Source organism: Agelaius phoeniceus, chromosome 13 (assembly GCF_051311805.1).
Source record: "Agelaius phoeniceus isolate bAgePho1 chromosome 13, bAgePho1.hap1, whole genome shotgun sequence".
Classification (NCBI taxonomy): Eukaryota; Metazoa; Chordata; class Aves; order Passeriformes; family Icteridae; genus Agelaius; species Agelaius phoeniceus.
In genome coordinates this window covers 15366351-15417468 of record NC_135277.1, presented here as the reverse complement: position 1 = coordinate 15417468, position 51118 = coordinate 15366351, and the positions used below count along the sequence as shown (strand labels likewise).

Here is a 51118-nt window from a genome sequence, read left to right as displayed (position 1 = left end):
GATAAATTCACAGGGGATGTTGATTAAAGGTTTGTGCTTGATGGAACTTTAATGGCTTGGAACTAAAGAAAACTGTAGACATGTTTCCATCCTCCATAATACCCTAAGTAAAATGTCATTGTTTTCTATACTCTTATTTTCAGATTGGATTGTGAAGTAAGAAAATTCATTATTGATGCTGAAAAAATGTATCAATACAATAGTGTTCAGATTTTACCATGTCATGAACAAATATCCCCATTCAAGGAGGGGAAAAACAAAGTAATAAGTTAGAGCATTGTTAAACAAATAGGGAAAGAAATCAAGTGGAGAGTGTTTGAAGACCCTTTTTAGCTCTATAAAAGAAAATTAAAAAACAAAACAAACCACAAACCCCACAAAATACCCTGCCCCTCCTTCCCCCTCCCCCCAAGTCCTAGTAGAAAACTGGCAAAAAGGCTTAAGTGGTATGGAGACAGATGCAAATGTGCTTTCATGTCTTGTAGCTACTTGCAGACCTGTTCCTGTTACAACCACAGAGACACCTTTCACCACAGAGTGCTGGGAGAGCTGGTGGCACGAGGAGGTCTTTGCTTGCTGCAGTCACTGTACAAGTTCATGCCTTGTTTTGGCCTGTCAGCAGTGTGGAGCTGTTGTAGTGTATCCAAGGTACAAGTTGTGTCAGCTTCCCAATTTCCACATTTCCACATCACAGTAAATGTGTTCAGCTCAGCAATGGCCTTTTGTAGCTGTCAGTGCTGGGTGAGGATTGCTCTGTCTCCTCATCTGCACTTCCAGTTTTCTTCCTTACCTTGTGGTGCATAAGGGCCCTACTTGAACTTTAGGAAGAGTTAATGAAATACCACTTTTACAGTGTCATGCTCTTAAATATCTCTAAGTAATGAAGGTGGAATAATTTTGTTTCCTCATCGGTTTTCTGGGTGAGTGTTTCTTCCAGATGCTCATACTGATCAAGTATTTCTCTAGAATTGCAGTATTGTTTGACTAAGCTATGATTTATTTCTTACCTCAGCCAGATTAGAGAGTACCAAGTATATCTGTGGATCAGTTAACCAGGATCAGACAAAGTAAGTATATTCAGTTATGTTGAGAGCTGGAAAGTCCTCTTTGGTGTCAGATTTTGTAGATGGTGGCACAGCATCAAAAGTATATAAAAAATGTTTCACTTCCAGGTAGCAGAGCAGTGTGCAGGAAGGGGACAGCCCTGTGCTTTGGGATGAAAATAGCTACTGCTTACTGGTTCTGGACTTTGCAGTGAGAAATGGGTATTTATATGCAGCTGGTCTGTACTGTGTTCCTTATTTAGCATTAAAAGACAGGCTCTTAGTCACTGTCTTCTCTTGGGGGTTAGTTCTCTGAATTAGCACTTGTTCAGATTGCCCTTCCTTTAAAGTCAGCTTTAAAAAATTACTTGGTGCATCTTTTTTAATGTAAGTACATCATGCAGAGGGTCAAACTGTTTTGTGTGCCTTGAATCCATGCTTCTGTCATTAAATAAAAAAGCCTGGTAAATTAGCTGCCACTGTTAATCACCAGGGAGGTGCTGGTGGTCAGTACTCTGCTTTTGCTAGAAAGATGTTTCAGGGAGTGGTTATCCTCCTTAGTGGATGGAGTGACTGTCTGGTAATACCCTTTAACAGAAGTTTGTAAATCACTCTAGTCCTAAAATTTGTGAAAATCCTCCAGTGACTCAGGCTCTCTCTGCTGTGGCTTTATGCCCTTGCCCATTACATAAGGAGTTCGAAAGTGTAGGGTCCAGTCTGAACCTTGTGACCCAGAGGGAGGCTCTTCCTTAATGTGGTGTTCTCAGGTCCCTGTGTGACTCATTCTGCCTCAGTTCACTCTGTGTTTCTTCCATGCAGTCAGTGAACCTTGCCATCAGACTTACTGCACTGTGTCAAACTACTGTTAAACTTCCTTAAAAGTTCATAAAATTTATTGAACTCTATCCAATTATTTGGCCTCAGTAAACACACTGCTGCTTCCCTCTTCTGAGCGAGGGCATCTGCAGCACGAGGGTACCAGGACCACAGTTTTCAGCAGATCTGGCATTTTGTGACAGCAATGCAGGGTTTCCCAGTTTCAAGGAACAACAGAGAGCAAAGAGTTATTTCCTGAAGCCCATCCAGGAGGAGATGCATGGCTTTTCCCTTTACAAAACAACAATTTGTTTGGATTGACCAGAACCTGTGGAAGTAGCGTCAGTTCATTGCTACCTCAGTGAGGTAAAAATGCCCACACTTCAAAGCTGAACCAGTTTTCTCGATGCTTTTTCAAGCATCAGCTTTTTTCCTGGCTTACTGTCTGGGATCATGTTGGCACTTCTGTCTGCTCTCAGCATTACTGAAGGACACTTTTCCCTGACTCTCTCCAGCCCAGCTTGTGTTACGTTGCGGCAGAAATCCACATGGAGCGTTCGCAGTGATGCTCCGTGGAGGGTCACTGCCTCCAGGGTGTCGTCAGTGATCTGCACACAGTTCTCCAGTTTGAGGCTCTTCAGGTTTGGGCAGTTCTTGAGAAGCTGCAAAATGCAGTCATCTGTAACATGGCCACATCCAGAGAGGGTCAGAGACAGCAGATTTGGACATCTGAAAGCAGGATGGTGACAGGTGAGATGGGAGAAATAAATCACAGAGCTTGCAGAAGCAGATAACATCAAGAATAAATATGAAGGCTGAAAAAATGCCCCCTCTTCATCAGGAGGGGCAAGGAGGCACAAGTAGGTGAGCGTACATGTAGAACTTAATGTTCAGCTTAACTAAAGGCAAAGCTTACTTAGATTTCCTGTTGGTAGCAACATCTCTAGCTCAGCTGGCACTGTGGCATGTGGAGGACTATTTAAGCTGTGGCTGCATCATTTTTTCTTAAGGAGTTGGATGGTGCTGTGCTGCTCCAGGCACAGACACAGGAGACCCAGCAGAGAGGAGATTAATCAGGATGAAGTGGAGGACAACTGAGAGAAGACACTGCTGTGCAGACATGCTAAGCATGAGCAAGTAAGGCACTCCCACTTAATTTTTAGGAATTACAGATATATTTATCTCCTTGGATTTACTGAAGCCAGCTGCTTCCTAAAAAGTGTTCGATGTTCAAACCCCACTCAGCTCTTAAACTCTCCTTTGAGTCACTGAAACTGGTAATTCTGTTGTTATAAACAATGATGCAGCAAATGAAAAAAGCTTTTTCTTGCTGCTTGAGTAGGCCTGGGGCAGTACAGGAAAGGCCTGTCCCCAGTGGGGCGTTGATGCTGTGCAGGAGCTGTTTGGAGCAGCTGCTGTGCTGAGCTGTCCCTGTGCAGCAGCCTGCAAACAGGTGCCATGTCTGGCTCTGGCTCAGCCCCCTCTCCAGGCAGTAGCAATTCAGCATCCACCAGCTGAACAGAGCACCACAGGCAGCTCTGTGTTCATGTTGCTCTTGTGAGGCCTCTGGACAGAATTTTTTAAACTCTTTTCTGTTAGGAGCAGTTGGAGGAAAGAGCTAGCAGCAGTCAAGAAGGGCTCAAACAGAATAAAACTACTTTAAACTCGGGAAGAAAAGCTGGATATTTAATTTGCATTTTTCTATGTACACAGTGCTAGGAATTTTGACTGGAAATGCTTTCAATGGGTTGCAGTAAAAATAGATAGGACCTTGTATTATCCTTTCTAGGCACAAGTATGCTGATTCCTCCTTAATTAATTCAGATTTTTATCTAATTGTTCTAGAACATTTACTTCAGAAATCTGGCACTTGCAATTTGATCTGTTTTGAAGCTGCTTTTCAGTCCTTGTTCTGAGATTGCACTGCTGCTGGCTCTCTCCTGTCACTATCCCATAATTTTTTCAGTTGTTGTTTCAAAGCTGAGGGCTGTGGCACAGGTGCACCGTGCCAGGGAGGCACTGCCCCCCTTGGCTCTGCTTTGGGACCAAGCCAGCCCTGATGTTCCCCATACTCAGAGGGAGTAGCTCTACCTGTGAGCCTCCTCCTGTCACTGCTCTGCTCCTTCCTCAGAGCTGTCTTGCAGCAGCAGAGCTGTGGAGGAAAAGCTCTGCACCCAGAGCTGCTTTTCCATGGTGGCATTGCTCTTCCCTCGCTGCAGTTTAGCAGCAGCTGGGAGTTTAAACTTCAGCACTTTAGACTGAACTAAAGCTGACACAGCTGACACTTAGTCACATGTTAATGGAACTTGGTTATAATGAGGTGTGTTCACTGTTTGAAATCTGGGCTCTGCTCCAGGCACCCCCCAGACACTGCCAGAACGGTGTAGTTTAGCTGAGCAGCAGTAGGAGAGGCAGGAATGCACTTTCCCATATTAATTAGAATCTTAGAAATTCTAATTATTAGTTAATTAGAATCTTAGAAAAAAAAGAAGGAAAACGTAGACTTAAGGGAGATCTAGAGGAAGTATACACTATTGCCTCTGTAAAATGAACTTACACTACAGCTGTAAAGGCAAAGCACTCATGTACTTCATGCTCCATTTCAGGTAGGGGTTATGGAGTATTTGCAATAACTCTGACTTCACTCATCTCAAGGCAGTTACTGCACACTCACACCCACAGAACGTACCTGTTGCAAACGTCTAGTAAAAAATCACTGACAGTGTTCTCATGCCTCTTACAGAAGTCTTTCTGGAAACTGTTTTTCATCCAGTCCTCAATGTTACACACCTTGACTCTCTCTGAATACCAGCAGATGGATAAGTGTTTTAAAGCAGGTCCCAGGAGAAAATTATCCTTCTTTAGTTCCACTGGAGAATGAAAGTTCAACAAAGACCACAGTAAAGGATCCTGAAATACTTCTAGTAACTTGTGACATGTTTTTGCCAGATTTTTCCTACTGTTTTTGTCCAGAAAAGAGAAGAGATGTAAAAGGCATTCCCGGTTGAGCTGGGTTATGTGCATTGCCCAGCAGCAGTGGCAGAGTGTCTTGGCTGGGTGGAGTAACAGCAGTGCTGGAGGGGGTTCACACTCACCAGGAGGCTGTTGCACATATATGGTTGTGGAATGGGGTTTATTTTTGGCTAACAACTGGTGCAGAAGCTCAGAACAAGGAAAGGAACAGAACCATGTATGTAGCTTGTGCTTCCTTTGTCCAAGGGAATGGAATGGGCATGTACAACTTGGCTGTCATGAAATGCTTCCTTAAAAGGGATTTTCCCCCCCTGCCTGTGACTCTCCTGGGTGTAGCACAGCTCTTGTGCTGAGTTACTGCAGTGGGGTGGGGCTGTAGCTACAGCTGCGGCCGTATCTCTGTCAGTGTTTCCCATTTGGGAGATTGGCTGAGCAGTACTTGGGTTTGGCAGAGTTCGCTTGGCTCTCAGTTTGTTCATTGGTTTTCTGAGGTTGCACATTTGGTTCATGTTCAAGGACTGTTCCATGGATAATGGAACTTTCATAAAGTTTTTTAGAAGGAGCTGAAGGAGTCTCTGGGTGCCTTGAAGCACACACAGGGTCTGCAGTTCAGTTCACAGGCCCCAGAGGTAGGGACAGTTTCCTGCCCACAGTTATTTGAGGCTGAGCTGTGATTCCATAAACAAAGCTGGCTGTGTCCCCACCTTCTGCAAGAGGGAAGCAGTGACACAGAGGCAGCCATGCATGGGAACAGCGAGGCTATGTTTAGTTCCTTGTGGGTTTGTGCTTTTAATAGATGTCTTCTACTGGCTCGAGTTTTACAAGTTTGGCTGTTCTGGTTTTGTAGGTTTAGTTCCATTACCACAGAAATCTTTTTCCCACCCATTGGTGGAATAAGGAGATATGAAAGTGGTTTTCCAGGTAAAAGTATCTGTTGTACAGAAATTGGAGAAAGTGTAGCAGAAAGTTGTTCCTAGAAGAAAAATAAAACTACAGCAAGGGCAGGTTGGAATTAAATGAAATAAACATCCCTTTAACTTTCCAGCTTGTGAATCAAGAATGCTTGAGATGAAGGTATTTATAGTCACTTTCTGCCTGATGTTAATACAAGAGAATAAATACATTCAACAAATCCATAAAAAGTTACAGCAAACAGCACTGGGGGAGTTTTTCAAGTGGCCTGCACACAAATAGTAGCTGGGAAACTTTATGGCATTTTAATTAGAAGTGTTTTAATAGAGGACAAGGTCGAGTGGGACTCAATTTTACCTCCTCCTTCACACCCCAAGAATGCAGTTTAAAATTCAACTCTGAAAAACAAGATCTGAAATCTGTTTGTAGTCTGCAACAATCATAGCTTGAGGAAGTGCTTGAGTAATGTGTATGTCTGAACACAGCTGGCATACACAAAGAAATGGCAATTCTTTCTGCTTCATTCTTTAGTTAGTAACTTTCTACTATATACAGTAAGCTGTGTTTAACAAGTGCTGGTCTTCTTGGTTTTGTATCCTTTGTCCTTTAATCTTATCTTTGAAATGATAAGGAGATTGCTGTTCCCCCTCCCCCTGTCAGAAACAGCTCTGGTCAATGCCACAAAAGGGATAAGAAGATTTCACATACCAGGTAATGCAGTTTACTGCAAAACAGCAGCCTAAAAGATGTGCCTGCAGGTGTTCTTCATTCTCATATTAGCATTTTCAAATCTCAAGAACTTACCTTTGTTTTTGTGCAGGTTTAAACAGTTGAGACTTCTCATAGTAAACCCACCAAATTAACAACAAATCAACAATCTGGCAGAAAAATTACCAGCAGCTGGGTGACAAGGAATTTAAAATGGAATGGCAGGTCCTCTCTGGGGGCAGGTGCTAAGTTTGGTAGAGGTGTTACAGAGTTAGGAACACTGCAATTGCTTTATTTTGTTTTTCCCACAGCAAGGTACAGTATTCTGCTATTTGTGTTCAGAGGACATACACCAATGTTCTGCAAGCCTGTAGAAGGACAAGGAGTTTCATTTTCTAAGGAAAGGAGACACTTTAATGGCACATTTTCCATAAACACACTATGTGATGAGATATAATTCACATTCATCCTGGAAATGCTCCAGAAACACACAAGATGAGCACAGTCAGTAATCCTCACTGAAAATTACACACAAGATTTTAATGGTAAACAATTACAACTATGGCACTACAGTACTTGAGAATATCCTAAAGCACGTTGGAATCAGCTGTCAAGGTGCCCATTACCTCATCAGTAAGACACAGACACATCAGTAATGAAACATTGCTGGGGGAACTTAACACCGTGTGTTACACTTCCCACTGATTTACTAAATCATCATAAATGGCCTCCTGTTCTTGATACAAGTCCACTATCCTTTCCTGTCTCAAACTTTTAAACTCTCTTGCTGACATTTAGGAGCTGGACATTTTGCTGTTTTGATTGACATAAATATTGGCTCCAGTTGTATACGTGGCTAAACAATCAGTAACAAAAGGACAACCTTTGATTGGACACATTTTGGTGAAAAAGATGCAAGTCTTTGAACTGTAGAGAGCAGTTGCTGCTTGCAGAGCAGTCTCAAGCAAGAAAAAAACTTCTTGCCAGCTAGTGTGTACTATGATGAGCAGTAAGTAGAAAAAAACATTTGGCTTAAATGAAAGAGATATTCCCCCCCCACAAGCGAGTAGATAAATACAGGATATACAAGCTAGGTTAAAAAGGTAATACTAGGCCAGGTGCAGTATTATGGTACTGGTTCAGTGCTCAGTTACTTTTTTTTTTCGACACCACACTGAATAGAATACAGTGGATAAGCAAAGTTCTCCACCAGGAAGAGAAATACTTGTGTTGCCACAACAAACTGTTCATACTGCCCATCTGAGTTTGCAGTGGGAGAAAATTAAATTAGGAAAGGATTTACAATGTACTTGTTCCAGCAAAGCATATGGCTGAGTCCTGAGCAGCACCTGCTGCAAGGACAGCCTGCTGTGATTGCATCGTGGCCCCAGGGCGGCCCACATGGCCCTGCTGGAGCCACCACTGCCCAGGAGCTGCGTGGGACACAGCAAACGGGACTGAAAGAAAATGCTCAAGTCAGAACACAACTCTGACCCAAACAACTGCTGACAAGTAGAAATCGATTAAAAGAAGTGAATGTTGCTGAAGATTACAAATTTAAATTTCTAAAAATACAGAAAGGCACATTTACATCACTGTTTTGCAAGAAGACTGCATACACCTGACTACTGTAAGTTAAACTGCTGCTGGCCCAGAGACAGTCATGTATTGTAAGCTTGGCATTCTCAAAGGTAAATTCTAAAGAAATCTGGTCCAAGCAGCATGCAGAGAAAACACAGCTAGAGGTGGCATGTGTGCAGCTCCCTGTGAGCAGCAGGAATGTGGTACAATGCTTTACCTGCTCCGTTTTCTGCTTGTCTAAAGCATCAGCAACCTCTTCTTGTTGATTAGAAGAAAGACTGCCTGTAAGGAAGGGAAGGTGACAAACTATCTACAGCTTAAAGAAATGACAAATTCTAGTTACTGTTCAACTTAACTAAGAGACAGCATCCTTATAAATATGTCACTGTATCAAATAACACTATAGTCTTAACCTGTGTGCACACTTCAAAACCCATTAGCTATGCTGAATGATTTCTGCAGTTTTGGATTAAACCAATTTGTCCTTATCCTGGCCTGTGAACAGCCAGCAGGACCCCAGGGCAAGGCACTGCTGTGCACTCCCTGTGCCCCAGGCTGCTCTGGGCTCCACTCCAGCCTCCCCTGCCTATGTCCTTCAGGGGCATCAGCTAAAACAGGACTCCCACTTGGAGTTTCCAGACAACTACATTTTCTAGTTAACTAAGAGCTGCTGTTTGGTGCTGGGACTCTCCATGAACTGTAGGCTCTTACTGAGCTTTCAGGAGCATCCAGCTCCTTGCCTGGTACAAGAGAGCCAGCTAGAAAGGAGAGACTGAGGGAACAGATCTGAAATGCAACAGTTCTCAAATTCCATGTTTTCTGTCAGATTCCTGGCTTTGGCAGTAGTGGTTTTCCTATCTGCCTTTCCCTTCACAGCAGCTGATTCCACTCAGCAGCAGTAGAGCTAAAACTGGTTTGGGTTTTTTTAGCGTAGTCTTTCTCTATTACGTAGCCAGGTTTTAGAAACTGCACCATGACTCCAGTCTTCACCTAGAGACTGAAAAAATGCCCCCCTGGGCCAGTGTGTAAATGCCACAGGAGCTCTCTGAGCCTGCTCCAGTCACAAGCAGGCTTAGCACTTCCCTTGTGAGGGCTCTGCTGTGAGAGACTGAGCATCCTTCCTTGAGTTTGCACTTGAACTGACAGAACAATTTCATGCAAAGCACCTGCAACCCCATGACTCCTCTGCTTCCAAGTGAACTGCAGCCGTGGAGCAGAGCTGCATGCAGAGCTGCATTTAGACCTACACCTGTTCTCACAAACCCCAGCCCTTGGGGCTGTACTTCCAACTCCCACTAGGAACTACAGGGTTCTACTTGGGATTCTACTGCCAGGAAGTCTCCCCAGTTTTCAAGCACGTAAGTGTTCATGATCCAATTCCAGGATGACAGTCTAAACCAAGAGATGTCAAATGCAATTCATGTTCTGTTCTAAAAGCATAAAGGGCAAAGTAATTTAGACAGGTAAAGATAATTGTTTTAAATTTGCAGGGGATAGGGGGCAGCATATCTGAGCAGTACTGTAATTAAATTGCAGTATTGATACAATTGAACCAACTGTTTATTTACAATGATTCCTGAAAGTCACCAACCTGAATACACCAATATAGCAGCAATTACCTGGTCTACTTAATGATGTTATATTGCCTCTCTTCTGCAGACAAAGGATGATTGGTCAGAGGTCACTGCTTAAGTTTCTTGCACGAGGGAAAATAGTGCGTGCAAACAATTCCTTGATTGAAAGAGATTAAGTCATACCTACATAACAGGACTGCGAACAGCATGAAGTTGTATTGCTTTTCATGATCAAAAGCACATTTATCTTGCTTGTAAGGAGGACAGAGTTTTTTGATGTAAATGTGCCTTTAGAAAGTGAGAACTGAAAACATTAATATAAAAAAGTCAAATAACTATTTCATGAAACTATATATATAAAAATTGAGTTATCACAACTAAAGCAGCAAATCAAAATCTGCTGAGGTTTTCTGGTATAACTAAAAAAAAAAGTTAGTTTGTGTCCAAGTTCAGTAAGTCAAATGCTACCATTGACACAACAAAACAAAAACCCACAAGAGGAAATTGCAAAGTGCACAATGAAATTAATAAGTCTTGGATCAAGTATTTATGGAAAAATGGAAATGTTTGTCCGGTGGACTTGATAAGTAAGAATGCAAAGGAGGTATTAAAGTTTCTCTGCTCCGGGCTTGGCTTGGCGCTCCACGTAGAAGAGGATGTAGGCCTTGGCCTTGCCCACGGTCTCCTCGTCAGTCAGGGTTACAGTACTGTCATTGAAGTGGAACCAGCGGCCCTCGTGCGCTGCGTACGCTGTGTAGTGGCCGGAGCCAACGCTGTGGAGCAGGCACAGGGACAACAGTCAGGGATTCTCCTCACTGAGGCACCTGCTCCTGGGGCTAAGGGACTGCCTGCAGGAAGGTACTCACAGCCCTGCACAGCAGATGCTTCTCTTTTTGAGCAGTGGGGCTCAAATTCTTTAATTTGAAAGTTCTACAAGAACACATTGTCTTGTCCCTTCTACTGTTACTCTCAACAGATCTGTCCAGGGCTGGGGAAAGTTAAAAGACTTCCAGTAACTTTACTTCAAAATATGCCCAGTGCCTTCCCTGGGTGTTCCTGTGAGCCTTCACTGCTGTGGCAGGAAAGGTAATGGTGATGATCTCTTTCACCATATGCATCTTTGGGCAGCAGTTGTTCCAAGCATGCTCATACACTTTAACATAAATGCAAATGTACCTTCCAACATGAATAAAAAGAGGAAAAAATAGTCCTGTTTTGTAGTAAGAATTTCAGAATGAGACATTAATTCCTGGAAGGCCCCCTGACTCCTCCTCTTGGCTTAGGGCTTTTGTATTTGTGGAGGCACTAGACTATTTTCATTTAATCTCACACATGTAGTCATTAGCCCCAAAGGCTGCCAGGGGGCATTCACAGGCCTGACTCTATTGGATCTATCGAAATTAATTCAGCTTAGCTCCCTGCCAGCTTATAAACTATGGCTTATTTCCCCCCATTAAAATACATGCCCTTGGGACAGAAAGCCCTTCATTCTCTCTGCATGCACCTGAGTGGAGAAGGTCTGTGCCAGGACAGGCTGGCTCCATGTACTCACCCTGAGCCGTGATGCACAACCACAGCCACGAGGTCATACAGGCAGCTCTCTGGGCCACTGTTTTCAGGCTGTGGTAGGAAAAAACACAAACTCTTCAAATACCAGTACACCCTGGAATTTGTAATGAAGATGTATGCCTTGGAACAAATTCCTTGCAGGAGCCATCAGGAAGTCTTACCTCTAACAAGTAGCATTTCATGTCCAGGCCTCGCAAGGGAAACTCAACATATGTATCAACCTTGTTTCTCAGATATGCTGTCCAGTGAAAGCGTTTCAAGTGTAAGCATAGCACCTACAGGGGAACAGTTACAAAAGGTGTGTTAGAGGAGGGGGCTGAACTCAATTCTGGACATGGCAATAGCCATGGCGAGGAAGAGGTCTTGGCTGAACCATTATTTCCTTTGACATTTTGTCACACTGTTATTTCTCATGCTTATACAAACCTTTGGTAGTTTCTGAATCCAGAATTTTTTGGTGGACTTCTGTTTCTTTTTGCATTTGTGACACATGTACAGCTCTGTCTCATCAAGTTCTTCCAGGTCTGTAAAACTGCGAAGACAATCTAGAAAAAGCAGATTCATCAAGTGGTTTTTGTAACATGAAACACAACAAATACAGCAATATAGGTGTGCTCATCTGCTGCAACCATTCTAGTTATATCCATCTGAGCAGCAAAAAAGCTGTATAATGTTTAATACAATAATGTGTTGTAACATGCAACCTTCCCTGCTCCTGAAAGCAGCTAGAAGTAGTTTGAAAGAAACAAACATGAATTCCCAAAATCTCCATCTTCCAAACAAGATTCCACCGAACATTCAGCAAAAACTGCTTTCAAATGAAGATAAATTATTTTCTAACATAGAATATTCAACTTTTAAAGCCTGTTTGGCTTTAGATACAAAGTGAACAGACAAAACAACAGGGTTTTGTTGAATAGTTCCATGATTTTCAGCAAGTCTATTCACAAATCTGTAAAAAACCAACATCCTGTAAAAACCAAAGTCAGTAACAGTACTGCTGCTCAGCCTGCTGGACTGCATTGATGTGGTTTAAATGCAGAACCCCCAAGAGCCACCCTCCCTGTGGGCATGGGCACATGCATCCGAGGACAGAGCCCCAGTGACCACCCACAGGCAACAGTACAGATCAGTGTCTGGGAAGAGAGAACTACACTGGAAATGCTCTGATTAGAAAGAAAATCCTCCTGGGCCTGGTATGATTTCATTAGGCAGGCACTCTTACCTCGTAGCGTGCACATTGGTCCACCCTCTTGGTTTTTAGTACGTTTATTTCTGAACTGACTTGGAATATCTAGCGAAAGGTCTAGAAAAGCAATGATTTAAAAACAACATTAGGGCTGAATTGAGCAGTGCCCAGTCTTTTCAGGCTGACACGCTGGGTCTGTCATGTGACATCTAAATAATTTTCTGCTCTAAGTCACACAGTATTTGGAACACAAGAGGCAGCATCTTACCTAGGAATGGGTCAAACTTTCTAGATTCAGTCCCACATATTAGGCAGTTGACTTCATTTTGAAGAATGCCTCCGAAAATGGCAGTGACAACAGTAGATGCTCCATTTCTAGACAAAGCACATCAGAGAACAGTCACCCAGACAGCCTGAGCTGAATTCCCAACACCTGTCCAATGTTTGGTGCTCACACCTGCTGCTGTTGGGCCCAGCCAATGGAACAGGGACTGGGTGCTCCAGGCAGAATGGGCACTGCAGCTGCCCAGGGGCCCGTCACATCAATGTAGTGCCTGCACTGCTTTATCTTGGACCTAAAGAAAGGGTGAACTGGGGGCTCTAAGCAGATGCTCAAACTGAAAGTGCTGTGGTGCAGCTGGGTGCATTTCTATAGTCGAGCTGTACTGGATGCTCACACAAGCCAGGATTTTAACCCTGTAATTAAGACTTCATCTGAAACAAAAATTCTTTCTTCTTTGGTAGGTTAAGCATATTTTTGTTTTAACTCTACACCCTTTCTTACATGTGCTTTTGACTTTTTTGAGCACATTTCTGCACTTCACTGCCAGCAGCAGCTTAAGTTGCATTAAGACGTGATAAACAATGTGCAAGATCAGCATTGTTCTCTAATCTTTCATTACTCTCCTACTGAATTTTTCAGCAGATTATGTAATGGGCCTGCTTCTCACAGGCAATTTAAAAAACACACAGATTTTAAGTTATGTTATTATACACTACTAAGGCTTGCAGAAACCTGTGTTCCTTGCCTGCACTCCACCTACATCTTTACAGCTCATCTCAATGCTTCCTGAGCAAGAGGAAATAGCTGCTCACATGGGCTGGTGCACAAGAAGAGAGCATCCAGAGCCTATTTGTTACTTTACTGGAAGCATTAAAGTGCCCTCAACAAGAAGGGCAGCTTACCCCACGTCACTGCACAATTGAACAGCCCTTCTCAAGACAAATTTACATTAAATAGGTGAACAAAGGTTAAATTCTCCTGGGATTCTGACATCCAAAATACTGACAAAACAAAATCAGTTTAGATTTCAAAGATATGTCAATCCTACAAACATTTTAAGATTCTTCTGGGGGATTTTTAAGCATCAGCAACACGACATAAATGCAGTAAAGAGCACAGTCTGAATTTTGTTAGGCTTTCCCTAACAAAGCATCTATAAAACCCTCCATCTCAGGCCTGCTTACTCTGTCCTAATCAGTATAGAAGGAAAAACTCAAACTCTGGTTTTCTGTAGGGAATTAAGGACTTAAGGACCAAATGTGCAGGCTAATCTGACAACTTTCCTTCCTGATGCAAAATAAGGTTTTGTCTCTTGTGTGAGTTTCAATCTAAGAGAAAACACAGCTAGGACAGAGGTCAGAAAAAAACAGTATTTTGAGAAATACAGAAAGAGGAGTCAAACACCCAAATTACACCTGTTTCAAGGTACACAGTAGCATGAAAACCAAAATTATGCACAAAAAATCACCAGCTGTAACTGTCAAGTGATACATGAGATCATCTGCTGGAAAACTGACTCCAAGTGCTAACTGCACTACTCAGTCATTTATCCAGGAGGTCTGCTCACAATTTAAACATCAAAATTGCTGGCCATCGTTTTTGCTCCTGCAGCATTGAGGCTATCCATCACCCTAAGACAATTATACTGTCTGGGGAGAAGAAAGAATTCTATGGGCTATAGAAAATACAGTTTTGTATTTCTGAAAGACTAGTAAATTAAAATGTCTTTACAACTTAGCCTGTATGCTCACTCACACCTATGGAAACTGCTGATCTGAGACACTTCCTTTGGAAGGGACACAGATTGTACAGAATGCTCATCTTCATAACCTGCAGTTTTGTACTGCCCAAAGTTAGAAGCACTAAAGAAAACTTAAAACAAGGAACACTGAATCTGAAATTCCAGAGCCACCACATGCAGACCCATGCAAAGGCAGGAAGGCTTTGAAGAAATTAAAAACCACTTCTTACATGCAACATTTGTTGCTTCCAGACAGGTTAGAATTTTCTTGCAAGATTACTGAACGTGAAACACCGTTGAAGCCACCCTGGAGTTCCAGGTGTAGATGGTCCAAAAGGTAACGCATGAACTCGTGGGCATCCTGTTGCTGGTATCCCCTGAAGAGAAAAGGAAACAATAACAAAATTGCTTTAGAGGCAACACACAACAAGCACCAGGGTCACAGGAAAAAAAACCTTTGCCTCTTTAATCCTACTGAGCAGACTTTCCATATGTGCTTGGTACCAAGAAAGTTTTCCAAGTAGCCTCTGGAAGGACACAGCAATGTCCTGACAAATTAAGTGATTTTGGTCCTTTGCAGCTCGTGCTCTCTGCATGCCTCTTGTGAGAATGGAGAAACCTTTAAGAATATACAATTCAGATAGGAAGAGAAAGCAGCAGGAAGCAGGAGACACCTGCCATGTGCTCACACAGCTGGGCCTAGTGGAGCTGCCACATTGTTATCTGGCCTCACCAGCCCTACCTGCCAGAGGCATCCCAGGACTGTGTCCCTGTTAAATGAAACACACAATGGATGGCAGCAGTGGCTTCTCCTCTGTCTTGTTTGGTACTGACTGTGTTTGATTTGTGCCTCAGCAGAACTGCTTTCAATCTCATTCACACAGGACACTATTTGTCCCTGCTTTGAATCAGCCACAGATGAAGGTCAATATATTGTAATCTCAAACCTGGTAAGATTCAAAAGAAAGACACCACAAAATGTATTGTTCACGTGGGATGCAGAGTCAGCATTTCTGAGTGGTTCTCATTCAGTCATTGATCCCACTCACTTTGGCAAGTACATGTGTTTGTCTGTTTAGTCCCCTCCTCACCAAAGGCAGGAATTTAGTCTCTAGGTTTGTTGTCCACATACATCTTTCAGCATCACTATGAAGTCTGCAATAATTAGGATGAGAGCACCATTTCTTCTAGGATGAGATCTAGAGCCATGCTCAGAGTTGCACACTGCCCCTGCATAACTCATTTTCTGGGAGAGGGAGGGAATGGCAGGGGTACTCAGAGCATCTCTTGAGCATTTGGATTTGGTAGGACAGGGCTCCAGTCTCACATGTGCTGTGCCATCAGCAGCAATGTTGCTCAATCACCATTATTATTTCACCACTAAGAAACCTTACCGAAAAGAGCAGAGAAGCCATCAGGGTAAAACATGCCTTTTAAGTTATTTAAGCTGAATCATGCATAAAATTCAACAAACAGCTGGTTTTCACTTGCCATTAAGCTGCACACTGAGACAAAGCATGACAAGATAGGCAGTGAAACGCTGAAAGCTTTGTGCAACACTGACCTGAGCATGTGCAAGCCACTGTAGGCCTAAGCTACAGAAATCCCTACATAGCAAGAGCTGGCTTCCCCTCCACCTCCTGTCCATTCTCATAAGCTGCTTCATCAGGCCTCCCCTTTTCCACCTCACTACCCTGCCTAAGTGCTGGCAGTAATTGTCAGGTAGGAATGTCTGGGAGAGAAATATAAATGGGTTTATAAATGTGAGTGCTCAGAGGAGGGAAAAATCCTGTAAGATTGACAGCAGAGTACCCAGAAGGGGAGAGAAATGCTACCAGACTCACTGCAACAGAAGTATGCAAAGTGAGGCTGATGTGCTTAGTGAGGAACACAGATGTGTCCAGTGAGAGTATTGCTAAGAGGTAACAGAACAAAACAAAAAAAAATTCACCTTGTAGGATTACAGTAATGCTTTCTTCCAAACCAGCAGCTTTAAAATAAATCAAGGAGTGTGTATATAGACACATGGGCAGCACTGCCTACCTTTTACAAGGGAAAACCCAGCACCCAGAAACACTGCTGTGCTTCAACAGGCCACAGTCCTGTACAGCCAAGATGGGCCTTATTGTCCCAAAGTTGGAAAGCAATTATATGTTTGGTGTAACTGCTGGCATTAAACTTCCTTGATTCTCATCATTTAAATGAAAGATAACTAACTGTATGGAGAACAGAATAAACAGATTTCTGTTGTTTGGGTTATTCACAGCATCTTCTCAGCAGTGCTAGAGATATATAACAGGTAAGAGAACATCTTTATTATGTGAGAACATGGAGCAATTGCAGTGGTTTTGGTTCACTAATCTGAGTTTTTCAGTTAATACACCAATTAATGTAGTGGGTTTAGCACTGGCCAAATGCCAATGTACTCAGAATTATTTATTCATTTTTTTGCTGCAAGATAAGGATTAGGAGGAGAGCAAAGCAGACTCAAAACTTTAAAGGGCATAAAGAAATCTTTATAAACCAAACTAAAAGAAAAATATTAAGAAATCAGAATAAACCTTCAGAACACTTCTCCTCCCTCCAACACTTTTCTTTTCTCTCTGACAATATAAAGAGACAAAATGTGGCATTTTCAGTCAGTTTATTACTTCTTTCTTCAATTTACTTAGGGAGAGGAGTCTTTCTTGCCATGTCATGGAGATTTTTTCACAAGAAACAGTTCTTTCATGGTTTTAATTTTCACTAATAGCAGCCACCTGGAAACTTGCAACTGTGAAGTCTCTCCTACGTTTGGTAGATTTTTCACTGCTACTACCATGGGTCATTTCAGTTCGTTGGGGTGAAATTTTAAGGATGAGTGCTCTAGTACAGAGACAAAAGTTTTCTTTATATATTTTTGGGAAACAGGTCTCTTCTTCTATCCCTGGGGCAAGATTTTTCATCTCTTTAATTACTCTTGAAACTTTTCATCCAATTACAGCTACTTCAACATCTGCTTGCTTTAGTATTGGTGCTCCTGCTCATGGCTGTGCTTACAACACTACATCTCTCCAAGGCATTTTATGAGTTACAGGGAAAAAGAGTCTGATGCATTAATTATATCTCCATCATAGCTTTACAAGAGAATTTTAGCTTAAGACTAACACTTTTTTTTTTTCTTTATTTGGGCTTTGGCTCTTTTTTCTCATCGACGTTGGTTTCTTTCTGTTGTTCTTTTTATGTGCTTTTATTTTTTTTTTATTTGGGAAAAGTGGCACTGGCAGGTTTCTTTGTTTTAGAATGGAATTTTATAGCACTGAATGAGTTAATTTTATTTGGGCTTTGCATTAGGAAATGGCTTTTTGTTGCTGGTCACAGGATTTCTGCCAGGCAGTGGCACAGAGGCTCACAGCATTGCTTTCAACTGTTCCTGTGCTTCTGAATTGGGATTATGAAGCACATAGTGAAAAACCACTTAAAAAAGTGAATTGGGATTATGAAGCACATAATCCCAATTCACTTTTTTAAGTGGTTTTTCACTTATTTCCCTTTTTCAAGTGAATTTCACTTTTTTAAGTGGTATTTCACTTTTTTAAGTGGTTTAACAGGGTGTCAATATTTAAAATGAGCTAGCTGATTGGTTTCGTCAGGTACAAAGGAAACTTACAGTTTTTATATGGAATTACTTCAGTAGCTGGTGGATTTTTTCCTTAACTAAAAACCAAACTATGGTAAACTACAACAGCAACTTACCTTCATCACAATATATTCTAACAGGTTTCAGTGCTCCTTTGAAAGAGGTTCAGGGGTCAGGACAGGGAGACCTTTGAGAGGAACAATACTTGGGTTTACTTGGGTAACCTTCTTTACCACTTTCTCTTTATCATCTGTTTTGTAAGTATGGGCCCAAAGTGCTTATTATGCACAGAATTTTTCTTTTCTAGCCCTTATGTCATGTCCAGCTGGTGACTGCTGTATTTTGAGAGAATCAAGGAAGTTTCAGCCAGTATGTTTGCATTTAGACCTGTAGGTGCTGTATCTTTTTTAATCTGACTACATCATTTTCTTACTGCAGCCAAGCCTGGGTTCAGTCAACACCCTGCACTTGGCACTTACCAACCAGGCAATAGCTTGATTCCTTTGGAGCACTAGCTCAAAGGTACAACTACCACTGCTTCTCCTGTGAGATCTTATTCTCTCTGAAAGTGCTACATGTGGCAGAAGGGCAGAAGGAAAAAGCAAGCACTACTGATGAACAGAAAACTGTTGATCAAAGCAAAGATCCTTTTCAAAGCACATTTGTAGGCATATGGAAAGCTACACAGAGTGCATCCTGTGGATGCAGCCCATTTTAGAGTAGGACACCAGCAATATGTGGTTGCAATCTAGAATACTGTTATTTTTTAAAAAAACTTACCTAAAATTTGGCATTATTTTCCAAACAACGTAAAATAAAGACTCTGGACTAAATGCAGTTTGGCTTCCTTGCCATAAAGCACAGAGTGTCTTTCTGAATTCTTCCACAAGTGAACTGTAAAGAAAGTAAGAGCTGGTGTTTAATGTGCATTTGTTTACAACCCTTAGAGGTTTACTTGTTCAATGGTACAAGTATCAGACATTAGCTGGGTTAAGACTGTAACAACTGGGTAAATATCCTTTCCAGCAGCTTCAAAGATTTTATGTCCAAAATCCTACCCACAATTGCTGAAGACACACAGATTTGGGAAATTATATTTCAGATGTTCAGGATGGACTCATGTGAACACCTATGCACTGTTTGTCATTTTAGTGCAGGCTCTGCTAACATCCTTTTAGCATCCTTCTAACACTTGCTGAAGCAACCTACAGATCATCAATCACTTACTCCTGAACTTCCTGTAGTAGTAGTCACAGTAGGCTGACTTGCAGTCACATCCTCATGGCCCTATTTTAGCTGGAAGTCAGGAGCATGATGTCTGCAGCACATATCAAGAGGACTTCTTACCATGGTTTAACACGTCACACTCCAGCACTACCTAATGCACCTGACTGCCTCTCCCTGCAGCACCAGACCTCTAACAGCAAGCTGCCAGTGCTACGAGTTTCTTTCTTTGTAGACAACTATTCTTCTGTGCCTTTGTCCCCTGTGAACTGAGCAAGATCAAAAGTGTCCAGTGGCCCCAGCAGCCCAACCTTGCTGTTTGCTGCCCAGCTGAGAGCTCACAAGGCACACACAGCTTACACATTGTTATCCCCCTGGCTCCTGGTGTGGTAAGTTCGCCGCCCTGCCGTCTTCCCATTCCTCAGCTCCACTGCAGGCAACTCTTTGAAGTAACAGCAAAACTGCTGAATGTTACTAGGAAAAATGAAATAAGAATGAAATCCTTTAAGGGCAGAGAAAAAGGATAATATTATGTATTCTGGAGCTTGTTCTCTGAAATGCATGAACACCACCCCATGCAGTGATACAGGACAGCAATCACAAACAGTTCAAGAGACAAGAAACACTACAGCAAAGACCTTCTGTCAGTAACTACACAGACCTGCAAACATCACTGTCATCCCAGCTCCCTCAAATAATGACATTTTGGCTCTGCTTTGACTAAGAGATACCCTGCCAGCTGAGCTACCATTTCCTAACAACCCAGACCTGCATTTGCTGAGGAAGTTAACTTATTTTACTGGCCTCAGCAGCCAAGGGGCACTCTCCTGGTCTGTCAAGGCCATGGCACGTTTCCTCTGGAATGCTGTACCACAGGAAGTGCCTCACACCATGAAACACAACTTTATCAACCCATGCACACCCACTCCTGCCAATTCAGATACGCTTCTGTCCACTGGGAACATGCCAAAATCACCTGCCCAATGCTGCAGCACACAAGCCCCCTGAGAATGGTGGGAGAGCTGGGGAAGGTACCTGAGTGACTGAAGGATTGCATTCATGAAACAAGTGTTCCCCAGGTTCCGAAGGCCTGTGGCACAAAGGGCAGTGGTGCTTCCCTAGAATGAGAACAGTTAGGTTACAGAAAGATTCATCACTGCTCCACCTCTTCCCTCCTGCAGAGCCACCACTGGCAGACCAAGCACAGATCTGAACAATAACCAACTACACCGAATGCAGCTGCAAAGATAAACAACCCCCTCAGCAGCTCAAAGTGCCCTGAAGCTCCATCTTGACATGAAAACTCTTTCTTACTCATTCCTGTCAAGAGAAAAACTATACTACATCTTTTCCTGTGCAAATAAATCTAGAATAGGACACTACAGTTAATCACAGGCTCTTATTGCCAAGGATTTGTGTGTGTGTGTGTATGTATGTTAAATATTCACACTCCAATAGTGTTCAGTGAGAACTGGACAGCAATTTCCCTACAGTGCCCTTGAAAAATTAAAGTACCAATCCTCATCCATCTTTTCCCATGTCTGATATGCACAGTATGGCCACCTCCAGATTGTTTTTAAGTCACCAGCACTAGTCTGAGTCTCAGTGGGATTCTGTGGTGGCCAGAAGGGTTTTTGAAAGACAAGACAACAGCATTTATTTGGGAAATAAACAGTCAAGTTAGACTGTGCAAAGAAGAGGCAAAGAGTTGAAAAAAGAGAAGCAAAATACACATCATTTACAGCCTAGAACAATGAACCCACAGATGTTCATGTTTGCTTGCTTTTCACCAAATTATCTCCAGAGTGGTGGGGAGGAAAGGGAAGAAAAATGTGGACAACACTGCATTTATGCATTTTACTGGCTTTCAGTTTTCCAAACAAATGATGCTGTGTACTGCCACAGCAAGAAAGCCCCACTATTTCTCCTAGGCTTCCTCAATCTCTGCAAGATTGGGACAGTGCAGGAAGTGCAGACAGCACATTCAGATAACCCTAAACTGACTGTAGTAGTGCATTTTTTAAAGTAACTAAACCCCTCCAGACTTTGCCAACAGCAACCAACTGCTTTGCTCCACCCCAGGCTCTTATTCCCACTCACATCCCCTCGGGCAGTTGTTCCTATGGCTGAAGGAGCTGCTGTTCCAGCTGCTTTTGGTGACACTGCTGTCCCACAGCCCAAAAGCTCTGCTCCATCTCTCCCCCATTTTCCCCATATTCACTGGTGAAAATGAACCAGTTGAATACAGCTGGGTCAGTATCTCCCCTCTCCATCCTCAAATTCTGGAAGAAATAATGAAAACTCCCATAATCCAATCTGTGCAAAAGAGACATCTGACTTGTGACATTCTTTGTTTGGAAGAAATGATGCAGCCCTTTGGCCATCTAGCCTGGGCTGGATCCTCCTCTCCTGGGTGCTATCTTGCAGATCTGAAGTTAGAATAGCAGGAAGATGAAATGAGGAGAAGAAAAGCCTAAAAACAGTCCATAGTTCCTCTTGAAAGCAAGTTTTACTGAGCTCTTTTAAAAAACTGGTAACAGTTTTTACTTTTTCCCAACAATTACTCTTAGCCTCCCTCAAGAATGTACCTCCTCCTTTGCCTTCTGCACCTGGGACAATAAAAAACCAAAAAATGACATAAGCTGCTTGTCTGCTCAGAAAACCAAAGTTCCATCTTGACATGAAACCCTTCTAAAGCCCAGGAAAGCTCAGTCTACATCAACAGAAATGCAGCAGAGCATCAGCCATGTTTGTGTGTGAAAGGGCTTTTCAGGGGTGTGGCCAGGACATGCTAAAGAGCACCAAGAACAATTTGGGTCTAGGTCAACTATAAACCTCAGCAGGTTTACAAAAACCCTTTAAACTCACTGTACCAGATCTGTTGTACTTACATTTACTTTCAATAACTTGCTGTTCAGAGATGAGTTTTCCAATAGTTTTCTTTTCCTATGTCTGTCTGATGTAAAGGCTGAACTGTTGGAAAACAATTATAAGTGGTTATTTACCAGAGAAACAATATTGTGTGGAATGGAGCAGAGAAAATCAACTCATGTTTAACAAAGTGATTCCTTCTGTCACCAGTTGTCACTGACAGCAAACAGGCTCCCCATTGCTGCAGTATGGAATTGGCTGCACCTCCCTCAGGGCACAGCCCCAGGGCCCAGTAAGTTTATGGAGGATGCTCTGCTCAGGGATGTGTGCCTTCAAGAGTGGCCTTAGTAGCAGCTACTCCTCATCTAAAATATTCAGCCTTCTCCTAGGTCAAAGAAATTAAGTTCTTCTGTCAGGAAAATCATGTAAGCCTTTAAAAATACAACTTTAAAAAAAATCACAACAAAATTAAGTTCCCAAAAATCAAGAGTATGTGGAATGTTAGTGCTTGTGTATGGTAACTGACTTCTGTTACTCAAAGAAAAATAGACCAAGTTCTAACATTTGTGTAATACTCAGTTACAATTATAATTGCTCAGTCTTTTGCACATCAATGGAAATTAATGGCCCCTCAATTAAACCAGTTGATGACTTCTCTCTAATTTGATGTTGAAATCATTGCTTATTTCAGGGTTTGGTTGGTAGGTTTTTTCCTTTTCCTTTCTTTTTTATTAAAACACCCTCCAAGCATTCAAAAACTACCATTACACAGAATGGAAGCCTGCACTGTATCTTTTACCTCCCAAGAAGTTACATGGCTTGGATGTTTCCAATTCACTTCTCATTATACTTAAACATCTTTACATCTCATAATGTACCTGACAAGACCATCAGAAGAGGATGGAAAATAATGAAAATATTAAGATAACCTACATGTAATTGATACACTTAGCTCAGGGAGGATCCAGAGATTTCCCCAGATCACAGGAATTTCATAGCAGGAGTCCTGTGTGAACTCAGGGGCATTCTGATGTACATGGAAGCACTGAATGCACCCATATTTCTGCTTGGCATTAGGTAAGATTTTCAGGCCCACTGTGCAAGCACTTTTTGCTCTCTAGGACTGGCCACAGCACATACATCACCCAGGATCAGATTATCTGCTTTACAGTGGAACAGCACCAGACAGAGACCAAGGAAAAAATGTCTCTTCTGTGCAGTTCCAAGGTCCTAAGTCTTCTTAATCTTTTTGCTAGCAAATCAAGCTGTACAATTAATATGAAGACTACTTCCACCTGCACATCTTGAATTTGTCTAATAAAAAAGCTTATTCTGTTTTTTTGACAAAATTCTGACAACAGAACAAGACATACAATCATGATCAATCAAATCCATTTGTTCTGCACCTCTGCTTCTCAGTGATGAAAAGGTTTTTAAACACAGTGTCAGACACATAGAAGGGTTAAGACACATGTAATTAGATACATATATACATATGAAACAAATACCATTTCAATGATGCACATTACAAGTCTGCCCAAGGCAGTCTGGGTGCAAACAAACTACTTACTTTTCCAAGTTCTGTAGGTGCTCTCTGACCTTCTGTACCAGGCCCAGCTTGGTATCATTGACTACAAAATCATCACAACGATAACTGCAAGAAAAATAGTTTTTAGAATATGCAAAGCACCTCAGTGAAGCAGATCAAAGCACACAAGCCCATGTGTGGAAAGCACCAAAGGGATCCAGTGAAAGATTATGAGAACTGGGGAGCACAACACCTCACACTGAGCTTGAAGAAACCCCCTCCAGCAAAAGAGGGTACAGGAACCATCTTATTACATGGGTTTTCTGCTAGTTTAGTTCTCTATTATAAATCAAAACATGATGTACTGCCTGGCCCAAGGCAGAATTCTAGTTCAACAAAAACTGAAACAGTGTAACAAAAAGCAGACTTAGTAGTCCATCCACAGATTCATCAGAAAAGACCAACTGACCCCTGGCAAACAGAATACAAAGATTTTATAAATATTTAAACTATTTTAACATTGTAAGTTATCACTGAAACCTGAAGTGCTGAACAGATATATACAAAACATAAAAGTCTGTGCTACTGAAAAAACACCAGGGAAGATGATGGACTAAGAGATCACTTGAGTGTTCCAAAGCCAGTCCAGAAGTCTGTGGCAACTTGCAGCTCGTGCTTAACCACAAATATCATTCAATCACTCATCAGTTTCTGTACATACTGGGAAGTGTCAAATTACAGCTTCAAATTTTGGCAGGCAAGTGAACAAGTGAGGAAAATTAACTTTGGATATGTTTAATATCAGAACTGTAGCTATGTCTCTCCTTTCCCTTTGGCACAAGAGTGATTCAAATGCAAAATACATCATCATCATCATCACCTCAGGCCATTCCTCTGCTGGAGCAGATACACATTTGCTTCCTAATTTAATGAAGCTACTGACTTCAGGCCCAAGTGGAATTCACAACACTGTTGCATAAATCAGCAGGTATTGCCAGTGTTACTTTGAACTCTACATTCTTATAAAGGCTACAGAGTTGAGAAAGTAAAGGTCCTTGCCACTGAATGGAGCCCCTAAGACCAGTGTGCTCAGTAGCTCTGATTTTTCCCTCTAAGAAGAGAAATTACCATGATGCCTCCAGACATCCTAACACTGCACACAGCAGTTATGGTGTGGCAGCAGCTCTCTGGCCACAGAGAGGAAACACAACTTTCCCAGGCATTGTCCTGGGGAAGGCTGTGAGAAGATCAGAGAAAAGAATGATAAATAATTCTTATCTTCACTTGCTGCACCTGTTGTTGTGAACATGTGGAATTGTTATGGAGATCTGTTTACCAAAGGGTGGTTTCCTAACTGGCCAATGGTGATGGTGTTTGGATTGAAGGACCCATTGGGTCCACCTGTACTGTGATTGTCTGTAAGGGCAATGGGTATCTAAATAAGTACAGTAAAATAAAGGGATTGATCAGCCTTCTGGAATCATGGAGTCAGTGCTAATTATTACCCAGCTGGGGGCCTGTGTCATCATTATGGGCACTTACACAGGATCTAGAAATTAGTAAGATCACCAGTACTTCTTCTTTTACATTTGTAAAGATGGCCACAGACCAAGTTAGTTTGGAGGGAGAAGTCTGTTAATGTGCTTATTTTACAGCCACATTTAGGTAGTCCTTGTCAGCTTTTTCAGCTACCTACAAAGACCTAGTGAGGTGCTCCTGCACTTGGCATCCCACAGGAGCCAGCTGTGAGGCCAGCACTCAGAGCACACAGGCCCAGTCAGCCAGTACACAGTGTGGGACCCCAGCTGCACCAGCACAGCCACACTGCTGCTAATGCTGGAGCTACTGCTGAGAAAACAGGGCATGGAAGCAGATCCAAGCTCACTGAAACCTTCAATGAGAACTTATTGCTGAAAGAGAACTTCATTGCTCCCATGCCCTGAAAAAACCTTATTTTTACACACCAGTTTAGCACATGCCCCAAGATGGAAGAATAAAACCAAATACATCAGAAAGCGTCAGGGTCCTTCCAACACTGGAAAAGTAATTTTAAGTTTCACTTAGAATCAAGACAATCTTCTATTTCTCTTTTTAATAGGTAGGTTTTTTAAAAAGCCTCTCTTGCAACACTGAGGATTCAGCACTACTATTAGAAATAACAGCATTACCTCCAAACTATTTTGGAGAAACCAAGTAAACAGATTTAGAAGTAGTTTATGTTTTAGTAACTTAAATCTGCTAAGCCCACACACCTTAAGGGTAAACTGCTGAGAAATTACATCCTATATGTGAAGCTGCCATTCAAAACAGCTGCCTAATTTATGATCCTCAGCATTATTGCAAATTAACAAATACCTTTTTTGGATACAGTAGCTACAGCAACGACACAGAACAAATTCTATACCTTGCAGAGGGTCCCTTATATGGCTTGGCACACTATTTTCCTCTATACACTCTATTTTTAGCCTCTGCTACTTCCAAGACCTAGCCTCCTTTGCTTCTAAAATGGCATTAAGCCAGTGAATATATGCACTGCTCTATGTGAGACCATGAGTGCTTACTGCTGGTACAGTGCTTAGGAGGGACAGAACTTCATGCTGTATTTAAAAGCCCTGACTAGATTTGAAGAATTTGAAGGATAGGAAAAATTAAGAAAAGGTTTCCTTAGTTATGGCAACACCTTATATGAATAAACAAAGAGCTCAAGTTTTACTGTCTGGATAAAAGGCTTTTTGCTCTTCTTATTTTCACTGATTGTAGAAAATAATGCAAAATAATAGGACTAAGCAACCTCATCTTCCAATGCTCATGACACCAGCACAGTAAGTCTGGTTTGTTTTTTAAAGAGAACCCTCTTCACAGAGACTAAAAAAGAATTTTTCTAAGTCCTTGACAGTTGGTTATTTTTACACCAGCCAGGAACACACACACACACACCCCTGACAAAGCTGTGTCCCTTTAAGGGGTAACAAGGAGGGTAATGGATGAGAAATCTGACCTGCAAACTGTGTCTGGGATTAAATGAACACAGGAAACATATTATGCAAATATGTCAACAGGGGAGCCTTTCTTCTTCAGTGCCAACTGTCTGTGCACTAGCACAGAGAAAACCAATTCACAAGAGTCCCCTTTCAGGAAAGTGGGGCTCTTACATGGATCATTTTACTTCTCGTGCACAAAAAAAACCCTAACACAGAATGGGAAAGCACCCTCTGACAGTTTGAAGACAAAAAAGATCTGTACTTCTTGCAAACTCTTTGTGTTGTAGTACTTTAGAACTAACTGAAAGGCTGATTACCTCCAAAAAGTGGGATTCAGGACTCTCTCTCTCAGCAGAGTCTGACTGTTTAGTACTGCATCTTTTGTCTCAAAAGCAACCAAAGAATCAAGTAGAGAGCTGTACTCTTGTAACAAAATATTAACAAATTCTCTCAACTTTTCCAATGGTAAAACTGAGCAGCTGAACAGGACTGAGTAAGCAAAGAACAAAACCCTCTGGAAAGACTGCATTACAGGTTATGGCATGGCCAAAGGAAGGCAAAGGATCAAATGCTGCCTTCTTAGAAATCCCATACAGGCCTGTTCACTGATACTATCATGCAAGCCAAGGAATACAGTAAATTGGGATCCATAAGATAAAAATGGAATAAGAGCATCATGCTCAACTTTGTGCAGTAAACAGAACAGCACATAAAAATATAAAAGCATTAAAATAGCTGCATTATTTTTACAGTAGAAATAAAATTCAATTAAGTCTTAAGATGGTATTTTATTGACTTTCAAATTATTGAGGCAGCCCACCCTGGTAGCATAAAATACTCATCTTTCCATAAAGGTTCACCTAAAAGAACCACCATGGTATAAACAGACTGTCTACTGGATTCACATCCACACTGCAGTTCACAAATAGGCTTTGCAAAGCTATTGAAAGCCCATTCACTCTCCACAATACCTAATTATGTCTCAAATGTACCCAAACTATTAGCTTTAACTGGCAGCAGCCTCCACAGTACTGTCCAAAATAAAGGCAGAAAAGTTCATCTGGATGCCTTCTGTTTCATCTTTAAACTTCTGTGCTCATTTCAACTGGGCGCAGTAACAAATTCAAGTATCTTTCCCTGATTATCATGTGGGAAAAACCTGAACTATCCTAAATGAAAGCAAAGATAAACTGCTTTTGAAACTTGTTCACCTTCACATTAGCACAGGGGTTAAAATTTGCTGGTGAATTACCTACACAACAGGAACTCCCCAAGGCAAAGCTGGCTACAATTAGTTCCAGTTCATCCACAGATGACTCAGCCCTGGACTACAGCAGCAAAGGCATCAATGCTGAAGTGCTTCCCTTCTGTGCTCCCACAAACACCTCCCCAGGTGCAGGCTGCCTGCCCTGCCCAGCACAGCTGGGTCAGTAACACATCCCACAGCCCCCAGCCTGGCTGCTGGGATTTTGCAATGCCCCCACTGGCTTGGGAGAAGGTCAGCAGGGTGCTCAGACTTGCTGCTCTAACTCACCAAGCCTCAGCAAGTTCAGAACACTCTTTGTCATAATGGAGATATAATCAAAGACTTCAAATACCCTGCTAAAATTCCTCCACAGATTATTACCTTCAGAATGACTGGAAGACAGGGTATAATTCAAACAAAACAAAAAGCCACAACAGAGAACTCAGCTGCTAGCAGTACTGATTGGGAAAGTGAAACTAGCTTCTCATAGCTGTCACAATGCTGGTAACCTGTGCAAATTTACCCCTTGGAAAACTTGTCAGTTTTCTCATGTATTCACATAGGAGCAGATAAAAATGCCGGTCATTAAAATAAAATGCAAATAAAGCAAAATTCCCCTACATCACAAAGCTACTCAGACCTTTAGTCTATGCTTAAATACCTACAGCTGATTCCACCATCTAAGCAGTTTTTGAGTTGCTCTGAACAACATTTCTTCAGGTGAAATCACATAACTGGGGTTTTACTTGCAGGGGATAAAAATGTTTGTTACAGAAGCATTCCTCATAAAACTACTTCATCAAACAGACTTTTTTTTTCCCTAATGAACCACCCAAAAGACACCCAACTATTTGAATAAAATACCCATTAGAGCAGCCACATATCCAGTAATTTTACAAGACCATAACAGGGATTTCCCCGAGATTTCCACTGCTCAAATCCTGCTCTGCCACACTGCACAAGTAACACCACACATGGGGACCATGGAGCAGCTGCCCATGGGGAAGCACCTGTCAAGAGGTTCCCTTAAGGGGGAAGAGGATGGAGGATGCTGAGGCAAGCAGTGCTTTCCACTGACTCCCAGTCTTTGCCCTCTGGGGAACAAGGAAATGGGGAACCCAACATCAGCAGCATCAATATTAAGTTTCCCTAAACAGTGCATATCACACTGCAAGAACCCCACAGAAGGAATCAGCCCAGGCCACTGTGCTGTTTAAAGAAACATTTCTGACTGTTTTCCTTAGTCTTGCTAGAGACTTGATGCTGCTTCCCAACAGGATCAGCCACTTTCCCAGCCTCACAGAAAGTACACACACAGACACAACTCCAGTTCAGATCTCTTGGACAGGAACTACAGTGTAATAGTTTACCTTCTGAATTTTGACAAATAAAGGACATGTGAAAGGCTCACCAGCTTGATGGAAGGAGCAACACCAACCAAATGGCTTTTGCAATTAAGAGGTTTGGGTCTCCACACACCCCAAAGCAAAAAGCAGCAACTCCAAAGCCCATAGCACTTATTTCCAAAGGTTTCTTTGTTTAGGACATTTGACATGTGAGAGTTTAGTTACAGCCAGTAACTGTACAGTGCTGCAATAGACATAGAAAAGCAGAGTGTTCCAAAAAGACAGGTCTGGGAAGCAAAAGATGAAATGCTCAAAAATGTGTGTAATATAATACTGCACAAGAGTCTGATGTTTTTGCCTGTATATAAAAAGTTGTCAAATTACAGTGTTTAAACCCTTACCAGTATGTACTGTAACTACTGCAATCCATACACACAGTATGCTGAACTTTCTCCTGTTTTTCTGTTTTCTTATGATTGGTCATAGGAATCTGTGCATCTTCATAATGCTTTTTTGCATGGCCATTCACATATCTAAAATAAATGTAAAAGAAAGAAGTTGATACTTCTAAACAGCTAATCAACATTCATTAAAAAAACAGCAATAAAAAAGGTATCCAATATTTACAACAGCATCAGAAAGACAATTCATTTGTGTGAAAACACTGGCCAAATCTTCTAATGTTTTCCCCCTTTGCTCCCTCCTGTGGTCCAAAGTGGCCCCTCCACCTCCTTGACCAAATCCCAGGATCTGTGCTCCTAACAGACTGATGCACTTCCACAACTGAGAAAACCCTGAACCCCCTTTTTCCCATACCTCTAGTGCACTTAGTTCTCTGCACTGCCTTCACATATACTCTTCTTACAGCTCTACCTTTTCTCCCCCAGCACTTGTATTTGGGATCCCTTTAACAGAGTGCTGACTCCCATTTCCAGCTTTCCCATTCTGCAGCATGATTTAATGTTACAGACATCGAGTTCATGAACTTGGGCTCTGGAGCTTGTTGTTACATAAGGGAATAAGAAATCTAAAATCCTGCAGCTCTTTTGCTGACATAATGAGCATTTTCATGCTCAAAGTTTGACATATAGGAAATTAAGCACCTTTAATTAAAAAAAAAAAAAAAAAGAGCCCTAAGGTGTATTTTATTTTCTCATTCAATTATTTTCCATTCTCAGGATGGGAGATGTTTGGAAAGACAAAAAAAACCCTGCATAAATAACTGACTCAATATCTACCAATTGCACATAAGAAAGGCTATTTGGAAACAGTAGTAATTTTTTTAAGATTAGTAACAATTAAAATATTCCAATTATTTATTGCACACCATTGCATACCATGAAGTATCTCCCCCTCTCTTAGCTCCCACCAAGTATAAATTTATTAAATAGAAAAACAGAGGGGAAAAAAGGGTCAGTGTCAAAAACTCTTAATAGGACACATTATTAAAACTGTAGCACTTAGTGATACCCAGATCAAACAACCAAAACCTGGAGTTTCATTCAAACCACATTAAAAGACAAAATCACTATGTTTAATGATGCTTTCCCAGAATAACAGCACACCAGCACAGATGTTACCCAACAGAAGAAATCATGTTCATGCCTCAGATACTGTCTAAATGTCAATACTAACTGCATTCCAATAATCTGTGCATCTCAAACATTTATGCAGCAGCACATTTTCTACATTATCCTGACATATAAATAACAGCATGACTTTATAATTCCTCCACAATTTATTTGGTGTACTTCAACTAATACAGACATCAAGGTGAAGTCAGAAGGAATTCTGATGGCAGCTACCTCTTACATGCTATGGCAATAATTTTAGGTCCAAAACTACACTGCAGTACATTTAAGCCATTTCCAGTCTCAGGTAAATAGTTGCTGTTTCTCTCAAAATAAGCTGTGCCAACTTGTGGCTTTGCAACAACTCTTATTGTGTTCATCTTATTGCAAAAGAAACATCTTGCACAGAATGGAACTTTACAATAACCTACTGAACTATCAGCTCTCCACACACTTTTTGAACTGAGCAATCAAATTTACTGCCCATTTTACTTTAAAAACCCAATGAAATAAAACCCCCATATCTTGAATGTAATCTCTGGACTCTCCTAAAGTAGCAAAGACCATGTTAAGCATAAACATACAATGTTAAAGGTTTATTTCAGGGAAATTTTGAACTAACTCCCTCAGAGTGAAGCAACAAAGGAGAAAGGTAAAGGTGTGATGAAGATTTGCACACTAACACTGTACCCACCTTCCACAATGGACACTCGAACACGTCAGACAGACCCAGGGACTTTTATTTGACCGGCACACTAGGAAAGATTTTAAAAAGAAAAGTGTCAAACAAATGAAGTCTACTTGATTTTAAAACACAATACAAGAATATCAGAATGACAAAAACACTGGCAAACATTCCATTTTTTCTTTTGGCTTTTAGTAACAGTCCAGTGAACACAGGATAAAAAGCTATGGCACTTCTGTTTTATAAAACTTGTTCTACAAGAAACCATTTTAAAGGAGACACTGCAAGAAGCGTGGCAATCTGATAAGGAAGCACACAGAATAAATTACTGTGCAATGCATGCTAATACAGACCATTTATACCATGTGTATTCCTGTGCTGCAGTGCTCAGACAGAATTGTGTATTTGACTTCACCCTCAGTCCTGTACAATCAGCTGAAAGGTTAACATGTAACACCAGTGCTGTGCTTCACAACCTACTCAAGACATCAGATGATGTTATCTAAGTTTTTGGCTGTCACATTTTAAATCTAGAAAATTTAAAATATGGATATTTCAAGCTAAAGGGCCTAAACAAAAAATCCCAAAAACAAACCACCCCCCCCAAAAAAAAGGCAAACACTAAAAAAAGATTGCCATCCCAGGGTAAGGCCATAGAAATGGGATATTCCAACTCTAATTCCAACCCAGCAGGTCACTGAAAGAGGGCTACGAAATACAACACTTAGATTGGAATGAAATAAAATTGTTAACAACTATCCATTACCACAGAATTTACAAAAATAATACTACACTTCCAAATACCCAACTAATATTAAGAGAAAATTAAAATAAAATGCTAAGTGCACTGCTACAAGACCAGAAAACAAAAATAAAATACAACTTCAATTATCCCCAAAATACAAAAGGGTATGATACCACACACATAAATTTTACACATCATAAATTTCTGCTGCTTGGAACAGCCAGTGAAGAGTCACAGAGGAAAGAAAAGGCACTGGGAACTTGAGGGTCTGTGAGGCCAGGGGGTAGAGAGACAACGAGAAGAGGACTGACCCTGGCTGTACGTGTAAATTACTGATATTGTTATTCATTGTGGGAAAGCTTGAGAACAGCCCTCCCTTGCTGGAGTCAAACCTTGAAACAAGAACTGAGGCAGCACAGAGGCTGCTCCAGGATAGGATCATCTGAGCAGGCTAATTCAGGACGTGTAGCAAAACTCAAGATACAGTTCACCAACTACAAACCACAGTACACAGCCTTGGATCTTAACAGTTTACTATCAGAGAAAACCAAGCTAAGAAAAGTGGTTTCTTTACCAAATTAAATGTTCATTTTTAATGGAAGGGGTCAATTTTGATTCAACAGAGAACTGGCAAGCTTAGCTATTTAGAAGAGCTAATACATTTTTACACTACCAGATTTTACTTTTTTGATTTAAATCAGAAAAAAAAGAGTACACTGCTTTTTAAACAACTGTTTTCTGCATTTGAATTTATTATTACAAATAGCTGCTGCATTTCAATTCCAAAGCTACAAAACCAAGGCATGTTTAAAATGAGAATGTTACTGTGTTACATGGGGGGAAAAAGGCACATTCTCCAGAAATATTTTGTGAAGTAACTTCTTCAAACTCTTTAGTCAAGACTCCAGAACTGCTTCCTTCAGCTGCTTTACTGGAGAAACAGATTTTCTCACAGGTCTCAGTTATCTGAGGCATTGGTTCTACAAAACCCAATTTTTCTATTTCTAAAGCTGCTTATTCCCACAGCTGTGATGGTCATCTTGCAATGGAGAGAGGGCAGCCAGGTAGGGCTGTTTTGGTTTACATTTCAACTCAGGAACATGGAAGAAGTTTGTCTAATTTGACCAAAACATTACCAAGAAACCCAAAATTTAACACTGGCAAACAGAAGAGAAAGGGAAGATCCTAAAAACAGCTATTATAAATTAAAAATGGGCTAAAGGAACCACTGGTCTACCCTGATACAATATTATTTGCTTGAATTTACAAACAGCAATGTAAAATATTAACCAGAAGGAAAGAAAAAGAAGCCAAAACCATTCATGCACTTGATCTGCGTTTAAGTGCTGTGTGAAGAAAGCACCACTTTATACTTTCCATGCCAGGAACATAAAAAAGCTTTTCCTAGGATTAAAATCCTAGCAGAAATTCCCACTGTGAAATAACATGCTTGCTTTCACTATGTTATCATCTATGCATGGAACTGGCTCTCAACCAGTAGGTCAAAGCATTATGATGGAAACTATTACTCCTACTTTCCACCCCTACCAGACAATTACAATTTCACATTCAGGTACTTTAAATACCTGTACTGCTTGTTTGTCAAGTGTTAAATTATACTGAAGGAGTGCTCATTCTGCAGGTTTAAGTGTTCTGAACAAAGTCAGCAAACAAGTCCAACCTCTGCACAATACCAAAAAAAAAATCACATACACTAAAATTTTCCATCTTTCCTATCAGGGAATAGGAAAAGATGGTTCATTTGTTTACTTTAACTTTTAGGAAGAACTTTGCCCCAATTGCATCACATCAGAAATGTGTAGTTTATCTTCTGCACAAACATCTCCACCCACAATGAACTCACACCACATGGAAGCGACTCCCACTAAGATTAAACACAGAATCCAGAGTTAAATCTGTGACCTCCAATTGCTCTGTTCTCAGAGAATTACACAACTGATTTTTTGAAGACATTGCTGGAGATTGCATTCTGTATTTCTCTGAGGCTGGCTCAGCAGATAACTGCATTAAAGCCTGGCCCTCCAGGCATTCCTCAGTTCAGATCCTGTAGCAGTTATCATCTTCCTACTTCATAAATTCAATTAGTCTGGAAGTTTCAGGCATTACTTAGGACTTTATCAAGACAGCACCATGGAATGCACAGCAAAATCACAGTCACTGTCCAGAACTACTCATAATCTAAACTAGAGGTAGACAGTTTGGCTTCATGGATAAAGACACTGCACATTATTCCTTTCAGATGGGGTACTGACATGAATACAGTAAGCTTCAAAATAGGCCAGAAGTGAGAGAGAGTGATCCATAGCAAATCCCTTTTCAATTTGAAGAACATTACACAGCCCTGAAGCTGACCCCCAAAACAGATTTGGTGTTCTGGACTTTCAGGTCACACACACTAAATCATGAGGAACGATTTTCATTTGTATAGGTACTGATATATTGGCTCCATAATCAGTTTTCCAATTGGGATTTGGAGGTTTGGTTTGTTTTTCTTTAAGCATTACTTTAAAAAGAGAGGGGAGCATTACATTAGCATCCCTTACTTTGGATTAAAGTTATGTTCACACACTGTAACCCCATTAAAAAAATTATCTGTCTTATTTAGTGGTATACAGACCAAGGAACATTGGCTGCTTTCTCAGCTTGGACAAAAGTCTGGCTACTGAAACAGTTATCAACTGCCTCAACTTGCTGTACTTTTAGAATAGATTCAAGTGGTCAGGCAAAGACGATTCTAACGCGTCAAAAGAAAAGGGAAAGCAAAGCTGCAATGCCACAATCTTATCTGAGGCCATTTGCCACCTTACATCAAAATCATCTTAATTCAGAAACTCAGAAACACAATTTTTTATCATGTAATAGGAAGAACTCTTTTACAGAATCATTTCTCGAAGTAAAACCTGAATACTGCTGTGTAACACAGTCTGCAAAGCCCTCTCTAAACGAAGAGGAATTATTAATCCATCCCCAGGAGAGTAAAGACTCATACATGACTCTGAGAACACTCAGAGACATCCATGCAGCTTCCACTTTTTGCAAATCACCGGGATAAGGTTCACTGAGTTATGCCCAACAGAATGAGCAGGATATGGCTCATCCATTGGGTGTTCTGTCACCACAGGGTCCCCACTCCATCCTGCCCCCATGATCATGCAAATACATAATTTTTGTGCTTGACTTTTTTTTCTTATTGAAAACTGACTCCAAGCACACTTGTGTGAAGCATGACTGCTCCTGGCAAACACTGCATTTCTTACACAGCAAAGATGCAGACTGTCACTGAAGGAAAGTTACAGCTACGTAAAAATATACAACAGACCCGTGGAATGAATGGGTTTGTTTAAACAGCACACTGCATAGCTGTAAAACTGGTAATAGAAAAAAGCAGCAGGAAAAGGAAGAGACACACAGGAAGCAGTTTTTGTAAAGCAGCCAAGCTCAGAAACCTGCAAGATGCAGTGTCCGCCAGAGATCTGGCAGCAGCACAGCCGTGCAATGAACACAGCGGGAGCGACCCCGGGCCAGAGCTGCTGCAGAGCTGTGCCTACAGCCACGGTTTAAAATAGCCCTTCATTGTACATAAAGAAAAGGTCACCAAATATCAGCACATTAAGAGAAATGCTTTAGTTCTTCTGTTAGAAGCACATTGACTAGAAACAAGATTAGGGTGACTAAACTATTTCCAATTGTCTCCACAGCCTTTACCAGCCTGGGCTGAGCTCTCAAAAAGAGCTGTAGCAGCACTCCCATGTTACTGGCCCAATTATAGACCTCAATAACACAGTGACCTGCACAGAAACATCTCTGGAATAACTGACCTCTGGTCAGTTCACTTTATGTTCACACAATGGGTCAGCTATACCAAAACAAGCTAAACAGAGTTAAGAAACCCCACTGTTGCTCCACTCAGGAAGGAACAATATTTACAAACTTGTGGTATCACTGGTACACTGACACTGTGCTGAGGAAATAATCCCACAAACACAAGCACTTGGTGACAAACACATACCTATGCTACATAAGGACAGCATGTTGTATCATGTGACACACGTGCCTATCCAAAAACCCCACAATAACACTGTTACAAGAAATGGACTACTTTTCCTTTCCCATACCTTTACCTTAATTTTGCCTCAAAAATCTCTCAGTGTCCTGTTTAATTATGATTTAGTAATGGGACTCCCATTTTGCTCCCTAAAGAACCTAACAATTGCAGCAAAAGAGAGCTGGGCAGTCTCCACTAGCAACATGTGAAGAAAAAAGCAGCGACAATCCACACAGCAACATGAGAAACCCCTTCCTGTTAAAACATGAACCTTCTGCTGTGACACATCAGGCCTAAGGAACCCGACTGAAAGCTACCTTTTCCAAGAATCTGCAAGTAAAGGTGGGAGAAACTTGCAAGGAAAAATCCTGGTGACAGAAAATTCTGAACAAGTATTTAACCAAATTTACAAAACCCCCTTTAGTAATGGCTTTTCAAATGCAAAGATTTTCAGTCAAAAGATTCAAAGCATTTTTCAGAAAACCCATTTCCATTTTACAGATGAGAACAAGAGATTGAATCATTTACCAAATTTTACCAGCATAGATCAGAACTGAGCTTACTAGCCCATACACCTTAATCCTTTAAATTATTTTAACTGCAGCCAAGGGGAAGATTTCCCAAAAGCCATCACTCTACACAAAATTCGTAAGGTGATTTGCCAAAACAGCTCTGAATTGAACACACAGAACTTCCCATATGTAATATATAACAGGCATGAGGTGTTTGAGAGTCATCCATGGAAGCTGGTGCTCTAAGTAGGGATCACTCGAGTTACTGAGCTATGAGAAACATCAAGGAGACAAAGGCATTGGATGTGGTCCCTCCTCTGGGCTTACATGCTACAGCTGCAAAAAGGTTCTGCCCACTGCTGGAATTCACTGCTCTGCAACTCCCTCGGGATGCAGGCACAAGTTTCTTCAAAGACTGAATAAATCAGCAGAGGAGTTTTGTCCACAAAATGCCCTTTCATGCAAGATGTGAACATCCCAAGTTTAATGCACGTACCTCCTATCCTTGAAAGGCCTTCTTTACAGACAACTCCTAAATGCTGTACCTCCTATCCTTGAAAGGCCTTCTTTACAGACAACTCCTAAATGCTGAGCTAGGACTGCCAATTCCTTCCACTGGGGAACAGTGAGACAAAGCAAGAGACTGAGTGAAACTTTCACCCAGCCTAGCATTTACAGCTTTCACCCAGGCTGCAGGCTCTACAGCACGGAATATTTATGCACTCCACATTCAAAATCCACCACACAAAACACTCAGTTCTTAAAACTAAGACTGGAACCTAGGATTTTCCACCAAGATGAATGGACCAAATCACAGCATTCGAAAGCCACGTGCGCTCTTTCCTCCTGGAGCACAAACTCATAAACCAGCATATACAATAGACAGCATCTCAAGGCAAAAATTGCAAGTCTTCCTCATCACAGAACATCCGTCAAGACTGCAGGGATGTGGATATGTCCAGAATCAGACACTCTGGCATTGGAAAAAACACCTTCCTGCCAGAAACAAAGAAGCCTTAAAGAACACAGGTATCCTCCAAGGTACATTAGTATCTTTACCAGCAGCATGTAAAAATGCCTAACAGGCTATCTAAGTTCCTTACTACTAAGCACACATATACCAACATAATTGATCAGGTTCCCAGCTTCTGACAACCATTTGTGTATTTAAAAAGGCAGTTCCTTCAAGTTTACACACAAGCTTTATTATTATCTGACCTCACTGTAGGTTTACATTCAGGAGGAATCAACAGTACTGAAAAGACAGGGTAGGCCTTAACATATCCAGAGGTGCAGTAAGAATACTAATGCTATCTTATAATCTATAAAGAGGTTCCTCAAAGTTAAATACAGAGTTAAATGTGCATGGTTGTTGACTGTGGGTTTTTTTTTGTTTGGGTGGGGAATGTTTAAAGTGTATATGCATTTGGGAAAAGCATCTGCTCCATATTTAAGAAGGCCAGTAAATTCCAGGTGAATAACTGTAATGAAAGTCAGGTGACTGAAAAAGGAAGTAAATGTTGCAAGAGTATTTTGTTAACCCCTGAGCAGACAAAAGTCCCATTCTAAACAAAGAATGCAGGAAAAAGGAGCATTACAGGCTTTGAAAACCAGTGACATGTTCTACACTTAGAAGCCAGCTGGTTTTACTATCCAGGTTTTAAAGAACACTCCCATTTGTTTTCAAACTTAATTTCAAGAAGCTTTTCTTTCTCTCCTTCCCTCTGCCCTATTAAAAGAAGCTCATACATCCACTACATTTGCTGCAAACTCTTAACTGTTACCAAAAAAAATTCTATTTAACAATATGTTGCATAACTTTTATTTATAAGACATCTTTACTGCATATTTTAGAAAAACAGCATTCTAGCCAAAATGAAATCAGATAGAAGGGGAAAAAGTTTTCCATTATAGTACTTAAAATGTTTTGTTTTAAAATGAGCTAACACACACTTGACTTAACTAAAAGTTAAGAAAATATTAAGAAAATTTTAATTACATCTATATCAAAGCAAGAGAAGTCACAAGGAAGCAAGTCTCCTAGTAAGCATTACTAAACACATAAAGATGTTAAAACCTTCTTTCACAATGAAGAAAAGTCTCAAGAGTATCAAGTCCTAGCCTGACTCAAATCACATTCAAATATAAGAGAATTCAAATTCAAATCCAAAGAACATTTAAAGAAAGAAACAAACAACCCTCACTTGCAGCTATGGGGAAAAAACCCAAAGTTACTTCCCTGTCTTTATCTTTCAGCTAAAATCCAAAAGATTGGGTTTCTAGTAAGAAGACAAGTCATTTAGTGATAGTTTGTGAACTATTATGTGTTCCTGCATACCTGTACATGTAGTTTCCTCCTCCTTGTGCCAAATAAAAGCATTGCTCAGTCTCATGGAAGAAATTTCACATGGTTCCAGTGAACCATTCCCATTTACAGTGGAAAACCATACATAATTTAGCTATACTAAACACCTGTGTGAGAATATAAAGCAGAGGTAGGTGCACAACTTTTCACAGAATAGGTAGGTCACTGAAGTGCCCCACACATTCCTAACGCTGAAGAATATCACAGAACAAGGTGATCATCGGCCTGAAATTCCCTTCCCCACATTCAACCACACTGGCTTCAGGTCGGCATTCAGATTATGCAATCAAAATTCCACACTGAGAAACGGGGATGTTACAAAAATGCAGGCGTTTTTGTTGGCATGTATTCTCAGTGCAGTGATGGGGAAGCAGACAGGGAGGTCAGGAAAACACTTCTGAGCAGTGTAAATGGGTCCCCAGGAAGCGGCTGAACTGGGGGCAGGAGGTGCCAAACCCCAGTCAGGTCACTCCCACAAGTGCTACAGAAACACGATTTATTTTTTACCATGCAATAGAAGAACTCTTTTACAGAATGAGACAGCCCGAGCGCACTGCCCGCTGCTCTGGGTGAGGCAGGGGGAGCCAGGATCAGCGCTGCCGGTCACACACACACATTCAGCTCCAGGGCCGCACCGCCACCATCGCTGCTGAGAACTTCATCGTTCTACGTGTCCAGGACAGCGCAGACGTGTCAGCAGCTGATCTTCCTGCATATACCACAAAAATCACATCCTACCTGAAAGCACAGTGAAAAGTATGGAAAGACAGACTGACAGAAAGAAAACAATAGAGGCAGTCTGATCTTAATGAACAGGCATTGCCAAAAAGCATTTTTTAAAAATTACTGCCTCTATTTCTTCTTTACACTCTAAAAACATTTTTTAGTTGTTCGGCTACTTTGATAATTAATTAGCATACAAATTTAAATACATATATTTTAAAATTGAATGCTTTTATCTTTACATTAAGCAAGACCCATAAATGCTCATTGTCAGACAGCAGCCAGAAAAAAACACAGCAAAGCCAACAGTGTAATGTCATTTGGAGTAAGTCAGCAATTAATAGGTCAAAAAATGCAAGCTGGGAATAGGAGGGAAATCAGGGGAAAGACAGAAAGAAGTCTTCTTGCTTTCTTCATATAATCTAGTCTAGTAATAATCTCTTTGGAGTTGCCACTATTATATTCCTACTTCCTCAATACCAGCAAAAGACACATTAAACCATCCCTATGACCCAAAAAAAAAGAAGAAATGCATGGTGGATGAAAACATTACCAAATCGAAACATGAACTGAAGGGTAAAACCCCCAAAAAATTAAAAAGGTCAAGGTTATTGTGAGAAAATGTTATAAATAACTATGTAGTTATTATATTTCACTATTATTAGCTTTTGTAAATTAATATAGTACAGTTTGTAATCTCTTTTGATATAGTATAATTTGTCAGCTGTTTATGGTTAATACCCTAATCTCTGTGTAAACTGTATATCTTAGCATAATAAATATATGCATTATAGTTTAGGCTTTTGCAAAATATTAAAATAGAGGCTATGTGTATTAAAACTCACTTTTGCAGAAGTAATTGTAGTTGTAAAATAATAACTAATGCCTTTATTTTTGTAGCTGACTTACAATAGTGAAATAGCTAATGTTGATTGAAAGTAAGATTGTAAAAATAGCTAGAACATCTGTACGATAATATTGGAAAAAAACAGACAAATAACACCAAAAGCACAAGGAAAACATACCACAGACCCTTCAGCTAACAGTAACTGTCAAACCACAGAGCAGGGAGCCTGGTGAAGACATAAAATACAAGATTCTCAAAATCCATCTGCATTTTGGCACGTACTCTAAGAAGCTGAGGTCAAGGGTCAAACTACGATAAAGAATTCCTGGAACATGTAAACTCAAAGGAATGTCTGAATATATATAATATTCATTAATATGCATTTGACCAATGCAAGGAGAAATGATACAGCAAGAGTTGTTACAGTTAACAGTGTGTTTCTAGCAGTTTGTCACACACCCCAGCACTGGGTACTATCCCTTTCATCCCTTATTAAACCTGTAAAAATTTTAAATACTGAGCTTTGTTTCTCACAGAAAATACACCTATTTTGACACAGATATGCAGATGCTCATATTCCCACCTATGAATTACCCTGACAAATCAGTATTTCCCTGTTTGATATTGATCAGGACTGTCAACCTCCATCCCAAACCTGAGGGTATCACCTTGCTCCACAGGCACAAAGCTGTCTGCTTGCATCATGGGGACAGGCCAACTTCCAGAACCACCACCACCACCTTCTTCTGCCAGGCTGCCTGGGGGTACTGGGATTAGATTCACCTGGGTAATTAAATCTGCCACAGAAATCTCAAACTACGTTTACAAGATCCAAAATTATGCAAGGTATTCCGAAGGGGGGTAACCCCAGAGGATTGCTTTGACATACCAGATAAGACTGCTAAGTGAGATGAGTACACTGCCAAGTGTACTCATCATGTCAAGTACCATTTAACACATCCTCTTATCATCGAGGAAAATAACTTTTAAGGACAAAATCTTACACTACTCCCATACCAAGGACACCATAAAGCAATCCCAATTCACTCTACAATAAAATCTGTTTCCTCCAACAATACTGAAGTATAAATCAGAACAGCCTTAACTAGTTTTCAGATCAAATTTTTTTATTAAATTGCACTTTCTAACCTTCATGGAGTATTTTAATTAATGGTTTTTAATCACTTTTTACCTAGGTAAGGAATGTTAGTTAAAACAGAAAGCAAAGCATGAACAGGGTACTAAATGAAGTGAGTGTTACTGATCAAATAAGAAATGGCTCAAGGATTAATTTCATTCCAAACACTGGGTCTGAAACTTTCACTCTGTCAGCCTCAGATACACGTGAAAAAAACCCCCAAACTTAGCGAGTCTAAGTGTGCCAGCCTCAGCACCTTGACACGATCAGACAAACAAAGCATAATGCACTGATATTGTTAAACACCTGCATGCCCTGAAGAGCTTGGGAAAGGCATCTGAAAATCATCCTGCTTACACTGAAACCAGCTGTAATGAGATTTACCCTCATCTGAGGAAAATCAAGAGTCTGCCATGCACACACGAGTGTCTCAGCCTGCTTCCACAATGTCAGATGATCCTGTCTCCTTACCTGCCACACTTTGAAGACTCATTTCAAAGCACTGCATACTTACAACAGTCAGTAGCAAAATTTGCCCTTCAAAGTTGATCTTCAAATAATCATGAACATTACATCTAGTTTCTCAAAGGCAATGTATTAAACATCTACTTCTTAACTCTGAAGCACCTCTTTCCCAATGTAATGTTCAAATTTTGTGATAGATTACAACTGTTGTGTAGAGCATAAACAAAATTTTCAAAAGAAAATCTAGAAAATATTAATCACCACCAATTTAAATTTACTGACTTGTAGAAGATACTAAGCATCTGAAAGACTCGCTTCTTTTTTGCAATTAAAAGAAAATTTCCATCTAACTTACGAGACCAAAATGAAGACTTTTATGCTATCTCAATAAATGTGCATCTTCTAACAGAACTGGTTCCAAAGCAGTGTGCTCTACCTCACAGGCCAGGGTGGCTGCTAACCCCATGGTCAGTTAACACATCAGTACCCAATTCAAACAGGGGAAAAAAAACCTCTAAAAAACCAATTTTAAGGAAAACAAGACTGAGTCTGAAAGAACATAAATCTAACAAGCTAACTTAAAACAACAGCCAGGGAATGAATCCAAGGAGATATTACAACCTATAGAGTTACTTACAAGCATTCCTGCATAGCAGCAACCCAGAGAAATGAAAAGGTGAAAGAGTACCCAACTTTGAAATTAAAATTATTAAATAAAAAGGGGTAATTTTAAAATATATTTACTTTGTCATTTAAATTTCAGAATAAATCTGCAATTTCCAGGCCCAATAATTTTCCAGATAGAGGGTGACAAATAACGCTCACACACACAATACAGGCCATTAGGTCCACACACTGTCCATGATCTCACCCTAAGTTTACATGCAGAGAAATGAAGTTTTCTTAGGAATAAGGTCCTACCTAGCCCTCTCCAGTTTCAGCAAGTTTTCCCTCCTCCTATATTACAGTAATAATGAAAAGACAGAAGAAATCAGGACCTCTAGTAATAAAACTGGAAAAGCAGACAGAGACAGAAATACTTATGGAAATGGAGAAGCAACACTAAGAAGCAGGTGGGATGAAAAGGAAAGCCAAGAGGGTAAAGCCTGTACCTGTGCTTTTACACTATACTTGTTTGGGCACTGACTGCAATGGTCCAAAGCCAGAAATCACAGTGTGGCAGAATGGCATTATCTACCCAGTGAAAGCAGAACAGTGAGACTAATTTAACTGAGAAAACCAAATCTGATGGGGGCGGGCAGGGAAGCAGCAAACAAAAAAACCCATCAAAAGCAGCCTGATCCAGTGCAGTCATATTCCTGAAAGCTCTACTCAGCCCAAAACATTTGATCTCAAATCTAAATAAGCACTCAGGGATATCCGGGGTTATTCTGAACAAACTGAATTCACCAAATATTTTAGTAACTTAAAACACACACAAAGAAAGTTGTTAACTCAGCATAATCACTGCTCATGAGGCCTCAAAAAGCTTGCTCGTGCTGGCTCTCCTGACTTTCGTATTCCCAGTGTCATTTCCAAATCCCACAACATATGTTTCCAACCATTGGTACAATTACAACTCTTATGCAACAGAAATCAGAATGCAAAAAGCTGATGCCAGGCACATATATTCAGCTTTTGCAGGAAACACCAGTCTGCAGCCAGAACTGCTCTTCAATACTTAACAAAATTATGTTCTTTAACGGGAGAAAAAAGCATTCAACTGACAGTGATCTGAAAAGCAAAATCATCCTGCACAAGTGCAATTCCCCTTAAAAAACCCCAAAATCACAGAATCTCTACTTCAGCAGGTGCAATCCTATCAGTCCACAGTTGTTTTTCTAAAGATAGAACTTCAAATTCGACACTGAACAACCAACGAGCCCAGTGAGAACAATTAATGAATCCTCAACCGCACAGAAAAGAGTTGGAAATCTGCTCCAGACTTCCACAGGTGTGCTTAGGAGATTGCAATCTTACTTAGGTGGGGCAGGGCTCCCTGTGGTTTGATGAGTCTATGAAAAGCTGTTGAGAAATACCACATCTGAGCTGTTCCAGAGTACTTTTCATAATTACATGATTTGCACAACAGTGCTGAAGGTGTGGCACATCACACAAACGCAACAGCTTCAGTCTGTGACACAGCACCGCCAGTGCCTCCAGCTACTCTGCTTCCAACTTCTGCACAAGTTTCAGAAATTAAAGTGCCGTGGAAAAACTGCACTCCAATTGGAATTAGCAGATATCTGCCCACATTATTTCACATGACAGCACTGATTAAAAGCCATTTTCAGTTTCTATACACTTCTACTTAGCATCTGTATCTCCTCCTAAATGCCCAATTACAACAACAACCTGCCTATAGATCTGCAGAAAAAAAACAAAACAAAACAAAACAAACCCCACCAAAACCATCCTGCACTCACTTGATAATTTTGAAGCTTCTCAAAGCAAACACATGCTGCTTTCTGCACTGCTTACTGTACACAGCAGGCCTGACTGGATTAAATACCAAGGGAAAAGCCCACCACTTTATGAATGGGGGGCCTTAAACTCTCTGACTTCCAAACTACCTAACAGGAACATAACAGAAGACAGAGACACTCAAAAATGAACATACTGCATTACTTATTAGCTGAGAGCAAACCCGTTGATATTTGGATCACACCCTTGCTGGCAATGCTTCCTCCCAGTGCTTTTTTAAGAATCTTCCTTCATCACAAGGCCTCCAGAACAACTCTGGCAGGAAGCTTTCAAGGGAAACTTATTTAGGCCATGGGAGAGCAGCTCAGGCTGCATTCACTCCTCTGACTGACTTGCTACCTTCAGTAAGGCTGGCTTCCAAATACCAGCACCAAAACCAACACTCCTCCACTACACAGTGACACAATACTCAAGATCAAGCAACAATATTTAAAAGTGCCTCCATATTACCTAGTGAAGTTATTGTTGCAATCAAGAGTTTTTGTGGAGAGACAAGGAAAAAATACTTAACCAGTGCACATCAGTCAGCATGGCAGCTACAGCTCCACAAATCTCTAGAACCTCAGATAATGACAAAAATAGCCACTGGCAGTCTGAACTAAAACTCACTCTCCAACCTATTCTGCAACATTTTGCTATCACTGGCACATCAGGTGGCTGCCAGAAAGTTTCCTGGATCACTATCCTTTTCTGGAAAGGTCAGCAACAATTACAAACAGGACTGACAAGTTCTGAGTTAGTTTAAGACAACATACTTGATGAGAGATGCCCTGTAATTACAGACTGCAGAAAACTGCCTTCCAAATACTTTTCTACAACTGGGACACTACCACCACCAAACAGAACTAAAACGACACAATCTTAGAAAACAGCATCAAAAGCAATAGCAAATGCATTAAATTTTGACAAGGTATTAATTTACATGCAGCATTGTCTGTTTAATTTTATATTACAAAGTTCCATCAAACCCAGCAAATAAGACATGGTATCTAGTGTGACTTGACATAAACCAGTATTACGTATCTTTAAAAAAAATAAAAGTCACCAAAACGAGTACAAACAAGAAGACAGTACTCTACATACCATTAGGCAGTTAATGTAGCAATAATCACATACTACTAGCTGGAAGTGAGAACCGAGGCACTACAGCTTTAGTATAGTAGTAGAAATACAACAGGTATTTTTAAAAATCCCGCAATTTCATTTGTTTTAAATTAACAAGAGCCTGCTGTTTTCTCACTGGACTGCTTTAAATTCAATGTACCTAGCTTTTTCCTCTAGCCACTTGTTAAGACTTCTACAGCTATCTACATGAGTACGTGTGATTTATCTTTATTTTCTGAAAAAGCATTCCAAACAAAAAACTCCCTTAGATATGGTGCCATCATTATTCAGTTCCCAAAAAGCCCTCATACCTTCCTCCTGCCTCGCTGCTGTAAAAGAACTCCGGTGATTGCCCAGCAGTTGGCTCTCCCTGTAAGTGCTGGTTTGGGAGAAACTCCTCTGAACAACAACAAAAAATTTGTTCTAAGTGCCGAACTTCTTTGCTGAGAAGCAGAATGCATAGGAGGGTACCCATAAACTGGCCATTATTTTAAGCTATGAAGTTATATTAATATCTCTGAATATCTTTTTAGTTTTGGTACTTTTATCTAAGCTTTCTGAAGGGCAGTTCCCTACTGCCATATGCTTCTTGTTGACAACATTGCTTACCCATGATATTCTGAAGATAACAGATGGACTTACAGAGTTAAACTTCTTGTCAATAATTTGTTAGTTTTTATAAAAAACCATTAGGGACAATAATTTTTTCCTGTACTTCTCATTTCCTTCTACTCATTTCTCCACATGACTCCACTGTTAAGTGTACATTCTCTAAATCAAAAGCATTACAGAGAAAAATAACTGGTTTTGCAAAAGGAAGCAGAAATACTACCACACCTTGGCTCCCGGAAACTGCAATCAGGAACAAGTTAAGTAAGCAGCAGCCTTCCCACACCAAGGCACTGACACTACGAGACAAAGGAAAACCATCTTTCCTTTAAAAAAAAAGGAACACCTTAAAATACATCCAGCCCTTCAGTGCTCCCTGGTTGGTCATTCCCAAAGGAGGCTTTCTCTCCTTCTCTCCAGTGCCCACAGGCACAAGTCCCGCTGCTGCTCTAAGCAGGGCCTACTTCCCACATGAAACCGATATAGTTGTGTCCGCTTTCGTACGGAGCACAACTGAACACAACTACAGCAAACAAACAACAAATATCGGGGATTATCTGTGTAGAAAGCCAAATTTAAAACACCTGGCGCACGGCACGTTTAAAGGGAATGCCTCTGAACAAACATGATCATGTGAGGGACAGTAGTGATGATAGGATTATTTGCATTATTAAATCAATGAGCAAAATACTAAAAAAAAAAAAAAAGGCATCTCTTCACTCCTACTGACTCACAGGCAGGTGAGCGTGACTCCCAAACCCCACAGACCGCCTTCACTGAGACGCTCCTGGGCCTGAAGGGGGGTCCCAAGCGACGCCTTAAGCCGCAACAGTCTTATTAAAACTACACTCTCTAAAGTCCTTCCAAAAACGTGTATTTAAAAAAAAAAATAGGAAAGTAATCTCAGACCAATTTGAAGAACACACTGACCCTGCAGTTGCCAGCGGCTCCTCTCCCCTCAGCCGCGGTCCCGGGACAGAAGCGAGCACGCAGCTCCTCCGGCAGACAAAAGGAGCGCGGAGCGCGGCCCCGCACAGCTCCGCGGCGTCGGACGTTGGTCCCGCCGGGACAAAGTCCGCTGCCCACCCCGGGCCCGACAGTACCGCGCTGGTAGCCCGGGGCAGGGCCGGGGGCCGGAGAGCAGCCCCCGCTCCTGCCTCGACACGCGGCTCCCCCGCGGGCGCAGCGGCGGCTGGAAGGCGCAGCACCCTTCAGAGGGTCCCGCGGGGCGGCCCCGGCGGGTGGGGGCCGGGGCAGCCGCCCTCCCCCGCGCCCCCGAGCCCTCCCCCGCCCGCGGGGCGCCCTCCCGCCGCCGGGCAGCGAGGACAAAGGAACGGCCGGGTCACCTCGGGCCGGGAGGGCCGCGCAGCGCAGGCCGCACTCACCGCTGCAGCACCAGGAGGAGGGCGAGCCCTGCGGGAACTTGGCCGAGTCGGGCGCGATGCAGACGCTGGAGCCGAGGTGCGGGCACTCCATGGCGGGCGCGGCGGAGCGGGGCGGGCGGGCGGCTCCTCGCGGCGCTACAGCGGCGGCGTCCCGCGCACAACAGCCATCTTAAGGACGGCCTCCCGCTCCGCGCCGCGCGCGGCCGGGCCGGGCTTTGCGGGCAGCCGCCCTCTCTCCCGTCCGCTCCGCGCGCCGCTCCCCACCCGCCGGGCTTTGCAGGCAGCCGGCCGGCCCAGGGCAGCGGCGAGCGGCGCGGCCCGGCCCGGCCCGGCCCGGCCCGGCAGACAGCGGCCCCGGAGCTCGGGGAGGGCTGTGGGGCAGAAGGACCGTGAAGAGCATCCGCTTCCAACCCCTGCCACTGGAACACATTGCTCCAGGCCCCATCGAACCTGGCCTTGAACACTTCGAGGGATGGGGCATCCACAGCGTCTCTGGGCAACCTGTGACAGTGCTTCACCACTCTCACAATAAAGAATATTCTAATAGCTAATCTAAACCTGCTCTCTTTCAATCTGAACCCGTTCCCACTTGTCCTCCATCACTTCATGCTCTGCCATATAGTCATACCCCATCTTTCTGGAAGGCCAGAGTTAGGTCACCCTGCAGCTTGTCTTCTGGCTGAACAATCCCCAAAGTTCTCTCAGCCTTTCCTCGCAGCAGGGCTGCTCCACCCCTCTGGCCAGCTTGGTGGCCTCCTCCAGCAGCTCCTCGTCGTTCCTGGGCCGGGCCCCCGAGCAGAGGCAGCTCTGCAGGTGGGCTCTCACCGGGTGGCACAGAATGCCCCTCTTCCCCTGCAGCCCAGTCCGGCTTTCTGGGCTGCGTGCGCTGATCGCCAGCTCGTGTCCAGCCTGAACTCCAGTGTTCTGTTCCGTAAGATGCACGGCCTGAGGCTTGTGGCAGCATTTTTTTTTCAAGAGCTACATGGCCTCAAATGTAGCTTGTTACTGAATTTCATACTCCATGACTAATATTTAAGGGGCAATAAAAGTACAGATGTGTAACAGCTTTACCAGACAATGCAGAATAACTCAGCAGTTCTCACACAGCAATTTGCAATACCAATATACAGTTCCTTTTCAAATAGAGCACATAAAGTCCACCAGCATAAAAGTGGGGATTTTTAGCCTAAGGAACTGTGACAACCATTGGATATTATGAGTTTTAAACCCTTTCTCTTACCTTAATGTGAGAAATGCAATTTTGCCACTGGTTTTGCCTGTTGTGTGACTTTTGTGTAGACACAGAAAGCATCTACCTCCGTCTATTATATGAGGTACTATAGTATATGAGGAATATACTCTATAGTATATGAGGCATACTTTAGAAACTGACAGTTCTGTACGGATTTTCAGATGAGATACTTTAAATATTCATATCAAAGATTTCTTGGTGGTCACTAATTTCCTTGGCAAAACGTCATTCTTTACCCTTTGTTCTTTTTCACCCTGTTTACACAAGGGGGAGGGGGAAATTCAGAGCATGAAATACCCAGTTCTTCACAGCATCAGAAACTACTTGGAATACACTGTATGGAATTTGTTTGTGTTTCTAGCTGTGTAGCTAGAAGCAGCATTAGGTTTGATAGCAGCATTGATACCAAACTGTGAATTAAATGGCTGCAAATGTTACCTTGACACAAAACCATACATCTTCCTCACACACCCCCATCCTTCAAACTTGTAATATTTGATCTATAAGGTAATTAATATTCCCATCATATACTTTACAGGTTGTATTATATATAACTTATATAAAATTATATTTTATATATTTTTATTTTTATAAATTTTTATTTATAAAATTTAAATAAATTTATTATTATATTAATGAATTTAAATTTATAATTATATAACATTTTATATAACTTTTATATATAGAAATTTGTATAATTTTTGAAGAAGCAAATACAAATAGAGAAAAAATCAACTGGGAAAACAATATTTAAATTTACTTCATACAACATACAAACCTTGATATACATCTAAGAATTACTAGTTGAAGGAGCTTTTAAAAAGGTGGTCATGTTAGCATGCTTTACATGAGCCAAAGGCCCTTTTGTTTACTCTGCACCCTCTGCTACAATGTATAATGAAGACAACACATTAAAACAGCAGTTTGACTGCAGTTGCTGTCTTTTCTAACCAATGCATACATTTAATCCTCGTGTTGTGCCCCACCCATCCTTACACACAAACAATGAGTAAGAAACCTCAACTAGATCTGCTCTTCTCACTTTCCCCTTGTACCTGCATCACTTGGCCTTCTCCAAGCAGTATAAGCCAGAGTTTAACCAAAACAGTCAGTTCTTACCTCTGTGGGGATTATCTTAGCAGTATACTTAGTCTTTCAAAGTAAGGAAACAATACAGTAACAAGATTAAATTTAGATATGGTAAAATAAACACATTTATATGCTTTTGGTTGTCTACTTTCACTTTAGCACTGCTATTACTGACTTTACGCCTTGTTCCTTTGCAAGATAATAATGGAGTTTTCTTTCTTTTTTCACTTGTGGGGTTGACAGCCATTCACTGCATCTTTGAACAGTGTAATTCTGTGCAAAAATGTGCTCATTTCTTTGTTTTAGTTGCCATGCCCACGGAAAATGTGGTAGCCTTTAAGTGTTTTTATCTCTAGCTGCCAAGATAAGTACTTAAGTAAGGATGATTTTATCTGTTAGGGAGTCATGATGCATAGCAGTTATCGCATGGGTGATGATGCATAAGGACCAGCATAAGCATGTTTGGAATGCAGCCTCTTTGCCTATCGAAAAATAATTGATCACTAATGCAACTCTCAACACTCAGATCTCAAAAGCTTTGCTTACAGTAAACAAGGGTAGTTTTCAGTGGCTTGCAGGGAGGTGTACGTGTTGAGTGCAGAGGAGAACTGGAGTAGGAGCTCTGGGTATGTTTTTCCTTTTTGGTTAGCTTTTACAGTAGGATTTCTTTAGTACAAATCACTTGATTTGGAACCAGAGCCTCTCCTCTTGCTCCCACCCTTCCTCAGATCAGAGTACTTTAGATGGTAGCTAATATAAATCCTACAGGCATGCTTATAATGGGTTCAATCAGTGCAGATCAGGAGCTTGTGATTTAGCACTGTATATTAGAAATTTCTGTTTAATATAGCATATCATTATCTCTACTACAAAA

The 51118-nt window shown here is 41.4% G+C and overlaps 2 protein-coding genes across 4 annotated transcripts; both read right to left on the bottom strand.

The window, feature by feature from the left end:
• Positions 1-411: 411 nt before the first annotated feature.
• Positions 412-5900, bottom strand: FBXL22 (F-box and leucine rich repeat protein 22). The gene is made up of 2 exons (XM_054642490.2): positions 4549-5900; positions 412-2588 (listed from the first exon to the last, which is right to left on the bottom strand). Exons 1-2 carry the CDS (start codon positions 4881-4883, stop codon positions 2243-2245), a joined length of 681 nt encoding a protein of 226 aa, XP_054498465.1. The 5' UTR covers positions 4884-5900; the 3' UTR covers positions 412-2242.
• Positions 5901-6723: 823 nt separating this feature from the next.
• USP3 (ubiquitin specific peptidase 3) lies at positions 6724-48294 on the bottom strand. 3 transcript variants are annotated; one of them, XM_054642506.2, is made up of 15 exons: positions 47865-48294; positions 31470-31530; positions 29606-29737; positions 23674-23757; positions 22124-22205; positions 20268-20350; positions 19593-19706; positions 18789-18902; positions 14620-14766; positions 12634-12740; positions 12402-12482; positions 11603-11721; positions 11338-11451; positions 11160-11227; positions 6724-10380 (listed from the first exon to the last, which is right to left on the bottom strand). In XM_054642506.2, the coding sequence occupies exons 1-15, from the start codon at positions 47992-47994 to the stop codon at positions 10215-10217; spliced, it is 1602 nt and encodes a 533-aa protein (XP_054498481.1). In that variant the 5' UTR covers positions 47995-48294; the 3' UTR covers positions 6724-10214. The 3 variants fall into 3 exon arrangements, with proteins under 3 accessions (XP_054498481.1, XP_054498482.1, XP_054498483.1); XM_054642507.2 differs by having other exon boundaries at positions 47904-48130; XM_054642508.2 differs by lacking the exon at positions 47865-48294 and adding an exon at positions 47449-47845.
• Between the last annotated feature and the right edge of the window lie 2824 nt (positions 48295-51118).

Excerpts from the sequence above, each read along its gene's own strand:
- USP3 (XM_054642506.2), bottom strand. The coding sequence starts at position 47,994 with ATGGAGTGCCCGCACCTCGGCTCCAGCGTCTGCATCGCGCCCGACTCG. Across the intron at positions 31,531-47,864 it reads CGCGGCCCTCCCGGCCCGAG|TGTGCCGGTCAAATAAAAGT; the intron begins GTGACCCGGCCG and ends AATCTTTCCTAG. Across the intron at positions 19,707-20,267 it reads GCAATCCTTCAGTCACTCAG|TAACATTCAGCAGTTTTGCT; the intron begins GTACCTTCCCCA and ends CATTTTTCCTAG.
- FBXL22 (XM_054642490.2), bottom strand. The coding sequence starts at position 4,883 with ATGCACATAACCCAGCTCAACCGGGAATGCCTTTTACATCTCTTCTCT. Across the intron at positions 2,589-4,548 it reads TTACTAGACGTTTGCAACAG|ATGTCCAAATCTGCTGTCTC; the intron begins GTACGTTCTGTG and ends TCCTGCTTTCAG.